General features: G+C 43.2%; 2 protein-coding genes across 3 annotated transcripts; one reads left to right on the top strand and one right to left on the bottom strand.

Moving 5' to 3' along the window:
• The first annotated feature begins 453 nt into the window (after positions 1–453).
• LOC130283495 (myosin-2 heavy chain, non muscle-like) lies at positions 454–25223 on the top strand. 2 transcript variants are annotated; one of them, XM_056533098.1, is made up of 11 exons: positions 454–591; positions 1169–1202; positions 2606–2763; positions 5027–5108; positions 5320–5515; positions 5985–6052; positions 6132–6208; positions 6292–6392; positions 6601–6683; positions 24752–24895; positions 25049–25223. In XM_056533098.1, the coding sequence occupies exons 1-11, from the start codon at positions 526–528 to the stop codon at positions 25168–25170; spliced, it is 1131 nt and encodes a 376-aa protein (XP_056389073.1). In that variant the 5' UTR covers positions 454–525; the 3' UTR covers positions 25171–25223. The 2 variants fall into 2 exon arrangements, with proteins under 2 accessions (XP_056389073.1, XP_056389074.1); XM_056533099.1 differs by lacking the exon at positions 1169–1202 and having other exon boundaries at positions 500–591.
• A 5088-nt stretch (positions 25224–30311) lies between these two features.
• PRDX1 (peroxiredoxin 1) lies at positions 30312–45442 on the bottom strand. Its single transcript, XM_056533097.1, has 6 exons — positions 45325–45442; positions 36991–37110; positions 35078–35231; positions 34205–34327; positions 33859–33989; positions 30312–30613 (listed from the first exon to the last, which is right to left on the bottom strand). Exons 2-6 carry the CDS (start codon positions 37094–37096, stop codon positions 30528–30530), a joined length of 600 nt encoding a protein of 199 aa, XP_056389072.1. The 5' UTR covers positions 37097–37110; positions 45325–45442; the 3' UTR covers positions 30312–30527.
• Positions 45443–61055: the final 15613 nt, after the last annotated feature.

Here is a 61055-nt window from a genome sequence, read left to right as displayed (position 1 = left end):
AGTGCGGGTATTAGTTTGTGTTACAATGTATCAGTGCAGGTATTAGTCTGTGTGTTACAATGTATCAGTGCATGTATTAGTTTGTTACAATGTATCAGTGCGGGTATTAGTCTGTGTTACAATGTATCAGTGCTGGTATTAGTTTGTTACAATGTATCAGTGCATGTAGTAGTCTGTGTGTTACAATGTATCAGTGCGGGTATTAGTTTGTTACACTGTATCAGTGCGGGTATTAGTTTGTTACAATGTATCAGTGCTGGTATTAGTTTGTTACAATGTATCAGTGTGGGTATTAGTTTGTTACAATGTATCAGTGCAGGTATTAGTTTGTTACAATGTATCAGTTTGCCAACCTTGTAGTTTTCCAACAGCTTTAGTGCAACAGGTCAGAGACCACGGCCATAGATTATTGTATAGACAAGATACATTGTAACAAACCCTCAGCTGTGATGTTCGTCTTTAGTCATATATTTAAAAAAATTCAGACTTTTTTATTTTTAGGGATTTCCAGGATCTGACGCCTCCATGAACTGGGACTCCAAGCTGGACGCCCTCCTGACCGCCGCAGACGACAGCATGGCAAAGGTCAAGGTGAGAGGCTGCGACTGCGCTATTGTACATAGGAGCCGCCATTGACTACTAATGAGCCCTCCCACCCGCTCCTCGCTGTAATCGCGCTGCGCTCCTTAAAGGGCCGACGTCAGGTCTGCTGATAATAAACCCAAATCTATAGATCGGGATAAGAAGTTCTGCCGCTTTCTAATAGACTTTGTACATCAATGTAAATAAACGCTTCTCACAGCAGAGGGTTCGTAACAGTTGTATCCAGTCTGCACAATCCTTGGGCTGATTCATGTGACCTGCACTGATACATTGTAACAAACAGACGTGTGCTGGTGTATGTCTTTAGCTCGCAGAGAATTGTCTGTCCTGATGCATTGTAACAAACCCTCAGCTGTGAAAAGATACCGGTCAGGATGAGTCTTCTCTGCTCCCATTCACTTAGAGCAAGCGGAGATCTTGAAAATTTGGCAGAATTGAGACAAAGAGTCTATTAGAATCTCCAAACTTTTTTTATTACGATTATTTACGATAATTTCTCCGGTGAGGTTTTGTTACATTGTGTTGTTTTTGCTCAGATCTGACATTCGCTCTGTTTCCTGCACAGGAGCGGCTGTACACCCGAGGAGACGTCACCAAAGGTAAATCCCCACCCCAAAACCAGTGGACGCCCCTCGGTCTGTGTCTAAGGGCCCATTAGGTGTCATACTCTGGGGAGTTAGATACATGGTCTCGGAGTGTATCCCACTGTTTTCTTACAGTGTCACCTATTAGTCCGTAATCTAGGATAAGGACCGGGGACTTTGTAATGTACTTAGTGTCTGGTGTCTTCACTGGTTCCAGGATCTCTGCTTGCTGTCAGTAAATGGAAACATTCTTAGATTTTACCCAGAGACTAAAGAAACCCTCCGATCCTCTCCAGCTGATGCTTTTTGTTACAGTGTATCAGTGTAGTCAATTCTCTCTGACAGTCGCCTCCAAACTGCGAACCACAAGATGCTGCAAAACTACAACTCCCAGCATGCCCGGACAGCCGTTGGCTGTCCGGGCATGCTGAGAGTTGTAGTTTTGCTGCTGGAGGTGCAGAGTTTGGAGGCTACTGTATACACTGACAAGACTTAAAGGGGCACTCTGGTGCTAAATCCTTTATCCCCTATCAAAAGTACAGGGGATAAGATGTCATCGCGGGGGTCCTGCTGCTGGGGACCCCCGCAATCTCTCCTGCAGCACCCGCTTTTTTCAGCTGCACAGAGCGAGGATCAGGGGGCGAAGTATCAGGAGGTCACGGCTCCGCCTCCTCGTGCTGCCATGCCCCGCCCCGTCAATGCAAGTCTATGGGAGGGGGCGTGATGTCCGTCACGCCCCCTCCCATAGACTTGCATTGAGGGGGTGGGGTGTGAAGTCACAAGGGGCGGAGCCATGACGTCACTAAACTCCGGCCCTGTAGTCGTGACCCTTCGGACACGGAGCGAACATCACACTGTGCAGCTGCATGAGAGATTGTGGGGGACCCCCGCGATGACATCTTATCATCTATCCTTTTGATGGGAGAAAAGATGTCTTAGGGCCGGAGTACCCCTTTAAAGGGGTGCTCTGGTGGAAAAAAAATGTTTTTCCCAAATCAATTGGTTCCAGAAAGTTCTACAGATTTGTAAATTACTTCTATATAAAAATCTTAATCCTTCCAGATATTAAAGGGCCAGAGCAGGAGAGGTTTGCTATGGGGATTTGCTCCTGCTCCGGACAGTTCCTCACTTGGTCAGAGGTGTCAGCAGAGAGCACTGTGGTCAGACTGGAAAGAACCACACAACTTCCTGTGGAGCATACAGCAGCTGATAAGTACTGGAAGGATTGAGATTTTTATATAGAAGTAATTTACAAATCTGTAGAACTTTCTAGAGCCAGTTGATTGGAAAATTGTTATCCACCGGAGTACCCCTTTAATTGTAATATTGGACGCTGGCCCTTTAATATCTGATAGAACAGAATATTCTGGAGATTTCTTAATATTATGATTACATTTATTTTGTGTGTTTTTTTGCAGATTCTCTCTATGATTCTCCGACTGTCAGAAGAGGAGCCGCGTACGGTGACTTGTCGACCATTAAACCCGCGTCCCTGTACACGCCGGCAGCTTGCGCCGCGCAGGTCTCCTCTGAGGACATGGTGAATCTGAGCAGCCAACTGCTGGCACAGGCCAAGGTACGAGCTGCACCCGTATTTACCGCGGCCTCCTCGCCATCCCGGGGGGTCGGACCCACACAAATCCAGCATTGATGGGATGTTCTTAACCTGTGGCAGTACTACAACTCCCAGCATGCCCGGATAGCCCTGGCTGTCTTGGCATGCTGAGTTGTAGTTCTACAACATCTGGAGGTTCACAGTTTGGAAACCACTGATCTACATAGTAAAAAAAATAAATAAATAAAGAAAATTAGAAGAAACTTGAGCAAAAATTCTTAAATAGGTTTAACGTAAAAATGTGATTTAACCCTTTGAGGGTTCGGATTATACATTTACCACCTGAACCCAAAATTTGACGTGGCGCTCGCTTCAAAGCCAGTAAGTAATGGCTGCTATAAGCAGCTGGGACTCGCCGCTGATGCTGGACATCGGCGATCTTGCCATTGGTCTGGCATTAACCCTTTGTATTCTGCGATCAAAGTCGATTGTGGGATCTAGAATGGCTAAAATCATGTTGTGGGGGCAGATCTAGACCTCCGCCATAAAATTGAGGGGTCCGGATCAGTTAAGACAACAGCTGGGAGGATCCCTACCTGTACCATCGGATCAGCGCTCTGAATATACAGGCAGGCTGTACTTGCAGAGCGCTGATAACACTGAATAATGCTGTTTTATGGCAGGCTGTATAAGCATAGTGCCCAAACACTGATTAAAGGGGTACTCCGGTGGAAAACTTATTATTTTTATTTTATTTTTATCAACTGGTGCCAGAAAGTTAAACAGATTTGTAAGGTACTTATATAAAAAAAATCTTAATCCTTCCAGTACTTATTAGCTGCTGAATACTACAGAGGAAATTCTTTTCTTTTTGGAACACAGAGCTCTCTACTGACATCATGACCACAGTGCTCTCTGCTGACATCTCTGTCCATTTTAAGAACTGTCCAGAGTAGGAGAAAATCCCCATAGAAAACATATGCTGCTCTGGACAGTTCCTAAAATGGACAGATATGTCAGCAGAGAGCACTGTGGTCATGATGTCAGCAGAGAGCTCTGTGCTTGTGATGTCAGCAGAGAGCTCTGTGCTTGTGATGTCAGCAGATAGCCTGAATTGCACATTTTTGGCCACTTCCTATACCAGAATAAATAAGTAAAAAGGGATCAAAAAGTCCAATAAAATAAAAATAAATACAAAAAATTGGTCGTGATAAAAACTACAGATCACGGCGCAAAAAAATGACCGTCGCACATCCCTGTATACCGAGAAATTAAAAGTTTATGGGGTCAGAAGGGGAGGATTTCAAGCAGATATATTTTATTAATAAAAATTATAATTTTATAAAAGTTGTAAAATGAAAAAAACCTATATGAATGGGGTATCTTAGTAATCGTATGGACCTACAGAATAAAGAAATAAAACCCCTAAAAGTTGCACAATTGTGTTTTGTTGTTTTAAAATTTTGCCCTAGATCTTGTGGTAAAAATAAGTCATTACAAAGTGCAATTAATTCGGCATAAAAGAACAAGAAGCCTCATGTGGGTCTGTAGTGGGAAATTAAAGCGTTATGGTTATTAGAAGGCGAGAAGGAAAAAACGAAAGTGTAAAAATAAGTCCCTGTGTCTTTAAGGCAGTGTGTCCCAGCCAGGGTGCCTCCAGCTGTTGCAAAACTACAACTCTCATGCCCAGACAGCCGAAGGCTGTCCGGGCATGATGAGAGTTGTAGTTTTGCAACAGCTGGAGGCGCCCTGGTTGGGAAACGCTATAAGTAGGATATGACAATGAGTTTTCTAAACTGCCTGCATAAAGACGTCGTCTATATATCTATGCTGGGAGTTGTAGTTTTGCAACAGCTGAAGGCGCCCTGGTTGGGAAACACTATATACAGGCAGTTTACAAAACTCATTGTCTTATCCTACTATATTGTTTCCCAACCAGGGCGCCTCCAGCTGTGGCAAAACTATAACTCCCAGCATAGATACATAGACGACGTCTATATGCAGGCAGTTTACAAAACTCATTGTCATATCCTACTAAAGACGTCGTCTATATATCTATGCTGGGAGTTGTAGTTTTGCAACAGCTGGAGGCACCCTGGTTGGAAAACACTATAGTAGGATACGACAATGAGTTTTGTAAACTGCCTGTATAAAGACGTCGTCTATATATCTATGCTGGGAGTTGTAGTGAGGCAACCTGGTTGGGAAACACTGCCTTAAGGGGTTAAACAATAGATAATTTTTCCTATAATTCCTGCAGATGATTTTTCCCTTGTCTCCGCAGATGATCACTTCCTTACATCAGGCTATCGGACGTCTGGAGCGAGACCGTGACCTTCATATCCAGCGCATACAGAGCCTGGAAGGTAGGAGGCGAAGGGTTACAGATGTAATCAGATTATAATGTCCGCCGGATTCACCATAATAAGTGACATTCCGATTGGATTAGGTTGTTTAAACTAATCATGTGACGCGTCTGTAATAAATCCTGGATGTCTCGCTGTAGTATTACCAGATTCCGGGGGCTGTCATGTGACCCATGCTGGGTATCTGTAATGTTTCCCCCCAATTGTACAGATGAGGTGCGGCGACATGGAGCCTCGCGGGGGCCGGATACATCGGAGTCATTGCTGGAGAGGAAGATGGAAGGACTGAGGCAAGAGCTGTCCAGCGAACTGCGCCACCTGGAGGACAGAGTGAGGGATTCCACCACCCGTGTGTCCAGCCCCTCACTGCGCTCCGCCGCCAGCGTCTTACAGGAAGTGAACGAAACGTAAGTATGATCATAGAGATGAGTGCAGGGAGGGGATAGAGAGGACTGTGCAGCTGATATTACCATAGAGATGAGTGCAGGGAGGGGACAGAGAGGACTGTGCAGATGATATTACCATAGAGATGAGTGCAGGGAGGGGACAGAGAGGACTGTGCAGATGATATTACCATAGAGATGAGTGCAGGGAGGGGACAGAGAGGACTGTGCAGATGATATTACCATAGAGATGAGTGCAGGGAGGGGATAGAGAAGACTGTGCAGCTGTAACTGTATGACCACACAGTTCGCTCTATGATCATAGAGATGAGTTCAGGAAAAGGATAGAGAGGACTGTACAGCTGATATTACCATAGAGATGAGTGCAGGGAGGGGATAGAGAGGACTGTGCCGCTGATATTACCATAGAGATGAGTGCAGGGAGGGGATAGAGAGGACTGTGTCGATGTGATATAATATTTGTCACTTTCAGTAAGAAGCTGATTTGGAAGGAGTATGAAAGCCTCCGGAGGGACACAGACTACATGCACCAGAGGTTACGTGAGTGTCTCCTGCGGGGGAGGGGCGCTGTTATATTTACTATAAGATCCTGGAGACTTTTCATGTTATTTCTCTGTAGGACGACAAGAAGACGACGTAATGCGCCAAATCTCTGACGGGCAGGAGCTGAGGCGGGCACAGGAGAAGAACGCTGCGGTATGTGTGGGGGGGGGGGGTTATATGGTGAACGGTGCTGATCGCTGCGGTCACACGTGTAATACGTCTCTGCTCTCCCGCAGGCGCTGGAGAGAATACTGAGCGGCCATCAGACGCAGACACAGGAGCTGGAACGGGCGCGGGCCGACACCCAGGGGGTGCAGAGGGATCTACTGCTGATCAGGTACCATGTGGGGACACAAAATTACATTCAACAGTCGTCTTCTCTGGGGGCGGAGAGAGGTGGGGGGGCAGGTAATCTTCTTCTCGTGGGGGTGGGGGGGGGGGGGGAGAGAATCGTCTCTGGAGGGGGCGGTCTGTTCAAAGAAAATGGCCACTATAAATAATCTCTGGTGAACTAAAAATAAAAATCTTCTATTTATCATCCACAGATCATCAATACGAGACCTGATGGAAAATGTGAGAATTCTGGAGGGGAAAGTGCATACCAATAGAGCGCCGAGCAACCGGCCGGGTCAGTGCAATCACTATATATAATGTGATGTAACCTTTTGAGGGTGCAGGGTGTACATTTACCACCTGAGCCCATAATGGGACGTTGTGCTCGATTATTATATATATAATTAATTATTTTTATTATATATATATATATATATTTATTGTACAAAAAAAAAGTTGCAACAGCACTCTTGGTCAAAAAATGGAGGCTCTTAGCGCACTTTTTGATCAAAATGTGTCCCCCCCCCCCCCCCCCATCCACCACACGGAGGTGGCCTCATATCGGATGGGACCCTAACATGATAACTCACCTCTGCTGTGCATATAGCCTCTAACTGTGTGACATGTTGGATCAGCCATTGACTAAACCACCTCCATTCTGAGAGGGGTGGGGTGCACGGCTAAAGAGGGTGCCACACCCCCACAACTTACAAAGTAAAAACAAAAGGAAAAATAGCCAGCACAACAACCTAATATATTGTACATTTTGTATTTGCCACAGCAGCGGGCACCTGTGTATTAGGTTGTTGTGCTGGCTATTTTTCCTTTTGTTTTTACTTTGTAAGTTGTGGGGGTGTGGCATATATATATGGCATATATATATATATATATATATATATATATATATATATATATATATATATATATATATATATATAGTTCCTTACCTGAAATTTCCTTTTCCTGGAGTCAATAGGCGGCACACCATGGGTTAACTCTCCTTCTAACTCCAGAACAGAAGAGTTAGTAAGCAGTATGCTAATACAGAAACAAGGTAATTAGGCATAATTAGTCATTTAGACAACTCCTAGCTAGGGTACAAAAGACCCCACAAAACAGGGAACACTCGTATAGTTTGCAGCAATAAAGAAATTTATTTAGGGAGGGATAAAGTTGTGCCGCCTATGGACTCCAGGAAAAGGAAATTTCAGGTAAGGGCACAAATTTCCTACTTCCTGATCGTCCTACGGCGGCACAACATGGGACTTGTAAAGCAGTCCAGGTAACAAAAGATAACAGGGGGGAACTAAATACTACCAGCTCCTTGAATCACACTTGCACCAAAAACTGACCCCTCAGAGGCAGAGATGTCCAGCCGATAGTGCTTCATGAAGGTCGTCAGTGACGCCCAGGTTGCCGCCCGGCAAATTTGGTCTAAGGGAACGTGGAACTTCTCCGCCCAGGAGGTTGCCGTTGAGCGCGTTGAGTGACAAAGAGATGATGTTGACCCTTTAAACTCGTAGCAACACCGAATAGTGTCTCTGACCCATCTGGCCAAGGAGGCTTTGCTAGCTTTCCTTCCTTTCTTCTCACCTTGATATAGGACGAAGGCGGCTTCGGATGATCTAAATGACGAGGTCCTTTCTAGGTACATCAGAACCGCTCTTCTCACATCTAGGAGGTGTAGATCTTCACCATCCTTCTCCAACAATGCTGGTAGGACCAACTCCTGGTTCAGGTTTTGGACTGATGGAACTTTGGGAAGAACCCTGGCATTGTTCTGAGGATTACCGCATTGGGTAGGACTCTCAAGTATGGCTCTCTACATGATAAGGCTTGTAGTTCGCCAATCCGCCTGGCTGAGGTGATTGCAATCAAAAAAAGTGTTTTCAGGGAAAGCCATTTCAGGGATGTGGAACGTAGTGGTCCAAACGGATCTTTACACAGTCTTTTTAGGACCAACGGTAAATCCCAAGATGGTAATGGGTGACAATACGGTGGTCGTAATTTCCTCAGATCCCTGAAGAATCTGGAGACGATGCTGGAGCTTGAGAAAAGACCATTCAGATGCGCATTGATCGCTGTAACCTGCACCTTTAGGGTGTTGGGCTTCAGGCCTTTTTCAAATCCTTCCTGAAGGAAGAGTAAAAGAGTGGTTGTTTCGGAAGGATTCAGCTGTTTCCTAGAACACCAACCTGAATAGAGGTGCCATATTCTTGCATAGATTTTAACCGTAGACTGTTTTTCTGGAAGCCATCAATGTATCGATCACACGAGGCAAAGCCTTGTTCTTCTAACCCAATCTGTTCAAATTCCATGCCGTCAGGTCTAGGCTGTCTGGGTGAAGGAGGCCTCCTTGTAGGAGGAGATCTTCTATTGGAGGGAGCTTGAGGAAGTCTCCTTTCGATGTTTCCCAGGCGAGTTGAAACCATGCCCGTCGTGGCCAGAAGGGCATGATCACTATTGCATGGACTTGCTCGTCGAGGATTTTCCTGAGCACCCGAGGAATTAACGGAAGGGGGGGAAGGCATAGATGAACATCCCCCCTCCAAGTTACCGACAGGCCGTCTACTGCGAAGGGGTGACCCGCTGGAGAGAGAGAGAGAAGAACTGTGGCAGTTTCCTGTTCTCTTGAGAGGCGAAGACATCCATCGTCGGCGATCCCCATTTCTTCACCAGCATTCGGAAAACTTTCGGGTTGAGACCCCATTCTCCCGGCAAGATCTTCTTCCTGCTCAGCCAATCGGCCCTGGAGTTCTGTACACCTCTTATGTGGACCGCTGAGATGGAGAGCAGATTCTTCTCTGCCCAGCTCATCATTCGTGCACATAACTTCTGAAATTCTCTGCTCCTGGGGCCACCTTGCTTGTTTATATAGAAAACAGCTGGAAAATTGTCCGTCTGAACTTGCACATGGTGGTTCTTCAGGGTGTCTCTGGAGTGTTTCAGTGCCAGGAAGACTTCTTTCATCTCCTTGAAATTGGAGGATTTCGCTGCTTCTTCCCTTCTCCAGACTTTTTGCACCCACAGGCTTCTGACATGGGCACCCCAACCGTAGGCGGAGGCATCCGTAGTGAGGACAATCGGTTGGGGACATATCAGACTCCTGCCCTGGAGGAAACGCAGAGGATTCAGCCACCACAGAAGATCTTTCTCGAGTCTCCTCGGAAGATGAATAGTAGAATCCAGGGACGATGGAGACTTGTCCCACCTGGACAGGATGATGTGTGACTGGAGACTCCTGATGTGACTTCGCCCACAAGACAGCCTCTATTGATGATGTTAAGAGTCCCAGTATCTTCATGGCATGACGAATTGTGCATGTCTGGAGACTTAACAGAGCTTGGAGATTCTGGAAGATGTTGGTCGACCTCTCTTCCAATAAAAACAACCTCATCCGGCTGGAGTCCACTATAAATCCCAGAAAGGTAATTCTCTGAGTGGATATTAAGTGTGACTTGTTGTAGTTTATGAGAAACCCATGGTTGTTCAGGACTTCTATCACTACTTGGAGATGGCTGATGAGGAGTTGTTTCGACCGGGCTTTGATAAGCCAGTCATCCAGGTACGGTGTCACATGAATGCCCAATAGCCTTAGATGGGCTACCAGGACCACGACAACTTTCGTGAAGACTCGTGGGTGCTGACGTTATCCCGAAGTGAATACAGGTAAATTGAAGGTGCCTGATGTGACCTTGACTCTTCACTGCTATGCGAAGAAACCTGCGGTGAGATGGTCGGACTGGAATATGCAGGTATGCATCCTGGAGGTCCAGTGATGCCATATAGTCCCCTTTCTGGATGTCTAGGACCGCCGACTTTATCGATTCCATTTTGAACCGCTTCTTCACAAAGAATTTGTTGAGATCTGACAAATCTATGACTAATCTCCAGTCGCCGCTGGACTTGGGTACCGCAAAGATGGGGGAGTAGAACCCCCGTTCCTCGCTCTCCTACTGGAACTTCTTCTAATGCTCTTTTGAGAAGAAATTGCTGGATTAAATCCGAGACTATTGGAGAAGCTCGATTCACCATAAACTTGTCTGGAGGGATTGACCGAAGTTCTAGGGTTTATCCGTTTTCCACTGTATCTGACACCCAGGCATCTGAGGAGGTTTGGGACCAGATATTCACAAAGGCTTGAAGTCTGCCTCCCACTGGGTGCAATTGTATCCTGGCGTCATTGGTCCTTGTCTTTATGCAGAAATGGCTTCTTCTTTGAAGCTGCGGACTCCTGCTTCTTGGGGTACTGACGTCTTGCACCAGTCTGACGAAAATTCCCCCTTTTTCTGAATGGACTCGAGTACCGACTCCTTCTACCTGGAAAAGGGAGCTTCACAAAGCTGTTTTTGGAAGATATATCTCCCCCCCCCCCCAGTTCTTGATCCACAGGGCTCTTCTTGTCGCGTTGGACAATGCTAAGGTCCTAGAAGAGAACTTCATGACGTCCAGCGGGGCGTCACATAGAAACTCCGTCGCAGACTTAATCAGTGGGAAGCTTTTCAGGAGGTCTTTTCGGGACACCCCATCCTTAATATCCCGGGCCAGATCTGACACCCAGATTCGTAGGGCTCTAGCGACTGGTAGTGACGACGCTGCTACGGCTGCTGATCCATATGACTTCTTGCATAGGAGGTCTGCCTTCCTCTCCATTGGATCCGGCAGTAAGGTCGATTCCTCGGATGGAAAGATGGCTTTCTTTGTCAAGTTGGCTGCTGCTAGGTCCACTTTGTGTGGATTTTCCCACTCTTCATAAGCCGCTGGAGAGAGTGTATAGGTGGTGCGTAGTCTTGAACCAGGATCAGTATATTTTTCTGGTTTTGACCAGTCTTTAATAATGGGGTGTGATGGTAACAACCTATCATTAGACGGAGGAAAAAAAATATAGCTGGTCTCTCTGTAATTTTTGAGAGACATCCTCACTGCTCTCAAGGACCTCTTTGGTCGCCGCTATCAGTGTGTGCACCTTATCCTTGTCCAACAGGTAAAGGTCTTCTGGAATCTCAACCTCCTTGACTTCTATCGGCTCCGAGCTGCTTGAATCATTGGAGTCAGATGATGATGATGAGGAGGGAGACGGCTCCTTATGAGATGCTTTGTGCTTTTTTACACCCATAGACGCCTTAACTTCCGAAAAGGTGGAGAGCAACTCCGTTCTAAACCATCTCAGAAAGGCTTTAGGATCCACTGGGGCTGAGGTGTGCGGGGGTGCAGCGTATAATGAACAGATGTCATCCTGCCGCTCATCAGGTAAGGGCTGCTTGCACTTAGTACATTCTCTATGGCGGGATTTGATTTTCTGGACCTTTTCCTCCTCGATTGGGACATCTAAGGGAGGAAATACTTTTATTAGACTTAAGAACACTGTATGGGGCACTCGGAGCTTTTGGGGAAAGCTTTGGATTCTCCTTACCTCTGCCAACTGAGAAGTCTCCTTACTTCTGCCAACTGAGAAGTCTCTTTACCTCTGCCAACTGAGAAGTCTCCTTACCTCTGCCAACTGAGAAGTCTCTTTACCTCTGCCAACTGAGAAGTCTCCTTACCTCTGCCAACTGAGAAGTCTCCTTACCTCTGCCAACTGAGAAGTCTCCTTACCTCTGCCAACTGAGAAGTCTCTTTACCTCTGCCAACTGAGAAGTCTCCTTACCTCTGCCAACTGAGAAGTCTCCTTACCTCTGCCAACTGAGAAGTCTCTTTACCTCTGCCAACTGAGAAGTCTCCTTACCTCTGCCAACTGAGAAGTCTCCTTACCTCTGCCAACTGAGAAGTCTCCTTACCTCTGCCAACTGAGAAGTCTCCTTACCTCTGCCAACTGAGAAGTCTCCTTACCTCTGCCAACTGAGAAGTCTCCTTACCTCTGCCAACTGAGAAGTCTCCTTACCTCTGCCAACTGAGAAGTCTCCTTACCTCTGCCAACTGAGAAGTCTCCTTACCTCTGCCAACTGAGAAGTCTCTTTACCTCTGCCAACTGAGAAGTCTCCTTACCTCTGCCAACTGAGAAGTCTCCTTACCTCTGCCAACTGAGAAGTCTCCTTACCTCTGCCAACTGAGAAGTCTCCTTACCTCTGCCAACTGAGAAGTCTCCTTACCTCTGCCAACTGAGAAGTCTCCTTACCTCTGCCAACTGAGAAGTCTCTTTACCTCTGCCAACTGAGAAGTCTCCTTACCTCTTCCAACTGAGAAGTCTGCTGCTTAGGTTAAGCGCAGCTTCTCAGTGTCAGGGTTGCTCTTTTATGCGCTGTAGAGACCGCACATGCGCAGTGCGCACCGCCGCCGTGAGCTGCGCACTGACAGCATCTCGGCAACTGCAGCCGGAAGTTCCCCCTGCGCGCGCACGTCCCACTTAGAAAACTAGCAGGGAAGACACGTGGGACGCGCTGCGCGATGCCGGCATGAATCTTTCAGCAGATGAGAATGGCGGCACTTACTTGTGAATCACCGGGTGACCGGAGACCACAGACTCACCCCCCCACCGGCGGGCAACGGTCCTGGAACGTCTAGCGCTGGCCCGATTCGTCACCATCAAGGAGGCAGGTACCGGAGGAGGGGGGAGGTAGTCGGAGAACTAGGGGAGCCCCCAGTACACGACCTTAATTCACCCCAGGGACCCCAGAAGCCTGAGGGTTTGGGGCCTTGCTTCTGTAGGCTCTTCTGTCTTCTTTCAGAAGAAAATTAAGTACGTGTTCCGTTTTGTGGGGTCTTTTGTACCCTAGCTAGGAGTTGTCTAATTACTAAATTATGCCTAATTACCTTGTTTCTGTATTAGCATACTGCTTACTAACTCTTCTGTTCTGGGGTTAGAAGGAGAGTTAACCCATGGTGTGCCGCCGTAGGACGATCAGGAAATATATATCTATCTATCTCTGGAGAGCAGTGATGTCACCTCCTGTATAATATATATATGTGATATCTGGAGAGCAGTGATGTCACCTCCTGTATAATATATATATGTGATATCTGGAGAGCAGTGATGTCACCTCCTGTATAATATATATATATATGATATCTGGAGAGCAGTGATGTCACCTCCTGTATAATATATATATATATATATATATATGTGATATCTGGAGAGCAGTGATGTCACCTCCTGTATAATATATATATGATATCTGGAGAGCAGTGATGTCACCTCCTGTATAATATATATATATGATATCTGGAGAGCAGTGATGTCACCTCCTGTATAATATATATATATATATGTGATATCTGGAGAGCAGTGATGTCACCTCCTGTATAATATATATATATATGATATCTGGAGAGCAGTGATGTCACCTCCTGTATAATATATATATGTGATATCTGGAGAGCAGTGATGTCACCTCCTGTATAATATATATATGATATCTGGAGAGCAGTGATGTTACCTCCTGTATAATATATATATGTGATATCTGGAGAGCAGTGATGTCACCTCCTGTATAATATATATATGTGATATCTGGAGAGCAGTGATGTCACCTCCTGTATAATATATATATGATATCTGGGGAGCAGTGATGTCACCTCCTGTATAATATATATATATATATATGATATCTGGAGAGCAGTGATGTCACCTCCTGTATAATATATATATATATATATATATATATATATATATATGATATCTGGAGAGCAGTGATGTCACCTCCTGTATAATATATATATGATATCTGGAGAGCAGTGATGTCACCTCCTGTATAATATATATATAATATCTGGAGAGCAGTGATGTCACCTCCTGTATAATATATATATATGATATCTGGAGAGCAGTGATGTCACCTCCTGTATAATATATATATATATATATATATATATATGATCTCTGGAGAGCAGTGATGTCACCTCCTGTATAATATATATATGATCTCTGGAGAGCAGTGATGTCACCTCCTGTATAATATATATATGATCTCTGGAGAGCAGTGATGTCACCTCCTGTATAATATATATATAATATCTGGAGAGCAGTGATGTCTCCTCCTGTATAATATATATATGATATCTGGAGAGCAGTGATGTCACCTCCTGTATAATATATATATATATGATATCTGGAGAGCAGTGATGTCACCTCCTGTATAATATATATATGATATCTGGAGAGCAGTGATGTCACCTCCTGTATAATATATATATATGATATCTGGAGAGCAGTGATGTCACCTCCTGTATAATATATATATGTGATATCTGGGGAGCAGTGATGTCACCCCCTGTATAATATATATATATGATATCTGGAGAGCAGTGATGTCACCTCCTGTATAATATATATATAATATCTGGGGAGCAGTGATGTCACCTCCTGTATAATATATATATGATATCTGGAGAGCAGTGATGTCACCTCCTGTATAATATATATATATATGATATCTGGAGAGCAGTGATGTCACCTCCTGTATAATATATATATATATATGATATCTGGAGAGCAGGGATGTCACCTCCTGTATAATATATATATATATATATATATAATATCTGGGGAGCAGTGATGTCACCTCCTGTATAATATATATATATAATATCTGGAGAGCAGTGATGTCACCTCCTGTATAATATATATATGATATCTGGAGAGCAGTGATGTCACCTCCTGTATAATATATATATATATGATATCTGGGGAGCAGTGATGTCACCTCCTGTATAATATATATATGATATCTGGGGAGCAGTGATGTCACCTCCTGTATAATATATATATATATATATATGATATCTGGAGAGCAGTGATGTCACCTCCTGTATAATATATATATATATATATATATATATATATATATATATATATATATGATATCTGGAGAGCAGTGATGTCACCTCCTGTATAATATATATATATGATATCTGGAGAGCAGTGATGTCACCTCCTGTATAATATATATATAATATCTGGAGAGCAGTGATGTCACCTCCTGTATAATATATATATATGATATCTGGAGAGCAGTGATGTCACCTCCTGTATAATATATATATAATATCTGGGGAGCAGTGATGTCACCTCCTGTATAATATATATATGATATCTGGGGAGCAGTGATGTCACCTCCTGTATAATATATATATGATATCTGGGGAGCAGTGATGTCACCTCCTGTATAATATATATATATATGATATCTGGAGAGCAGTGATGTCACCTCCTGTATAATATATATATATATGATATCTGGAGAGCAGTGATGTCACCTCCTGTATAATATATATATGATATCTGGAGAGCAGTGATGTCACCTCCTGTATAATATATATATATATGATATCTGGAGAGCAGTGATGTCACCTCCTGTATAATATATATATATATGATATCTGGAGAGCAGTGATGTCACCTCCTGTATAATATATATATGATATCTGGAGAGCAGTGATGTCACCTCCTGTATATTATATATATATGATATCTGGAGAGCAGTGATGTCACCTCCTGTATAATATATATATATGTGATATCTGGGGAGCAGTGATGTCTCCTCCTGTATAATATATATATATGATATCTGGAGAGCAGTGATGTCACCCCCTGTATAATATATATATATGATATCTGGAGAGCAGTGATGTCTCCTCCTGTATAATATATATATGATATCTGGAGAGCAGTGATGTCACCTCCTGTATAATATATATATAATATCTGGGGAGCAGTGATGTCACCTCCTGTATAATATATATATGATATCTGGAGAGCAGTGATGTCACCTCCTGTATAATATATATATATATGATATCTGGAGAGCAGTGATGTCACCTCCTGTATAATATATATATATATGATATCTGGAGAGCAGGGATGTCACCTCCTGTATAATATATATATATATATATATATATATATATATATATAATATCTGGGGAGCAGTGATGTCACCTCCTGTATAATATATATATATAATATCTGGAGAGCAGTGATGTCACCTCCTGTATAATATATATATGATATCTGGAGAGCAGTGATGTCACCTCCTGTATAATATATATATATATGATATCTGGGGAGCAGTGATGTCACCTCCTGTATAATATATATATGATATCTGGGGAGCAGTGATGTCACCTCCTGTATAATATATATATGATATCTGGGGAGCAGTGATGTCACCTCCTGTATAATATATATATATATATATATATATATATAATATCTGGGGAGCAGTGATGTCACCTCCTGTATAATATATATATATGATATCTGGAGAGCAGTGATGTCACCTCCTGTATAATATATATATATATATATATATATATATGATCTCTGGAGAGCAGTGATGTCACCTCCTGTATAATATATATATGATCTCTGGAGAGCAGTGATGTCACCTCCTGTATAATATATATATAATATCTGGAGAGCAGTGATGTCTCCTCCTGTATAATATATATATGATATCTGGAGAGCAGTGATGTCACCTCCTGTATAATATATATATATATGATATCTGGAGAGCAGTGATGTCACCTCCTGTATAATATATATATATGATATCTGGAGAGCAGTGATGTCACCTCCTGTATAATATATATATATGATATCTGGAGAGCAGTGATGTCACCTCCTGTATAATATATATATAATATCTGGGGAGCAGTGATGTCACCTCCTGTATAATATATATATATAATATCTGGGGAGCAGTGATGTCACCTCCTGTATAATATATATATGATATCTGGGGAGCAGTGATGTCACCTCCTGTATATTATATATATATGATATCTGGAGAGCAGTGATGTCACCTCCTGTATAATATATATATATGATATCTGGAGAGCAGTGATGTCACCTCCTGTATAATATATATATAATATCTGGGGAGCAGTGATGTCACCTCCTGTATAATATATATATAATATCTGGGGAGCAGTGATGTCACCTCCTGTATAATATATATATATATATGATATCTGGGGAGCAGTGATGTCACCTCCTGTATAATATATATATATATATATATATGATATCTGGAGAGCAGTGATGTCACCTCCTGTATAATATATATATAATATCTGGGGAGCAGTGATGTCACCTCCTGTATAATATATATATATATATATGATATCTGGAGAGCAGTGATGTCACCTCCTGTATAATATATATATATATATATATATATATATATGATATCTGGAGAGCAGTGATGTCACCTCCTGTATAATATATATATATATATGATATCTGGGGAGCAGTGATGTCACCTCCTGTATAATATATATATGATATCTGGGGAGCAGTGATGTCACCTCCTGTATAATATATATATATATAATATCTGGGGAGCAGTGATGTCACCTCCTGTATAATATATATATATATAATATCTGGGGAGCAGTGATGTCACCTCCTGTATAATATATATATATGATATCTGGAGAGCAGTGATGTCACCTCCTGTATAATATATATATATAATATCTGGGGAGCAGTGATGTCACCTCCTGTATAATATATATATAATATCTGGAGAGCAGTGATGTCACCTCCTGTATAATATATATATATAATATCTGGGGAGCAGTGATGTCACCTCCTGTATAATATATATATAATATCTGGGGAGCAGTGATGTCACCTCCTGTATAATATATATATATGATATCTGGAGAGCAGTGATGTCACCTCCTGTATAATATATATATGTGATATCTGGAGAGCAGTGATGTCACCTCCTGTATAATATATATATGATATCTGGAGAGCAGTGATGTTACCTCCTGTATAATATATATATGTGATATCTGGAGAGCAGTGATGTCACCTCCTGTATAATATATATATATGATATCTGGAGAGCAGTGATGTCACCTCCTGTATAATATATATATATGATATCTGGAGAGCAGTGATGTCACCTCCTGTATAATATATATATATATATGATATCTGGAGAGCAGTGATGTCACCTCCTGTATAATATATATATATATATGATATCTGGGGAGCAGTGATGTCACCTCCTGTATAATATATATATAATATCTGGGGAGCAGTGATGTCACCTCCTGTATAATATATATATGATATCTGGAGAGCAGTGATGTCACCTCCTGTATAATATATATATATAATATCTGGGGAGCAGTGATGTCACCTCCTGTATAATATATATATATATGATATCTGGAGAGCAGTGATGTCACCTCCTGTATAATATATATATGTGATATCTGGAGAGCAGTGATGTCACCTCCTGTATAATATATATATATATATGATATCTGGAGAGCAGTGATGTCACCTCCTGTATAATATATATATGATATCTGGAGAGCAGTGATGTCACCTCCTGTATAATATATATATATGATATCTGGAGAGCAGTGATGTCACCTCCTGTATAATATATATATATATATGTGATATCTGGAGAGCAGTGATGTCACCCCCTGTATAATATATATATATATATGATATCTGGAGAGCAGTGATGTCACCTCCTGTATAATATATATATGATATCTGGAGAGCAGTGATGTCACCTCCTGTATAATATATATATATATATATATATATATATATATATATATATATATATATATATATATATATATATATATATATATATATATATATATATATATATATATATGATATCTGGAGAGCAGTGATGTCACCTCCTGTATAATATATATATGATATCTGGAGAGCAGTGATGTCACCTCCTGTATAATATATATATGATATCTGGAGAGCAGTGATGTCACCTCCTGTATAATATATATATAATATCTGGGGAGCAGTGATGTCACCTCCTGTATAATATATATATATGATATCTGGAGAGCAGTGATGTCACCTCCTGTATAATATATATATAATATCTGGGGAGCAGTGATGTCACCTCCTGTATAATATATATATATATGATATCTGGAGAGCAGTGATGTCACCTCCTGTATAATATATATATATATATAATATCTGGGGAGCAGTGATGTCACCTCCTGTATAATATATATATATATGATATCTGGAGAGCAGTGATGTCACCTCCTGTATAATATATATATATGATATCTGGAGAGCAGTGATGTCACCTCCTGTATAATATATATATATATATATGATATCTGGAGAGCAGTGATGTCACCTCCTGTATAATATATATATGATATCTGGAGAGCAGTGATGTCACCTCCTGTATAATATATATATATAATATCTGGGGAGCAGTGATGTCACCTCCTGTATAATATATATATATGATATCTGGAGAGCAGTGATGTCACCTCCTGTATAATATATATATAATATCTGGGGAGGGAGCAGTGATGTCACCTCCTGTATAATATATATATATATGATATCTGGAGAGCAGTGATGTCACCTCCTGTATAATATATATATATATATATATATATATATATATAATATCTGGGGAGCAGTGATGTCACCTCCTGTATAATATATATATATATGATATCTGGAGAGCAGTGATGTCACCCCCTGTATAATATATATATATGATATCTGGAGAGCAGTGATGTCACCTCCTGTATAATATATATATATATATATGATATCTGGAGAGCAGTGATGTCACCTCCTGTATAATATATATATGATATCTGGAGAGCAGTGATGTCACCTCCTGTATAATATATATATATAATATCTGGGGAGCAGTGATGTCACCTCCTGTATAATATATATATATAATATCTGGGGAGCAGTGATGTCACCTCCTGTATAATATATATATATATATATATATATATAATATCTGGGGAGCAGTGATGTCACCTCCTGTATAATATATATATATGATATCTGGAGAGCAGTGATGTCACCTCCTGTATAATATATATATATGATATCTGGAGAGCAGTGATGTCACCTCCTGTATAATATATATATATGATATCTGGAGAGCAGTGATGTCACCTCCTGTATAATATATATATATATAATATCTGGGGAGCAGTGATGTCACCTCCTGTATAATATATATATATATAATATCTGGGGAGCAGTGATGTCACCTCCTGTATAATATATATATATATCTGGGGAGCAGTGATGTCACCTCCTGTATAATATATATATAATATCTGGGGAGCAGTGATGTCACCTCCTGTATAATATATATATAATATCTGGAGAGCAGTGATGTCACCTCCTGTATAATATATATATAATATCTGGGGAGCAGTGATGTCACCTCCTGTATAATATATATATAATATCTGGGGAGCAGTGATGTCACCTCCTGTATAATATATATATGTGATATCTGGAGAGCAGTGATGTCACCTCCTGTATAATATATATATATATGATATCTGGAGAGCAGTGATGTCACCTCCTGTATAATATATATATGATATCTGGAGAGCAGTGATGTCTCCTCCTGTATAATATATATATATGATATCTGGGGAGCAGTGATGTCACCTCCTGTATAATATATATATGTGATATCTGGGGAGCAGTGATGTCACCTCCTGTATAATATATATATGTGATATCTGGAGAGCAGTGATGTCACCTCCTGTATAATATATATATATATGATATCTGGAGAGCAGTGATGTCACCTCCTGTATAATATATATATATAATATCTGGAGAGCAGTGATGTCACCTCCTGTATAATATATATATGTGATATCTGGGGAGCAGTGATGTCACCTCCTGTATAATATATATATATGATATCTGGAGAGCAGTGATGTCACCTCCTGTATAATATATATATATATGATATCTGGAGAGCAGTGATGTCACCTCCTGTATAATATATATATGATATCTGGAGATCAGTGATGTCACCTCCTGTATAATATATATATATATGATATCTGGAGAGCAGTGATGTCACCTCCTGTATAATATATATATATATATATGATATCTGGAGAGCAGTGATGTCACCTCCTGTATAATATATATATGTGATATCTGGAGAGCAGTGATGTCACCTCCTGTATAATATATATATATGATATCTGGAGAGCAGTGATGTCACCTCCTGTATAATATATATATATGATATCTGGGGAGCAGTGATGTCACCTCCTGTATAATATATATATGATATCTGGAGAGCAGTGATGTCACCTCCTGTATAATATATATATGTGATATCTGGAGAGCAGTGATGTCACCTCCTGTATAATATATATATATATGATATCTGGGGAGCAGTGATGTCACCTCCTGTATAATATATATATATATATGATATCTGGAGAGCAGTGATGTCACCTCCTGTATAATATATATATATATATGATATCTGGAGAGCAGTGATGTCACCTCCTGTATAATATATATATGATATCTGGAGAGCAGTGATGTCACCTCCTGTATAATATATATATATATGATATCTGGAGAGCAGTGATGTCACCTCCTGTATAATATATATATATATATATGATATCTGGAGAGCAGTGATGTCACCTCCTGTATAATATATATATATATGATATCTGGAGAGCAGGGATGTCACCTCCTGTATAATATATATATATATATGATATCTGGAGAGCAGTGATGTCACCTCCTGTATAATATATATATAATATCTGGGGAGCAGTGATGTCACCTCCTGTATAATATATATATATATGATATCTGGAGAGCAGTGATGTCACCTCCTGTATAATATATATATGATATCTGGAGAGCAGTGATGTCACCTCCTGTATAATATATATATAATATCTGGGGAGCAGTGATGTCACCTCCTGTATAATATATATATATATGATATCTGGAGAGCAGTGATGTCACCTCCTGTATAATATATATGTGATATCTGGAGAGCAGTGATGTCACCTCCTGTATAATATATATATATGATATCTGGAGAGCAGTGATGTCACCTCCTGTATAATATATATATATGATATCTGGAGAGCAGTGATGTCACCTCCTGTATAATATATATATATATGATATCTGGGGAGCAGTGATGTCACCTCCTGTATAATATATATATATATGATATCTGGGGAGCAGTGATGTCACCTCCTGTATAATATATATATGTGATATCTGGGGAGCAGTGATGTCACCTCCTGTATAATATATATATGTGATATCTGGAGAGCAGTGATGTCACCTCCTGTATAATATATATATGTGATATCTGGGGAGCAGTGATGTCACCTCCTGTATAATATATATATATGATATCTGGAGAGCAGTGATGTCACCTCCTGTATAATATATATATGTGATATCTGGAGAGCAGTGATGTCACCTCCTGTATAATATATATATGTGATATCTGGAGAGCAGTGATGTCACCTCCTGTATAATATATATATATGATATCTGGAGAGCAGTGATGTCACCTCCTGTATAATATATATATGTGATATCTGGAGAGCAGTGATGTCACCTCCTGTATAATATATATATGTGATATCTGGAGAGCAGTGATGTCACCTCCTGTATAATATATATATGTGATATCTGGAGAGCAGTGATGTCACCTCCTGTATAATATATATATGTGATATCTGGAGAGCAGTGATGTCACCTCCTGTATAATATATATATATATGATATCTGGAGAGCAGTGATGTCACCTCCTGTATAATATATATATATATGATATCTGGAGAGCAGTGATGTCACCTCCTGTATAATATATATATATGATATCTGGAGAGCAGTGATGTCACCTCCTGTATAATATATATATAATATCTGGGGAGCAGTGATGTCACCTCCTGTATAATATATATATATATGATATCTGGAGAGCAGTGATGTCACCTCCTGTATAATATATATATAATATCTGGGGAGCAGTGATGTCACCTCCTGTATAATATATATATATATGATATATGGGGAGCAGTGATGTCACCTCCTGTATAATATATATATATATGATATCTGGAGAGCAGTGATGTCACCTCCTGTATAATATATATATATGATATCTGGAGAGCAGTGATGTCACCTCCTGTATAATATATATATATGATATCTGGAGAGCAGTGATGTCACCTCCTGTATAATATATATATAATATCTGGAGAGCAGTGATGTCACCTCCTGTATAATATATATATATATGATATCTGGAGAGCAGTGATGTCACCTCCTGTATAATATATATATAATATCTGGGGAGCAGTGATGTCACCTCCTGTATAATATATATATATATGATATCTGGGGAGCAGTGATGTCACCTCCTGTATAATATATATATAATATCTGGGGAGCAGTGATGTCACCTCCTGTATAATATATATATATATGATATCTGGAGAGCAGTGATGTCACCTCCTGTATAATATATATATATGATATCTGGAGAGCAGTGATGTCACCTCCTGTATAATATATATATATGATATCTGGAGAGCAGTGATGTCACCTCCTGTATAATATATATATATATGATATCTGGGGAGCAGTGATGTCACCTCCTGTATAATATATATATAATATCTGGGGAGCAGTGATGTCACCTCCTGTATAATATATATATATATATGATATCTGGAGAGCAGTGATGTCACCTCCTGTATAATATATATATATGATATCTGGAGAGCAGTGATGTCACCTCCTGTATATTATATATATATGATATCTGGAGAGCAGTGATGTCACCTCCTGTATAATATATATATGATATCTGGAGAACAGTGATGTCACCTCCTGTATAATATATATATATGATATCTGGAGAGCAGTGATGTCACCTCCTGTATATTATATATATATGATATCTGGAGAGCAGTGATGTCACCTCCTGTATAATATATATATATGATATCTGGAGAGCAGTGATGTCACCTCCTGTATAATATATATATATGATATCTGGAGAGCAGTGATGTCACCTCCTGTATATTATATATATATGATATCTGGAGAGCAGTGATGTCACCTCCTGTATAATATATATATATGATATCTGGAGAACAGTGATGTCACCTCCTGTATAATATATATATATGATATCTGGAGAGCAGTGATGTCACCTCCTGTATATTATATATATATATGATATCTGGAGAGCAGTGATGTCACCTCCTGTATAATATATATATATCTGGGGAGCAGTGATGTCACCTCCTGTATAATATATATATATGATATCTGGAGAGCAGTGATGTCACCTCCTGTATAATATATATATATATATCTGGGGAGCAGTGATGTCACCTCCTGTATAATATATATATGATATCTGGAGAGCAGTGATGTCACCTCCTGTATAATATATATATATGATATCTGGAGAGCAGTGATGTCACCTCCTGTATAATATATATGTGATATCTGGAGAGCAGTGATGTCACCTCCTGTATAATATATATATAATATCTGGAGAGCAGTGATGTCACCTCTTGTATATTATTATGAACCTCTCTGATCCTTTATAGAGCGCCGGCGGTCTGGGCGGAGGCGGGAGCTCAGTCGGTCGGAGTCGTCATCTGAGGATGATTTGCGCTCGCGGATCAGTTTGGCGGACATCAGCTCGGAGGAGACGTCTTACAGCTTTAGCGCGGCGGCAGAGATCTCTCGAGGTATCCTGCTCCTTGTGGTCTGTACCTGTGGTGGAACTACAACCCCCAGCATATCCTGCCAGCCGCTCACTGCCCTAGGTCTATACTCGCCTCAGGCTGCACTGACACATTGTAACGCTGGTTCCTCACATCTTTCTTGTGTTGCTTTTATAGGGTCCAGAGAAAAATCCAGCACGAGCCGAGACGGGAAGAGCCGGAGCGACCGCGACCTGGACGATCAGGACCTGAGCGACCTCACAGACAGCGCCCCCGAGCTTAACTTTAGTGACCTCTGAACTGTGGGCGGAGTCGCATGATGATATATCCGGGGTGGGGGGGTGGGGGTGGGGTGGGTGAAGACTGTAACGTGCCGCACAATCCAGAATGACGGTTATAGGAACTTCTGCTGCCACCTGCTGGATGAAGGAGGGAACTGCAGCTCTGCGCAAATGTTCTAGACCCCACAGACATATACACAACCCCTAAGTAATGGAGGTGCTGCTATGTATTTTATATAGTTTGTCGTTTTTTACTATTTTTATTACTTAAAAACAAATTTATTGAACAAACAGGACATTATGTTTGACGTAATTTTAGGGGCCTCGCCCGGCCGTGAGACACACCCCTGTATTGATACTAGACAGTAATTCGCTGAGGAACGTCTTTTCGGTTCCAGACACTTTTTTCTTTTATAGAAATACAGGAGGAATTTATCAATCCTCGACCCCAAAAAACTGCAAAAAATATATTGCAGATATTGGTGCAAAAATATAGAAAACATTTAAGCAAAATTCTTATGGTATAAAGCTTTAATAAATTCTTTCTATAGTTTATTTCTACATAAAGAAAAAGTGTTTCCCCAATCCGGTGTGCCTCCAGCTGTTGTAAAACTACAACTCCCAGCATACCCAGACAGCCGTTGGCCAGTGTTTACCAACCAGGGTGCCTCCAGCTATTGCAAAACTACAACTCCCAGCATGCCCGGACAGCCATTGGCTGTCCGGGCATGTTGGGAATTGTAGTTTTGCAACAACTGGAAGCACAAACTGTTTCTATTTTCAAACATTTACAGATCTAGCCTGCAGTGTAAAGTAGGGGGGGGGGGGGTTCTTATTCAGGTAACTATAAAATAGGATAAACAGCAGCAGACAGAGGAGTCAGCACTGTGGTCAGACAGAAAGGAAATTCAAAAAGAAAAGAACTTCCTCTGTAGTCAACAGCAGCTAATAAGTAATGGAAGGATTAAGATTTTTTTTTTTTATGGAAGTAATTTTCAAATCTGTTGAACTTTCTGGCACCAGTTGATTTAAAAGAACATGTTTTCCAGCAGAGTACCCCTTTAAAGGGGTACTCCAGTGGAAAACTTAAAAAAAAAAAAAAAAATCAACTGGTGCCAGAAAGAAACAGATTTGTAAATTACTTCTATTAAAAAATCTTAATCCTTCCAGTACTTATTCGCAGCTGAATGCTACAGAGGAAATGCTTTTCTTTGTGTTGACCACAGTGCTCTCTGCTGACACCTGATGCCCTTATCTGGAACTGTCCAGAGAAGGAGAAAAATCCCCATAGGAAACCTATGCTGCTCTGGACAGTTCCTGACATGGACAGAGGTGTCAGCAGAGAGCACTGTCAGGCAGAAAAGAAATTCAAAAAGAAAATAACTTCCTCTGTAGCATACAGCTGCTAATAAGTACTGGAAGGATTAAGATTTTTTTTTTAATAGAAGTAATTTACAAATCTGTTTTAACTTTCTGGCACCAGTTGATTTAAAAAAAAAAAAGTTTTCCAGCGGAGTTCCCCTGTGAGGTCCGCAGCAGATGTATCCAATACGCTTTTCTGTTGCGGAGAAACCTAGTACAATCGCCTCCTATCAGATGCTTTAACAATTTCGATACCCTGAAAACTGGTAACATCCCCCGAATGGACATCTTGAAAATGTCTCACGGCACCTGACATGGTAATTAGAGATGAGCGAATTTACAGTAAATTCGATTCGTCACAAACTTCTCAGCTCGGCAGTTGATGACTTATCCTGCATAAATAAGTTCAGCCTTCAGGTGCTCCGGTGGCTGGAAAAGGTGGATACATTCCTACGAAAGAGTCTCCAGCTACGGGAGCACCCGAAAGCTGAACTAATTTATGCAGGATATGTCATCAACTGCCGAGCCGAGAAGTTTGTGACGAATCAAATTTACTGTAAGTTCGCTCCTCTCTAATGGTAATGTGCGATGGTTCATGGGCTCCTCTGAGGTGTTCCGGAAATTTTTTTTTTTTTTCAGGGGTCTGATCGCACTTCCAATATATGACATCATTCATATACCACAAAAGTGGACTGGCAATTAAACTGCTTAAGGACCGGGGGGGGGGGGTTTTTTTTTCTGTTTTTGCACTTTCATTTTTTTCCTCTTTACCTTTAAAAAATCATAACTCTTTAAATTTTGCACCTAAGAATCCATATGATGCTTATTTTTTGCGCCACCAATTCTACTTTGCAGTGACATCAGTCATTTTACACAAACATCTAGGGCGAAACGAGGAAAAAAAAATTGTGCGTCAAAATTGAAGAAAAAACACTTTTGTAACTTTTGGGGGCTTCCGTTTCTACGTCGTAAATTTTTTGGTTAAAAATGACACCTTATTATTCTGTAGGTCCATACGATTAAAATGATCCCCAACTTATAGGTGATTTTGTCGCACTTCTGGAAAAAATCATAACTACATGCAGGAAAATGTATACGTTTAAAATTGTCGTCTTCTGACCCCTCATTTTTTGCGCCATGATGTGAAGTTTTTAGCGGTACCATTTTTTTTTATTGATTGGACTTTTTGATCGCTTTTTATTCTTTTAATGAAATAAAAATTGACCAAAAATTCACTTTTTTGGACTTTGGAATTTTTTTGCACGTACGCCATTGACCGTGCAGTTTAATAATATTTATATAATTTGGATATTTCAGCACGCAGCGATACCACATGTTTATTTTTATTTACACTGTTTTTTAAATGGGAAAAGGTGATTCAAACTTTTATTAGTGGAGGTGTTAACACTGCACACACTGATCATTGTTATCCCATAGGGACCTATAACACTGCACACACTGATCATTGTTATCCCATAGGGACCTATAACACTGCGCACACTGATCTTTTACATTGATCACTGGTTTCCTATGAGAAACCATTGATCAATGATTCTGCCGCTTGACTGCTCATGTCTGGATCTCAGGCCCTGAGCAGTCATTGGGCGATCGGACAGTGAGGAGGTAGGTAGGGACCCTCCTGCTGTGTCTCAGCTGTTCGGGATTCCGCGATATCACTGCTGCCATCCCGAACAGCCCCCTGAGCTAACCGGCATTGTTTTACTTTCACTTTAGATGCAGCATTCAACTTTGAACGCCGTGTCTAAATGGTTAATAGTGCGCGGAACCGCGATCAATGCCGCGCGCTATTAGCTACGGGTCCTGGCCCGACCCGCTATGACATGGGGCCACACCGTGGCCTCGCGTTATGGAAAGGACTCAGGACGTACCGGTACATCCTTGGTCCTTAAGGAGTTAATGGTGCGTTCACACGTGCGCAGATTAGATGCGCAGGATTTTCGGCTGCAGATTTCAATGTAAACTGAATGATCACAGCGTGAAATCCTGCGCAGAATACTGTACGTGTGAATAGACACTCGGGCGCCCTTCACAGATTTGATGCGCAGGATTTTCAATGTAAACTGACTGAGCGCAGCTTCTAATCTGCAGTTACAAATCCTCCGCATCAAATCTGCGCAGGATCCTGTACGTCTGAAGGTTCCTGAATAGTAAACGATTTGTTTTCAACCCGTCCCACCAGTGGATGTAACCGCAGGCTTCCATGTGACACCGCGAGAGAGGCAGCATTTAAAGAACCCTTTCCTAGAAAAGCAGGTGAGATCACATGACCCCCGGGGGGAGGGGGGGATCACATGACCCCTGGGGGGGGAGGGGGGGACTGGGAGACAAATCGGCTAAATCCGGAGCCGACGAGTGGAAAAGTTGTTTCCTGCTTGTAAATGTTTCCTGGGACGGATCGTGTAAAACGAAGGGATTTGGTAAAGATTTTCTTTGACTTGTTACATTTAGTGCGGAATAAAGAAACTTTAGAAAGGGAAAAGTGAGGAGACGCTCTGGAGTCTTATTTATCTTTTGAGGGGGGGGGGGGGGGAGGGAGATGGAGAATCTGGATCACGGCCGCTCAGATACTTCTAGAACTAGATGTTATACTGAAGTATCGAGCAGTGGATCCGGCGTGACACGGTACAACATGGAGGAAAGTCAAATCTGAGATTGTTAATTATTTGCTACATTAGAGACGGTCACATTATATCCACTACAACTCCCAGCAGACCCCTATAGGATTTGACAGTCAAGACTTCCTGGACATTGTAGTTTTGCAGCTGCTGTGGACTTTCGGCTTGTGGGGGTGGGGTAGAGGGTGGATGTTTTGTGCTAATTCAGTGTTTCCTAACCAGGAGGCCTACAGCTGTTGCAAAACTACAACTCCCAGCATGCCCGGACAGCCAACGGCTGTCCGGGCATGCTGGGAGTTGTAGTTTTTCAACAGCTGGAGGGTCCTTTGAGTTGTAGTTTCCCAACCAGTGTGTCTTCAGCTGTTGCAAAACTACAACTCCCAGCATGCCTGGATATTCTTCAGCCAGTGTTTTGCAACAGCTGGAGGCACACTGGCAGAAGAATATCCAGGCATGCTGGAATTTGTAGTTTTGCAACAGCTGGAGGCCCCCCTGTTGGTAAACAACTGGCCGAAGAATGTCTGAGCATGCTGGGAGTTGTCGTTTTGCAACAGCTGGAGGCCCACTGGTTGGGAAACTACAACTCTCAGCATGCCTGGATATTCTTCGGCCAGTGTGCCTCCAGCTGTTGCAAAACTACACACTGGTTAGGAAACCCTTCTCTAGTCACCTCCAGAGCTGTTGTGGGAGTTTGGCTGCACTGTGCTGGTCGACATCCGCACAAGGAAACGCAGATTTGTGTGTGACTAGAGTAGAAGGCAAAACGACATCACATCTAATGACAGTCATTGCGGCTCCATGGAGACAGAGCGGCACAACAGTCGCCCGAAAGCCACGTCTGATGGAGATTCGGTCACATGACTGTCGCTATTCACCTCGATGCTGTTGTGTAAGAACTAAAAATCACAGAAACCACAAAAGCAACAACGGAGCCGCAAGTCAGATGTTTAATGTTACACAACATGTGTGGTCTGAGTTTAATGCAGTGTTTCCTAACCAGAGTGCCTCCAGCTGTTGCAAAACTCCCAGCATCAGCAGTCACCATAGTGGACTCGGCAGCACAAGATCGTACCAGTCTGGCAGGGTTTGGCTGTCGTGTGTTACAGGATTTTACATTAGAGGCCATAATGTGATAGAATGGCGCAGATCACATGACACCGGTTCAAGTGAGAAGTTTTTAATTTACTTTTTTCTTACAAAAACTTCCAGGAATGTTACAGCACAGACGCGCCGCCACCTGCAGGCCGGGGGATGTTCTGCGCCTCCAGGATGGGAATTACAAAAAACAGTCCTAAAATACATTAACGCTTTCTATACAGGGAGGAGACCCTGACTATGACGGGCAGCACCGACTATGACGGGCAGCACCGCCGGCCTTTACTTCTGTTTGGAGAAATACTCCTTGCTCCTCTGGACGTCGGGTTTGATGGTGTCACTTCCGGGCTTCCATCCGGCCGGGCAGACTGTAAGAGAGGAGGATAACAATGGCGTTATATAACAGAAGGGGGCGCCGTGACATCAATGATCAGAATTAGAGGGCAGAATTAAAGGGACAAGTTCTGAAACTTTCTAAATGACAGACTGCGAACAGCAAGCAGAGTTCTTGAAAATGGTGAATAAGTCTGAACAGGCTCCAAGGAGACACCTTGTAGATTGATGAGTTTATAGTCTAAACTGGATACAAGTGTAACAAACCTTCAGCTCTGAACAGCATTAGGTCAGTACAGACTCAAACATCCTGATATCTCCCATTATAAAGATCTCTGCTTGCTTTCTGTGAATAGGGAGGGATTTGGTCAATTAGAATGAGGCAGAACGTTCCTGTATATGATGAAGCATTATTTACATAGGACTGCCAGGCGGCTCCATGTCACATGCTTGAGGAGGATCCAATACAAATTAATCATGATCAGGCTGATTAGTCCTGTATTCCAGTCCTCAGGATTAACTCTGTATTGTACAGGACACTAGAGGACAGGAAGGAGGACGAGGATTTAGCTCATTGTTCTGCGTTCTGCCCGTCCCAGACGCTGCCGCGGTGGATCCCGTAATATCCACGGGTGATCCCGACAGTCTAATACCGGCCGCTCTATAGATGGGAACAAATATACCCGGTCTACACAATGCTCTGTGAGCTAAACAGCCCAGACTCCAGAATAAAGCAAACTCCATTGTAGCAAAGTGTCCAAAACAAATCAGCTGCACATATCTAGACTGGATACAATTGTATCAGCTGAGAGCAGGACGAGCTATATACAATGTATCAGTCTGGAGTCCAGGATGTTTAGCTCACAGAGCATTGTCTAGACTAGATACAATTGTATCAGCTGAGAGCAGGACTAGCTATATACAATGTATCAGTCTGGGGTCCAGGATGTTTAGCTCACAGAGCATTGTCTAGACTGGATACAATTGTATCAGCTGAGAGCAGGACTAGCTATGTACAATGTATCAGTCTGGAGTCCAGGAGGTTTAGCTCACAGAGAATTGTCTAGACTGGATACAATTGTATCACTTCTCAGCTGAGAGCAGGACTAGCTATGTACAATGTATCAGTCTGGAGTCCAGGATGTTTAGCTCACAGAGCATTGTCTAGACTGGATACAATTGTATCACTTCTCAGCTGAGAGCAGGACTAGCTATGTACAATGTATCAGTCTGGGGTCCAGGATGTTTAGCTCACAGAGCATTGTCTAGACTGGATACAATTGTAGGGCTAGTTTTGTACAGGTTTGCAGCCTCTTAAAGGGGTACCCCAGTAAAAATTATTATTATTATAATTTTTTTTTTATCAACTGGTGCCAGAAAGTTCAAACAGATTTAGAATTTACTTCTATTAAAATTTTTTTTATCTTTCCAGTACTTATTAGCTGCTGAATACTACAGAGGAATTTCTTTTTGGAACACAGAGCTCTCTACTGACATCATGACCACAGTGCTCTCTGCTGACATCTCTGTCCATTTTAAGAACAGTCCAGAGTAGGAGAAAATCCCCATAGCAAACATATGCTGTTCTGGACAGTTCCTAAAATGGACAGAGATGTCAGCAGAGAGCACTGTGGTCGTGATGTCAGCAGAGAGCTCTATGTTCCAAAAAGAAAAGAATTTCCTCTGTAGTATTTAGCAGCTAATAAGTACTGGAAGGATTAAGATTTTTTAATAGAAGTAATTTAAAAATCTGTTTAACTTTCTGGCACCAGTTGATTTAAAAAAATAAAAAATAAAAAAAAATTCCACCGGAGTGCCCCTTTAAGCTTTCTAATTCACAGTAACAAGCAGGGATGTTGAAAATTGTGATTAACTAAAAATCCTGAAGTTTATTCTACAGTTTTCTCTTTACTTTATAGATGACGAATTCCCTGAAGACCAGAACTGGTTGCGCAACATGTTTCCCGCCCAGTGTTTGCACGCGTCACCTTCTCTTCTCACGAAAGTCACTGGAAATACATCAGGACGCGCGTCTGTAACATTGGTCATAACCCGACCACAGTCCCTTTAGGTGAGCCGCAGCGGTGTGGCCGTCTCTGGCAGTGCCCATGTGTTTTTTGTAGGCAGAGCTCTCCCATATCCTATAAATCAGTATATATGGGGGGGGGGGGGGTTCTCTATTACCCAGAACAGAGGCACTACAACGCTCAGCTATGGCTGCAACCATCTACACCCCCCACCCCGAGGACTGAGACGGGCAGAGCGTGCGAGGGATCGGTCATTGCGGCTGTTACCACTTCAGGGTGTCTGTCCGCCGCACCACACGCGCCAGGATCTGGAAAATCAGAGAGAGATTCTGGCGAATCCAAGGTGCAGGTTACATCCTGAAGATCCGAGCTGCGCCCTGGAGTCACGCCCGCCACACCCGGAAATAGGCAAATCAGCTTAGAAAGGGGGATTTACCTACAGCCAGGCGCGAAATGTATCCTATAGACTTCTCCCCCACCGCAGACGTGCTGGAGACTGACGGATACGGAAGATGGGCGGCGGCATCAGTCAACTTTAAAGCAAAGGAGTGTCGGCTGCAGGCCGTAAACTGAAACTGAGTTTTTTTTTTTTACCATGTGCCTCCAGCTGTTGCAAAACTACAACTTCCAGCATGCCCGGACAGCCAACGGCTGTCCGGGCATGCTGGGAGTTGTAGTTTTGCAACAGCTGGAGGCACACATTATAGGAGTACTCCCGTGGAACACTTTTTTTTTTAAATCAACTGGTGCCAGAAAGTTGAACAGATTTGTAAATCGCTTCTATTAAAAAAATCTTAATCCTTCCAGTACTTTTTAGGCGCTGTATACTAAAGAGAAATCCAAAAAAGAAATGCATTTCCTCTGATGTCATGACCACAGTGCTCTCTGCTGTCCAATTCATGAACTGTCTAGAGCAGGAAAAGACTGTTCCTAAAATGGACAGCAGAGGTCAGCAGAGAGCACTGTGGTCATGACATCAGAGGAAATGCATTTCTTTTTTGAATTTCTCTTTAGTATACAGCCCCTAAAAAGTACTGGAAGGATTAAGATTTTTTTTTAATAGAAGCGATTTACAAATCTGTTCAACTTTCTGGCACCAGTTGATTTAAAAAAAAAAAAAATAAGTATAAAAATATGTTTTCCACGGGAGTACCCCTTTAAAAACCCATTGCTCTATTGGCTTCACATTGATGAGATCCATGAGGTAGACAAAGCCTCGCTTCAGCGGGGACTGAGATTGAGCGAGCACTCACCTTCACCGTACTTGTCTGTGTGCTGGAAGGCCTGGACCAGCCGCAGGGTCTCATCCACGGAGCGGCCCACCGGGAGGTCATTGATTGTGATCTGGCGCAGGATCCCTTTATCGTCCACAATGAAGAGACCCCTGAATCCAAAAGACGACAGGGAGGAGAGGTCAGGAGGCGGCCGCACAGCAGGGGGTATTTTTGTCGTGGTGACCCCTTAAATTAACCCTTCAACACCATTATACATATATAGGTTTTAACCTTGCTGGAAAGACAATATGGGTGTACACAGACCAACCGCAGCGACGACAGTCACAGCTGCTGCAGAACATCCATTACCTGACGTCCTCCTCACCTGTAGGAGATTCCCTCATCCTCCTTGAGGACGCCGTAGTCCTGAGAGATTGTGCGCAAAGTGTCGGCCACTAGAGGGATCTTCATGGGGCCCAAACCGCCTTCCTTACGGGACAGGTTTGTCCTGAGGAGCAGAGATACAAAAGGGTTAAACTATTTTTTTAAATTATATTAATCTTCTATTATAATATAAAAATATTTATAAATGATAGAATAGTTTTTTTTATTAATCTTTTATAAATCTAAAAGTTTATAATTAAAAAATGATAAACAGTTATATAGATTAAAATTACATAAATTATATAATATATTATGTAATAAAATCAAAATAGAATAATAAATCTTTTATTTTATATGATGACCGGAAACAGAGTGAAGGAAAACATGCGCCAAAATGTGCAAGACGGGAACGATACAGCGAGATCACAGCGCAGCAGAACATACCACTGCTTGCTGTCAGCTGTGTGAGGAGGAAAAGATCATCCAAGAAACAGTATCTTCACACAGCTGAGGATTTGTTACAGTGTGTCCATTTGGAATACTGCAGCACAAGGCTCTACTGTCCCAGAATCCTGACTGACCGGGTCACAATCCCGCAGCCGTTTCAAATAAATGTTCACACGGGCGGATTTAGAAGATTTTCCTGCTGCGAGTTTTAGCCGTCACGAGTTTTCCCTGCAGCGGACCCCATTGAAGTCAATATAATCTGCTGCTGATTTTTTGCCACGGCTCAGACTTGCAGCAGGAAAATGCGCTTTGTGAAGATAGTAACTAATGGAAATTTATCCTTGGGCTATCAGCAAGCAGAGATCTTGAGACAATTCCATCAGTAAGTTTAAGAAACTTAATTACACTAAAGACGACCGGGACCTACCAGGCCAAGTGGCAGAAGTGCGAGTCCACGGACGCCCCGATGACCTCACAGTTCAGCTTCGTGAACTCTTCCACGCGGTCGCTGAATGCGATGATCTCCGTGGGGCAGACGAAGGTGAAGTCCAAGGGGTAGAAGAAGAAAACCACGTACTTTCCTGCAGGCGGAAAAACGACACAACAGTCAGCGACAGCTTCACCTGTACAACACCCGACCACCAGGGGGCGCCATCTGCAACATACGCTGCTCAGCACCGACTACACTAAAGTCAACACTGCGATAACACATCCTAGATCTGAATGAACTAATCGTATGAAATCCTTTCCTCTTTACATGGTTGAATTCGCTGACAACAAAATCACCAAAAATTATCAATGGAAATCATCAACCCCTGGAGGTCTGGATATGGAGTCACACTCAAAATCACAGTGGAAAAGCCCACTACAGGCCGATCCAACTTTATGTAATGTCCTTAATACAAGCCCCAATGAGGCTCAGTAGTGTGTGTGGCCTCCACGTGCCCATATGACCTCCCTACAACGCCTGGGCATGATCCTGATGAGGTGGAGGATGGTCTCCTGAGGGATGTCCTCCCAGACCTGGACTAAAGCATCCGCCAACTCCTGGACAGTCTGTGGTGGATGGAGCGAGACGTCCCAGATGTGCTCAATCGGATTCAGGGGAACGGGCGGCCAGTCCATAGCATCAATGCCTTCCTCTTGTAGGAACTGCTGACACTCCAGCCACATGAGGTCTAGCATTGTCTTGTATTAGGAGGAACCCAACCGCACCAGCATATGGTCTCACAAGGGGTCTGAGGATCTCATCTCGGTACCTAATGGCAGTCAGGCTACCTCTGGCAAGCACATGGAGGGCTGTGCGGCCCCCAAAGAAATGCCACCCCACACCATTACTGACCCACCGCCAAACCGGTCATGCTGGAGGATGTTGCAGGCAGCAGAACGTTCTCCACGGCATCTCCAGACTGTCACGTCTGTCACATGTGCTCAGTGTGAACCTGCTTTCATCTGTGAAGAGCACAGGGCGCCAGTGCCGAATTTGCCAATCTTGGTGTTATCTGGCAAATGCCAAAGTCCTGCACGGTGTTGGGCTGTAAGCACAACCCCCACCTGTGGACGTCGGGCCCTCATAGAGTCTGACCGTTTGAGTGGACACATGCACATTTGTAGCCTGCTGGAGGTCATTTTGCAGGGCTCTGGCAGTGCTCCTCCTTGCACAAAGGCAGAGGTAGTGGTCCTGCTGCAGGGTTGTTGTCCTCCTACGGCCTCCTCCACGTCTCCGGATGTACTGACCTGTCTCCTGGTAGCGCCTCCATGCTCTGGACACTACGCTGACAGACACAGCAAACCTTCTTGCCCCAGCTCGCATTGATGTGCCATCCTGGATGAGCTGCACTACCTGAGCCTCTTGTGTGGGTTGTAGACTCCGTCTCATGCTACCACTAGAGTGAAGGCACCGCCAGCATTCAAAAGTGACCAACACATCAGCCAGGAAGCATAGGAACTGACAAGTGGTCTGTGGTCACCACCTGCAGAACAACTCCTTTATTGGGGGTGTCTTGCTAATTGTCAGTGTTCTTCCTGAGTGGACAGTGGGATCTCACAGAAGTGTCAGGGACTTGGAGTTACATTGTGTTGTTTGTGTTCCCTTTATGTTTTTGAGCAGTGTAATTGTTTTCTAACCTGTAGCAAAACACTACAACTCCCAGCATGCCGGTAGTTTAACAGCTGCAGAGCCAGAGGTTAGCCACATTACTTTAGTGTAGATCCAGAGTTATTCCAGAAGCTTCCATAAACCAGTGATCAGATGTGACTATCCTCACAGGTGGAGTCACCGGTCACTGACTAATCTACACCTGCACAAGTCTCCGCTGATCATTGCTGAACTCCGCTCACCTCTATAGTCCGACAGCTTCAGGTCTTTGAAGTCTCCGCCGGGCATTACGGCCTTAGCGGTGAAGTCAGGAGCCAGTTTACCGATCTTGGCGTTTCCGGCAGACATGGCGACGATTTAGGCTACAAAAGAGAAAGAAATCCGTAAATAAATAAAATAAAAAGATTCCATTAATAATTATTTCCCACAATCACAGGATTCATCTTCATTAACTAAAACCACAAAACAGCGACTTCACTAGAGATCATGTGACCCGCGGCCAAAGGCAGCGAAGACGATGAACTGGAATGTCTACGATACAAGGCTTAAAGGGGCGCTCCACCCGGGTCATTCACAGCGATACATTGTGTCCATGAAGGGAGCAGCCACAAAGTATCACTGGTATCTAAGCAAGCACGTAAGGCAGCGTTCCCAGTGTGCCTCCAGCTGTTGCTAAACTACAACTTCCAGCATGTCTGAACAGCCTTCAGCTCTCCGGGCATGCTGGGAGTTGTAGTTTTGCAACAGTTGGAGGCACACTGGTTGGGGGGCTGCCTTACACGCTTGCTTAGATACCAGTGATACTTTGTGGCTGCTCCCTTAATGGATACAATGTATTACTGGTATCTAAGCTAGGGCATAAGGCAGCATTTTCCAACCTGGGAGCCTCCAGCTGTTGCAAAACTACAACTCCCAGGTTGGAAAACTCTGGCCAAAGGATGTCCGGGCATGCTGGGAGTTGTAGTTTTGCAACACTTTGAGGCACTCTGGTTGGGGAATGCTGCCTTAAGCGCTCTCTTAGATACCAGTGATACATTGTATCCATGAAGGGAGCAGCCACAAAGTATCACTGGTATCTAAGCTAGGGCATAAGGCAGCATTTTCCAACCTGGGTGCCTCCAGCTGTTGCAAAACTACAACTCGCAGAATGCCCGGACAGCCTCCGGCTGTCCGGGCATTCTGGGAGTTGTAGTTTTGCAACAGCTGGAGGCACCCAGGTTGGAAAACTCTGGCCAGAGGCTGTCCGGGCATTCTGGGAGTTGTAGTTTTGCAACAGCTGGAGGCACCCAGGTCAGAAAACACTACCCAGAGGATATCCGGGCATGCTGGGAGTTGTAGTTTTGCACTGGACATAACCAAGGATTGAATCATACACCTGATACAATGTAACAAACCAGGACACCTCGCACCGTATGATTTCCGGAACCGCAGCCTTCAGAAATAATAAAACTGGAGGAACGAGGGCGAATATTACATCCGAGCATCAGATAAGCAGAAGGCGGCGGATTACGCAGAATTCTCCGGCGCGGTCTGGAATGTGCGGATAATTTCCTGGACTTTAGGCTTTACATTCTGCTGGGTGGGGGAAGGGGGGTGATTTATAGTTTAAGTATATAGGAGACCCCTGTATATATACACATCCACACAGACCCCGCGCCATAAAGTCAGCTGACGAGAAGGAATCACCACTATGGAATAATATATATTAGTGACCCCTTCACGGACGTATTCGCACATTTTCCGACACGACTGCATTTTTTTAAATTTAGTTTCTAATTATTAATATTTTTTTTAACACGACGCAGTAAAAAGCCGCAACATAACTTACAGCCCCCAAAAAATAAATAAAAAATAATCCGCCACATTAGAGGTAACACGCGCCAAAGCGCACACACTATAAATTGCACTGATGCTGCGTCCTCGCTGCCCCTATGTTGCAGTATTTTTGCAGAGTTCTCATCCCGGGGGCCACAGGGGCCAAGGTCAGTCCGGACCCTTGCGGAGTCAGCGCTCTGGGTTTTGCCGCACCTGAAGTCATTTATTAACAAGATCTTATGGTCAAGGTTCACGTCTTCCACCTCTATACGTCCAATCATCAATAACCGTTTACGGCGTTCCAAAGGGCGAGCGGCGTCAATCCCTGACCCTGACGGGGCGTATCAGTCACCAACCCAGCGACCCGCACTGAATGAAACACCTCAAAATGGAGGATTCGGCTGGAAATTAAGTTTTAATGCATTGTTTTCCCAACCGGGGTGTCTCCAGCTGTTGCAAGACTAGTTTTTTTAACAGCTGGAGGCACCCTGGTTGGGAAAACACTAGCCAAAGGCTGTCCGGGCATGCTGGGAGTTGTAGTTTTGAAATATCAGAGGAGCCGCCACCACAAAGGACGAGAAAACCTTGAGAATGTCTCAGGAAGTGAAGTCTGGTGCCGCCATAATTCTCCGAAACCGCCAAAGTGCAACGCCAGATAATCCGAAACATTGTATCACATGACTGCGAGCGACTGGCACACGATCCTATAACCCGATACACTGTAACGCTGGGCTGTGTAGTCTGTATACGATCCTATAACCCGATACACTGTAACGCTGGGCTGTGTAGTCTGTATACGATCCTATAACCCGATACACTGTAACACTGGGCTGTGTAGTGTCTGTACTCGATCCTATAACCCGATACACTGTAACACTGGGCTGTGTAGTCTGTATACGATCCTATAACCAGATACACTGTAACACTGGGCTGTGTAGTGTCTGTACTCGATCCTATAACCCGATACACTGTAACACTGGGCTGTGTAGTGTCTGTACTCGATCCTATAACCAGATACACTGTAACACTGGGCTGTGTAGTGTCTGTACTCGATCCTATAACCCGATACACTAACGCTGGGCTGTGTAGTCTGTATACGATCCTATAACCCGATACACTGTAACACTGGGCTGTGTAGTCTGTATACGATCCTATAACCCGATACACTGTAACGCTGGGCTGTGTAGTCTGTATACGATCCTATAACCAGATACACTGTAACACTGGGCTGTGTAGTGTCTGTACTCGATCCTATAACCCGATACACTGTAACACTGGGCTGTGTAGTCTGTATACGATCCTATAACCCGATACACTGTAACGCTGGGCTGTGTAGTCTGTATACGATCCTATAACCAGATACACTGTAACGCTGGGCTGTGTAGTGTCTGTACAATCCTATAACCCGATACACTAACGCTGGGCTGTGTAGTCTATACGATCCTATAACCCGATACACTGTAACACTGGGCTGTGTAGTGTCTGTACTCGATCCTATAACCCGATACACTGTAACGCTGGGCTGTGTAGTCTGTACACGATCCTATAACCCGATACACTGTAACGCTGGGCTGTGTAGTCTGTACACGATCCTATAACCCGATACACTGTAACACTGGGCTGTGTAGTCTGTACTCGATCCTATAACCCGATACACTAACGCTGGGCTGTGTAGCCTGTACAATCCTATAACCCGATACACTGTAACGCTGGGCTGTGTAGCCTGTACAATCCTATAACCCGATACACTGTAACACTGGGCTGTGTAGCCTGTACAATCCTATAACCCGATACACTGTAACGCTGGGCTGTGTAGCCTGTACAATCCTATAACCCGATACACTGTAACGCTGGGCTGTGTAGTCTGTACTCGATCCTATAACCCGATACACTGTAACACTGGGCTGTGTAGCCTGTACAATCCTATAACCCGATACACTGTAACACTGGGCTGTGTAGTGTCTGTACTCGATCCTATAACCCGATACACTGTAACGCTGGGCTGTGTAGTGTCTGTATACGATCCTATAACCCGATACACTGTAACACTGGGCTGTGTAGTGTCTGTACTCGATCCTATAACCCGATACACTGTAACACTGGGCTGTGTAGTCTGTACTCGATCCTATAACCCGATACACTGTAACGCTGGGCTGTGTAGTCTGTACACGATCCTATAACCCGATACACTGTAACGCTGGGCTGTGTAGTCTGTACTCGATCCTATAACCCGATACACTGTAACGCTGGGCTGTGTAGCCTGTACAATCCTATAACCCGATACACTAACGCTGGGCTGTGTAGTCTGTACTCGATCCTATAACCCGATACACTGTAACGCTGGGCTGTGTAGCCTGTACAATCCTATAACCCGATACACTAACGCTGGGCTGTGTAGTCTGTACAATCCTATAACCCGATACACTAACGCTGGGCTGTGTAGTGTCTGTACTCGATCCTATAACCCGATACACTGTAACACTGGGCTGTGTAGTGTCTGCACATGATCCTATAACCCGATACACTGTAACGCTGGGCTGTGTAGCCTGTATACGATCCTATAACCCGATACACTGTAACGCTGGGCTGTGTAGTGTCTGTACTCGATCCTATAATACGATACACTGTAACGCTGGGCTGTGTAGTGTCTGTACTCGATCCTATAATACGATACACTGTAACGCTGGGCTGTGTAGTGTCTGTACAATCCTATAATACGATACACTGTAACGCTGGGCTGTGTAGTGTCTGTACGATCCTATAACCCGATACACTAACGCTCAAGATTCATGGACCGTACGATCCTTCTGCCAAGTCCGGGGTCATCAGCCTCAGTATCCAGAGCCAAACCTGATCCGGCAGAGTAATGGCCGGGGGCCCGACCTACACCACCACACGGGGGCCCGACCTACACCACCACACGGGGGCCCGACCTACACCACCACACGGGGGCCCGACCTACACCACACAGCCCCCCCCCAACATAAACTACACAGGGGCCGGGGCCCAGTCACAGCAGGTTGTGGCCCCTCACACAGGCAGATGATCTGCAGCCATCGCTGGGCCCCACAATCCGGTCTAGAAGTCTCCGTGTTCCCCGACCTGTACATCCAGCTGTCACCTTTGGCTGCCCCCGGGCCACGCTGGGAGTTGTAGTGCTGCCCCCGGGCCACGCTGGGAGTTGTAGTGCTGCCCCCGGGCCACGCTGGGAGTTGTAGTGCTGCCCCCGGGCCACGCTGGGAGTTGTAGTGCTGCCCCCGGGCCACGCTGGGAGTTGTAGTGCTGCCCCCGGGCCACGCTGGGAGTTGTAGTGCTGCCCCCGGGCCACGCTGGGAGTTGTAGTGCTGCCCGGTAACAGCTGGAGGCACCCTGGTGTTTTATTCTAGAAGTTTCTCTCCCTGCAGGTTGTGATGTTTATAAGAAATATCCGGCTGCGAATTGTTCCTGTTATTACCGAGTCCAAGACACAAACCCCCAGTATGAACAGGACGCCGCGACCCCCCCCCCCCAGTATGAACAGGACGCCGCGACCCCCCCCCCAGTATGAACGGGACGCCGCGACCCCCCCCCCCCAGTATGAACAGGACGCCGCGACCCCCCCCCCCCAGTATGAACAGGACGCCGCGACCCCCCCCCCAGTATGAACGGGACGCCGCGACCCCCCCCCCCCAGTATGAACAGGACGCCGCGACCCCCCCCCCAGTATGAACGGGACGCCGCGACCCCCCCCCCCCAGTATGAACAGGACGCCGCGACCCCCCCCCCAGTATGAACAGGACGCCGCGACCCCCCCCCAGTATGAACAGGACGCCGCGACCCCCCCCCCCAGTATGAACAGGACGCCGCGACCCCCCCCCGCCCCCCCCCCGTATGAACAGGACGCCGCGACCCCCCCGCCCCCCCCCCCCGTATGAACAGGACGCCGCGACCCCCCCCCGCCCCCCCAGTATGAACAGGACGCCGCGACCCCCCCAGTATGAACAGGACGCCGCGACCCCCCCCCCCCAGTATGAACAGGACGCCGCGACCCCCCCCCCCCAGTATGAACAGGACGCCGCGACCCCCCCCCCCCAGTATGAACAGGACGCCGCGACCCCCCCCCGCCCCCCCCCCCCCGTATGAACAGGACGCCGCGACCCCCCCCCGCATGAACAGGACGCCGCGACCCCCCCCAGTATGAACAGGACGCCGCGACCCCCCCCAGTATGAACAGGACGCCGCGACCCCCCCCCCCCCAGTATGAACGGGACGCCGCGACCCCCCCCCCCCCCAGTATGAACGGGACGCCGCGACCCCCCCCCCCCCCAGTATGAACGGGACGCCGCGACCCCCCCCCCCCCAGTATGAACGGGACGCCGCGACCCCCCCCCCCCAGTATGAACGGGACGCCGCGACCCCCCCCCCCAGTATGAACGGGACGCCGCGACCCCCCCCCCCAGTATGAACGGGACGCCGCGACCCCCCCCCCCCCAGTATGAACGGGACGCCGCGACCCCCCCCCCCCAGTATGAACGGGACGCCGCGACCCCCCCCCCCCCAGTATGAACGGGACGCCGCGACCCCCCCCCCCCAGTATGAACGGGACGCCGCGACCCCCCCCCCCCCAGTATGAACGGGACGCCGCGACCCCCCCCCCCCAGTATGAACAGGACGCCGCGACCCCCCCCCCCCCCCAGTATGAACAGGACGCCGCGACACCCCCCCCCCCCAGTATGAACAGGACGCCGCGACCCCCCCCCCCAGTATGAACAGGACGCCGCGCCCCCCCAGTATGAACAGGACGCCGCGACCCCCCCGCGCCCCCCCAGTATGAACAGGACGCCGCGACCCCCCCGCCCCCCCAGTATGAACAGGACGCCGCGACCCCCCCCCGCCCCCCCAGTATGAACAGGACGCCGCGACCCCCCCCCGCCCCCCCAGTATGAACAGGACGCCGCGACCCCCCCGCCCCCCCAGTATGAACAGGACGCCGCGACCCCCCCCCCCCAGTATGAACAGGACGCCGCGACCCCCCCCTCTCACACACTGTATACAGGATGCCGCGACCCCCCCCCCCCCCCACACACTGTATATAGGACCCCCCCACACACACTGTATATAGGACCCCCCCACACACACTGTATATAGGACCCCCCCACACACACTGTATATAGGACCCCCCCACACACACTGTATATAGGACCCCCCCCTCCTCATACACACTGTATATAGGACCCCCCCCTCATACACACTGTATATAGGACCCCCCCCTCATACACACTGTATATAGGACCCCCCCCTCATACACACTGTATATAGGACCCCCCCCCCTCATACACACTGTATACAGGACCCCCCCCCTCATACACACTGTATACAGGACCCCCCCCCTCATACACACTGTATACAGGACCCCCCCCCCTCATACACACTGTATACAGGACCCCCCCTCATACACACTGTATACAGGACCCCCCCCCCTCATACACACTGTATACAGGACCCCCCCCCCTCATACACACTGTATACAGGACCCCCCCCCCTCATACACACTGTATACAGGACCCCCCCCCCTCATACACACTGTATACAGGACCCCCCCCCTCATACACACTGTATACAGGACCCCCCCCCTCATACACACTGTATACAGGACCCCCCCCCTCATACACACTGTATACAGGACCCCCCCCCTCATACACACTGTATACAGGACCCCCCCCCCTCATACACACTGTATACAGGACCCCCCCCCTCATACACACTGTATACAGGACCCCCCCCCTCATACACACTGTATACAGGACCCCCCCCTCATACACACTGTATACAGGACCCCCCCCTCATACACACTGTATACAGGACCCCCCCCTCATACACACTGTATACAGGACCCCCCCCTCATACACACTGTATACAGGACCCCCCCCCTCATACACACTGTATACAGGACCCCCCCCTCTCATACACACTGTATACAGGACCCCCCCCTCTCATACACACTGTATACAGGACCCCCCCCCTCTCATACACACTGTATACAGGACCCCCCCCCCTCTCATACATTGTATACAGGACCCCCCTCATACACACTGTATACAGGACCCCCCTCATACACACTGTATACAGGACCCCCCCCTCTCATACACACTGTATACAGGACCCCCCCCTCTCATACACACTGTATACAGGACCCCCCCCCTCTCATACACACTGTATACAGGACCCCCCCCCTCTCATACACACTGTATACAGGACCCCCCTCTCATACACACTGTATACAGGACCCCCCCCTCTCATACACACTGTATACAGGACCCCCCCCTCTCATACACACTGTATACAGGACCCCCCCCCCTCATACACACTGTATACAGGACCCCCCCCCTCATACACACTGTATACAGGACCCCCCCCCTCTCATACACACTGTATACAGGACCCCCCCCCTCTCATACATTGTATACAGAACCCCCCCTCTCATACACACTGTATACAGGACCCCCCTCATACACACTGTATACAAGACCTCCTCCTCCTCGGTCAGTGTCAAGTTCAAGGACATGATGCCCCCGGTGCGATGTGTGGTGGTCCCCGGTGTGTGGTGAGGGTGGTCCCCGGTGTGTGGTGAGGGTGGTCCCCGGTGTGTGGTGAGGGTGGTCCCCGGTGTGTGGTGAGGGTGGTCCCCGGTGTGTGGTGAGGGTGGTCCCCGGTGTGTGGTGAGGGTGGTCCCCGGTGTGTGGTGAGGGTGGTCCCCGGTGTGCTCGTCCCCGGTCTCTCACCTTGTGTTCCGGGCGCTCGGGAGATGCAGAGGGCGGGAGGAGAAGCCGCGGGATCTCCTTATATCCTCCTGATGGCCCCGCCCCCTGCAGAGCATCACTTCCTCCTCACCCTGCAGAGTATTCACTGAATGACAACTCATCCGCTGCCCGACCGCAGAGCATCTCACCTCCTCTACCTACTGCAGAGCATCTCACCTCATCTACAGAGCATCTCACCTCCTCTACCTACTGCAGAGCATCTCACCTCATCTACAGAGCATCTCACCTCATCTACAGAGCATCTCACCTCATCTACAGAGCATCTCACCTCCTATACAGAGCATCTCACCTCATCTACAGAGCATCTCACCTCCTCTACCTACTACAGAGCATCTCACCTCATCTACAGAGCATCTCACCTCATCTACAGAGCATCTCACCTCATCTACCTACTGCAGAGAATCTCACCTCATCTACAGAGCATCTCACCTCCTCTACATACTGCAGAGCATCTCACCTCCTCTACAGAGCATCTCACCTCCTATACAGAGCATCTCACCTCATCTACAGAGCATCTCACCTCCTCTACAGAGCATCTCACCTCCTCTACCTACTACAGAGCATCTCACCTCATCTACAGAGCATCTCACCTCATCTACAGAGCATCTCACCTCCTCTACAGAGCATCTCACCTCATCTACAGAGCATCTCACCTCCTCTACAGAGCATCTCACCTCATCTACCTACTACAGAGCATCTCACCTCATCTACAGAGCATCTCACCTCATCTACAGAGCATCTCACCTCATCTACAGAGCATCTCACCTCCTCTACCTACTACAGAGCATCTCACCTCATCTACAGAGCATCTCACCTCATCTACAGAGCATCTCACCTCATCTACCTACTGCAGAGCATCTCACATCATCTACAGAGCATCTCACCTCCTCTACATACTGCAGAGCATCTCACCTCATCTACAGAGCATCTCACCTCCTATACAGAGCATCTCACCTCATCTACAGAGCATCTCACCTCCTCTACATACTGCAGAGCATCTCACCTCATCTACAGAGCATCTCACCTCCTCTACCTACTGCAGAGCATCTCACCTCATCTACAGAGCATATCACCTCCTCTACAGAGCATCTCACCTCCTCTACAGAGCATCTCACCTCATCTACCTACTGCAGAGCATCTCACCTCATCTACAAAGCATCTCACCTCATCTACAGAGCATATCACCTCCTCTACAGAGCATCTCACCTCCTCTACATACTGCAGAGCATCTCACCTCATCTACAGAGCATCTCACCTCCTCTACCTACTGCAGAGCATCTCACCTCATCTACAGAGCATATCACCTCATCTACAGAGCATCTCACCTCCTCTACCTACTGCAGAGCATCTCACCTCATCTACAGAGCATATCACCTCCTCTACAGAGCATCTCACCTCCTCTACAGAGCATCTCACCTCATCTACCTACTGCAGAGCATCTCACCTCTTCTACAGAGCATCTCACCTCCTCTACAGAGCATCTCGCCTCATCTACCTACTGCAGAGCATCTCACCTCATCTACAAAGCATCTCACCTCCTCTACAGAGCATTTCACCTCATCTACCTACTGCAGAGCATCTCACCTCTTCTACAGAGCATCTCACCTCCTCTACAGAGCATCTCGCCTCATCTACCTACTGCAGAGCATCTCACCTCATCTACAAAGCATCTCACCTCCTCTACAGAGCATCTCACCTCATCTACCTACTACAGAGCATCTCACCACCTCTACAGAGCATCTCACCTAATCTACAGAGCATCTCACCTCATCTACAGAACATCTCACCTCATCTACCTACTACAGAGCATCTCACCTAATCTACAGAGCATCTCACCTAATCTACAGAGCATCTCACCTCATCTACAGAGCATCTCACCTCATCTACCTACTCGGGAGCATCTCACCTCCTCTACAGAGCATCTCACCTCATCTACCTACTGCAGAGCATCTCACCTCCTCTACAGAGCATCTCACCTCATCTACAGAGCATCTCACCTCCTCTACAGAGCATCTCACCTCATCTACCTACTGCAGAGCATCTCACCTCCTCTACAGAGCATCTCACCTCATCTACAGAGCATCTCACCTCATCTACAGAGCATCTCACCTCCTCTACAGAGCATCTCACCTTTTCTACAGAGCATCTCACCTCCTCTACAGAGCATCTCACCTCATCTACAGAGCATCTCACCTCCTCTACAGAGCATCTCTCCTCCTCTACAGAGCATCTCACCTCATCTACCTACTGCAGAGCATCTCACCTAATCTACCTACTGGAGAGCATCTCAGCTCCTCTACAGAGCATCTCACCTCATCTACCTACTGCAGAGCATCTCACCTCATCTACAGAGCATCTCACCTCCTCTACAGAGCATCTCACCTCATCTACAGAGCATCTCACCTCCTCTATAGAGCATCTCACCTCCTCTACCTATTGCAGAGCATCTCACCTAATGTACCTACTGCAGAGCTTCTCAGCTCCTCTACAGAGCATCTCACCTCATCTACCTACTGCAGAGCATCTCACCTCATCTACAGAGCATCTCACCTCCTCTACAGAGCATCTCACCTCCTCTACAGAGCATCTCACCTCCTCTACAGAGGATCTCACCTCCTCTACAGAGCATCTCACCTCAGCTACAGAGCATCTCACCTCAGCTACAGAGCATCTCACCTCATCTACAGAGCATCTCACCTCTACCTACTGCAGAGCATCTCACCTCATCTACAGAGCATCTCACCTCCTCTACAGAGCATCTCACCTCATCTACCTACTGCAGAGCATCTCACCTCTTCTACAGAGCATCTCACCTCCTCTACAGAGCATCTCACCTCATCTACCTACTGCAGAGCATCTCACCTCATCTACAGAGCCTCTCACCTCCTCTACAGAGCATCTCTCCTCATCTACCTACTGCAGAGCATCTCACCTCCTCTACAGAGCATCTCACCTCATCTACAGAGCATCTCACCTCCTCTACAGAGCATCTCACCTTTTCTACAGAGCATCTCACCTCCTCTACAGAGCATCTCACCTCATCTACAGAGCATCTCACCTCCTCTACAGAGCATCTCTCCTCCTCTACAAAGCATCTCACCTCATCTACCTACTGCAGAGCATCTCACCTAATCTACCTACTTCAGAGCATCTCAGCTCCTCTACAGAGCATCTCACCTCATCTACCTACTGCAGAGCATCTCACCTCATCTACAGAGCATCTCACCTCATCTACAGAGCATCTCACCTCCTCTACAGAGCATCTCACCTCATCTACAGAGCATCTCACCTCCTCTACCTACTGCAGAGCATCTCACCTAATGTACCTACTGCAGAGCTTCTCAGCTCCTCTAGAGAGCATCTCACCTAATCTACCTACTGCAGAGCATCTCACCTCATCTACAGAGCATCTCACCTACTATACAGAGCATCTCACCTCATCTACCTACTGCAGAGCATCACACCTCCTCTACAGAGCATCTCACCTAATCTACAGAGCATCTCACTCATCTACAGAGCATCTCACCTCCTAAACAGAGCATCTCACCTCATCTACAGAGCATCTCACCTCCTCTACAGAGCATCTCACCTCATCTACAGAGCATCTCACCTCATCTACCTACTGCAGATCATCTCACCTCATCTACAGAGCATCTCACCTCATCTACAGAGCATCTCACCTCATCTACGTACTGCAGAGCATCTCACCTAATCTACCTACTGCAGAGCATCTCAGCTCCTCTACAGAGCATCTCACCTCATTTACCTAGTGCAGAGCATCTGACCTCATCTACAGAGCATCTCACCTCCTCTACAGAGCATCTCACCTCATCTACCTACTGAAGAGCATCTCGCCTCATCTACAGAGCATCTCACCTTCTCTACAGAGCATCTCACCTCATCTACAGAGCATCTCACCTCCTCTACAGAGCATCTCACCTCATCTACAGAGCATCTCACCTCCTCTACAGAGTATCTCACCTCATCTACAGAGCATCTCACCTCCTCTACCTACTGCAGAGCATCTCACCTCATCTACAGAGCATCTCACCTCCTCTACAGAGCATCTCACCTCATCTACCTACTGCAGAGCATCTCACCTCTTCTACAGAGCATCTCACCTCATCTACAGAGCATCTCACCTCCTCTACAGAGCATCTCACCTCATCTACCTACTGCAGAGCATCACACCTCATCTACAGAGCATCTCACCTCCTCTACAGAGCATCTCACCTCATCTACCTACTGCAGAGCATCTCACCTCCTCTACAGAGCATCTCACCTAATCTACAGAGCATCTCACCTCATCTACAGAGCATCTCACCTCATCTACAGAGCATCTCACCTCCTCTACAGAGCATCTCACCTCATCTACCTACTGCAGAGCATCTCACCTCATCTACAGAGCATCTCACCTCATCTACAGAGCATCTCACCTCCTCTACAGAGCATATCACCTCATCTACCTACTGCAGAGCATCTCACCTCCTCTACAGAGCATCTCACCTCCTCTACAGAGCGGATGCCCTGACAGATACAGATATATATATATTTACAGATTACTGCTAATTTGTATCACACGACACAATATTTTATTCTCACACTTGTTATTTCTATACTTTATACTTTATACATTATACATTATACTTTATACTTTATACATTATACATTATACTTTATACTTTATACTTTATACATTATACATTATACTTTATATACTTTATACTTTATACATTATACATTATACATTATACATTATACTTTATACATTATACATTATACATTATACATTATACATTATACATTATACTTTATACATTATATATTATACTTTATACTTTATACATTATACATTATACTTTATACATTATACTTTATACATTATACTTTATACATTATATATTATACTTTATACTTTATACATTATACATTATACTTTATACATTATACTTTATACTTTATACATTATACATTATACATTATACTTTATACATTATATATTATACTTTATACTTTATACATTATACTTTATACTTTATACTTTATACATTATACTTTATACATTATACATTATACATTATACATTATACTTTATACTTTATACTTTATACATTATACTTTATACTTTATACATTATACTTTATACTTTATACTTTATACTTTATACATTATACTTTATACTTTATACATTATACATTATACATTATACTTTATACATTATACATTATACATTATACATTATACTTTATACATTATACTTTATACATTATACATTATACTTTATACATTATACATTATACATTATACTTTATACATTATACTTTATACTTTATACATTATACTTTATACATTATACTTTATACATTATACATTATACTTTATACTTTATACATTATACATTATACTTTATACTTTATACATTATACTTTATACATTATACATTATACATTATACATTATACTTTATACATTATACTTTATACATTATACATTATACATTATACTTTATACTTTATACATTATACTTTATACATTATACATTATACTTTATACTTTATACATTATACTTTATACATTATACATTATACATTATACTTTATACATTATACATTATACTTTATACATTATACTTTATACATTATACTTTATACTTTATACTTTATACATTATACTTTATACATTATACATTATACTTTATACATTATACTTTATACTTTATACTTTATACATTATACTTTATACTTTATACATTATACATTATACTTTATACATTATACTTTATACTTTATACATTATACTTTATACTTTATACATTATACATTATACTTTATACATTATACATTATACATTATACTTTATACATTATACTTTATACATTATACATTATACATTATACATTATACTTTATACATTATACTTTATACTTTATACATTATACATTATACTTTATACATTATACATTATACTTTATACTTTATACATTATACATTATACTTTATACATTATACTTTATACATTATACATTATACTTTATACATTATACATTATACTTTATACATTATACTTTATACATTATACATTATACATTATACTTTATACATTATACATTATACTTTATACATTATACTTTATACATTATACTTTATACTTTATACTTTATACATTATACATTATACTTTATACTTTATACATTATACATTATACTTTATACATTATACATTATACTTTATACTTTATACATTATACATTATACTTTATACATTGTACTTTATACATTATACATTATACTTTATACTTTATACTTTATACATTATACATTATACTTTACACTTTAAACATTATACTTTATACATTATACATTATACTTTATACATTATACTTTATACTTTATACATTATACTTTATACATTATACTTTATACATTATACATTATACTTTATACATTATACTTTATACATTATACATTATACTTTATACATTATACTTTATACATTATACATTATACTTTATACTTTATACATTATACTTTATACATTATACATTATACTGTATACATTATACATTATACTTTATACATTATACATTATACTTTATACATTATACTTTATACATTAAACATTATACTTTATACATTATACTTTATACATTATACTTTATACATTATACATTACACTTTATACATTATACATTATACTGTATACATTATACTTTACACTTTATACATTATACTTTATACATTATACTTTATACATTATACTTTATACATTATACTTTACACTTTATACATTATACTTTATACATTATACATTATACTGTATACATTATACTTTACACTTTATACATTATACTTTATACATTATACTTTATACATTATACTTTATACATTATACTTTACACTTTATACATTATACTTTATACATTATACTTTATACATTATACATTATACTGTATACATTATACATTATACTTTATACTTTATACTTTATACATTATACTTTATACATTATACATTATACTGTATACATTATACTTTACACTTTATACATTATACTTTATACATTATACTTTATACATTATACTTTATACATTATACTTTACACTTTATACATTATACTTTATACATTATACTTTATACATTATACTTTATACTTTATACATTATACTGTATACATTATACTTTACACTTTATACTTTATACTTTATACATTATACTTTATACTTTATACATTATACTTTATACATTATACTTTATACATTATACTTTTATACATTATACTTTATACATTATACTTTATACTTTATACTTTATACATTATACTTTATACTTTATACTTTATACATTATACTTTATACATTATACATTATACATTATACATTATACTTTATACATTATACATTATACTTTATACTTTATACATTATACTTTATACATTATACTTTATACATTATACATTATACTTTATACTTTATACATTATACATTATACTTTATACTTTATACTTTATACATTATACTTTATACATTATACTTTATACATTATACTTTATACATTATACTTTATACTTTATACATTATACATTATACTTTATACATTATACTTTATACATTATACATTATACTTTATACATTATACATTATACTTTATACATTATACTTTATACTTTATACATTATACATTATACTTTATACATTATACATTATACATTATACATTATACTTTATACATTATACTTTATACTTTATACATTATACATTATAGATTATACTTTATACATTATACTTTATACTTTATACATTATACATTATACTTTATACATTATACTTTATACATTATACTTTATACTTTATACATTATACATTATACTTTATACATTATACATTATACTTTATACTTTATACATTATACTTTATACATTATACTTTATACATTATACTTTACACTTTATACATTATACTTTATACATTATACCTTATACATTATACATTATACATTATACATTATACATTATACATTATACATTATACTTTATACATTATACTTTATACATTATACTTTATACTTTATACATTATACATTATACATTATACATTATACTTTATACATTATACTTTATACTTTATACATTATACATTATACTTTATACTTTATACATTATACTTTATACATTATACTTTACACTTTATACATTATACTTTATACATTATACTTTATACTTTATACATTATACTTTATACTTTATACATTATACTTTATACTTTACACTTTATACATTATACTTTATACATTATACCTTATACATTATACATTATACTTTATACATTATACATTATACTTTATACTTTATACATTATACTTTATACATTATACATTATACTTTATACTTTATACATTATACATTATACTTTATACTTTATACATTATACTTTATACATTATACTTTATACATTATACTTTACACTTTATACATTATACTTTATACATTATACTTTATACATTATACATTATACTTTATACTTTATACATTATACATTATACTTTATACTTTATACATTATACTTTATACATTATACTTTACACTTTATACATTATACTTTATACATTATACTTTATACATTATACATTATACTTTATACATTATACTTTATACATTATACATTATACTTTATACTTTATACATTATACATTATACTTTATACTTTATACATTATACTTTATACATTATACTTTACACTTTATACATTATACTTTATACATTATACTTTATACATTATACATTATACTTTATACATTATACTTTATACATTATACATTATACTTTATACTTTATACATTATACTTTATACATTATACTTTATACATTATACATTATACATTATACTTTATACATTATACTTTATACTTTATACATTATACATTATACTTTATACTTTATACATTATACATTATACTTTATACATTATACTTTATACTTTATACATTATACATTATACTTTATACATTATACTTTATACATTATACTTTACACTTTATACATTATACTTTATACATTATGCTTTATACATTATACATTATACATTATACTTTATACATTATACATTATACATTATACTTTATACTTTATACATTATACTTTATACATTATACATTATACTTTATACATTATACTTTACACTTTATACATTATACTTTATACATTATACTTTATACATTATACTTTATACTTTATACATTATTATTATCATTATCATGTAAAGCATTTTCTTTCTTGTTTGAAAACCCAATAAAAATGTCTGAAAGCAGATAACACCATACAGTGCCCAGATAACACCATACAGTGCCCAGATGTCACCATACAGTGCCCAGATAACACCATAGTGCCCAGATGTCACCATACAGATCCCAGATATCACCATACAGTGCCCAGATAACACCATACAGATCCCAGATATCACCATACAGTGCCCAGATAACACCATACAGTGTCCAGATATCACCATACAGTGCCCAGATAACACCATACAGTGCCCAGATGTCACCATACAGTGCCCAGATATCACCATACAGTGCCCAGATAACACCATACAGTGCCCAGATAACACCATACAGTGCCCAGATAACACCATACAGTGCCCAGATATCACCATACAGATCCCAGATATCACCATACAGTGCCCAGATATCACCCTACAGATCCCAGATATCACCATACAGTGCCCAGATATCACCATACAGTGCCCAGATATCACCATGCAGAGCCCAGATATCACCATACAGTGCCCAGATATCACCATACAGTGTCCAGATATCACCATACAGATCCCAGATATCACCATACAGTGTCCAGATATCACCATACAGATCCCAGATATCACCATACAGTGCCCAGATATCACCATACAGATCCCAGATATCAACATACAGTGCCCATATAACACCATAAAGTGCCCAGATATCACCATACAGTGCCCAGATATCACCATACAGTGCCCAGATATCACCATACAGTACCCAGATATCACCATACAGATCCCAGATATCAACATACAGTGCCCAGATAACACCATAAAGTGCCCAGATATCACCATACAGTGCCCAGATAACACCGTACAGTGCCCAGATATCACCATACAGTGCCCAGATATCACCATACAGATCCCAGATATCACCATACAGTGCCCAGATAATACCATACAGATCCCAGATATCACCATACAGAGCCCAGACAACACCATACAGATCCCAGATATCACCATACAGAGACGGGATAACACCATACAGTGCCCAGATATCACCATACAGATCCCAGATAACACCATACAGATACCTGATATCACCATACAGTGCCCAGATATCACCATACAGTGCCCAGATATCACCATACAGTGCCCAGATAACACCATACAGTGCCCAGATAACACCATACAGTGCCCAGATATCACCATACAGAGCCCAGATAACACCATACAGAGCCCAGATATCACCATACAGTGCCCAGATATCACCATACAGTGCCCAGATATCACCATACAGTGCCCAGATAACACCATACAGTGTCCAGATAACACCATACAGTGCCCAGATATCACCATACAGAGCCCAGATAACACCATACAGAGCCCAGATATCACCATACAGTGCCCAGATATTACCATAGTGCCCAGATAACACCATACAGTGCCCAGATATCACCATACAGAGCCCAGATATCACCATACAGATCGCAGATAGCACCATACAGTGCCCAGATATCACCATACAGAGCCCAGATATCACCATACAGATCCCAGATAACACCATACAGAGCCCAGATAACACCATACAGATCCCAGATATCACCATAAAGAGCCCAGATAACACCATACAGATCCCAGATATCACCATAAAGTGCCCAGATATCACCATACAGATCCCAGATATCACCATACAGAGCCCAGATAACACCATACAGTGCCCAGATAACACCATAGAGTGCCCAGATAACACCATAGAGTGCCCAGATAACACCATACAGTGTCCAGATATCACCATACAGTGCCCAGATAACCCAATACAGTGTCCAGATATCACCATACAGTGCCCAGATAACACCATACAGTGCCCAGATAACACCATACAGTGTCCAGATAACACCATACAGTGCCCAGATAACACCATACAGTGTCCAGATAACACCATACAGTGCCCAGATAACACCATACAGTGCCCAGATATCACAATACAGATCCCAGATGACACCATACAGTGCCCAGATAACACCATACAGAGCCCAGATATCACCATACAGATCCCAGATGACACCCTACAGTGTCCAGATATCCCCATACAGTGCCCAGATATCACCATACAGTGCCCAGGTAAGACCATGCAGTGCCCAGATAAAGGAGACATTTAAAGGTTTATTGCCCGTTAAATAAACTTGATGAGTCAGGATTCTTAGTCATTTACTTTCTTCACATCCTCCTCAGAGATTCCATAACTCATTCTGATCAGAGAAGGTGGGTGAAGGGCAAAGGAGGAAGAGCGCAGTGATGGAGTGTCAGCTCTTGTGGTGCGGTGTATAGTGATGGAGTGTCAGCTCTTGTGGTGCGGTGTATAGTGATGGAGTGTCAGCTCTTGTGGTGCAGTGTATAGTGATGGAGTGTCAGCTCTTGTGGTGCAGTGTATAGTGATGGAGTGTCAGCTCTTGTGGTGCGGTGTATAGTGATGGAGTGTCAGCTCTTGTGGTGCAGTGTATAGTGATGGAGTGTCAGCTCTTGTGGTGCAGTGTATAGTGATGGAGTGTCAGCTCTTGTGGTGCGGTGTATAGTGATGGAGTGTCAGCTCTTGTGGTGCGGTGTATAGTGATGGAGTGTCAGCTCTTGTGTCAGGTGTATAGTGATGGAGTGTCAGCTCTTGTGGTGCGGTGTATAGTGATGGAGTGTCAGCTCTTGTGGTGCAGTGTATAGTGATGGAGTGTCAGCTCTTGTGGTGCGGTGTATAGTGATGGAGTGTCAGCTCTTGTGTCAGGTGTATAGTGATGGAGTGTCAGCTCTTGTGGTGCGGTGTATAGTGATGGAGTGTCAGCTCTTGTGTCAGGTGTATAGTGATGGAGTGTCAGCTCTTGTGGTGCGGTGTATAGTGATGGAGTGTCAGCTCTTGTGGTGCAGTGTATAGTGATGGAGTGTCAGCTCTTGTGGTGCGGTGTATAGTGATGGAGTGTCAGCTCTTGTGTCAGGTGTATAGTGATGGAGTGTCAGCTCTTGTGTCAGGTGTATAGTGATGGAGTGTCAGCTCTTGTGTCAGGTGTATAGTGATGGAGTGTCAGCTCTTGTGTCAGGTGTATAGTGATGGAGTGTCAGCTCTTGTGTCAGGTGTATAGTGATGGAGTGTCAGCTCTTGTGGTGCGGTGTATAGTGATGGAGTGTCAGCTCTTGTGTCAGGTGTATAGTGATGGAGTGTCAGCTCTTGTGGTTCGGTGTATAGTGATGGAGTGTCAGCTCTTGTGTCAGGTGTATAGTGATGGAGTGTCAGTTCTTGTGGTGCGGTGTATAGTGATGGAGTGTCAGCTCTTGTGTCAGGTGTATAGTGATGGAGTGTCAGCTCTTGTGGTGCGGTGTATAGTGATGGAGTGTCAGCTCTTGTGGTGAGGTGTATAGTGATGGAGTGTCAGCTCTTGTGGCGCGGTGTATAGTGATGGAGTGTCAGCTCTTGTGGTGCGGTGTATAGTGATGGAGTGTCAGCTCTTGTGGTGCAGTGTATAGTGATGGAGTGTCAGCTCTTGTGGTGCAGTGTATAGTGATGGAGTGTCAGCTCTTGTGGTGCGGTGTATAGTGATGGAGTGTCAGCTCTTGTGGTGCGGTGTATAGTGATGGAGTGTCAGCTCTTGTGGTGCAGTGTATAGTGATGGAGTGTCAGCTCTTGTGGTGCGGTGTATAGTGATGGAGTGTCAGCTCTTGTGTCAGGTGTATAGTGATGGAGTGTCAGCTCTTGTGGTTCGGTGTATAGTGATGGAGTGTCAGCTCTTGTGTCAGGTGTATAGTGATGGAGTGTCAGCTCTTGTGTCAGGTGTATAGTGATGGAGTGTCAGCTCTTGTGGCGCGGTGTATAGTGATGGAGTGTCAGCTCTTGTGGTGCAGTGTATAGTGATGGAGTGTCAGCTCTTGTGTCAGGTGTATAGTGATGGAGTGTCAGCTCTTGTGTCAGGTGTATAGTGATGGAGTGTCAGCTCTTGTGGCGCGGTGTATAGTGATGGAGTGTCAGCTCTTGTGGTGCAGTGTATAGTGATGGAGTGTCAGCTCTTGTGGTGAGGTGTATAGTGATGGAGTGTCAGCTCTTGTGGTGCAGTGTATAGTGATGGAGTGTCAGCTCTTGTGGTGCAGTGTATAGTGATGGAGTGTCAGCTCTTGTGGTGCGGTGTATAGTGATGGAGTGTCAGCTCTTGTGGTGCGGTGTATAGTGATGGAGTGTCAGCTCTTGTGGTGCAGTGTATAGTGATGGAGTGTCAGCTCTTGTGGTGCGGTGTATAGTGATGGAGTGTCAGCTCTTGTGGTGCAGTGTATAGTGATGGAGTGTCAGCTCTTGTGGTGCGGTGTATAGTGATGGAGTGTCAGCTCTTGTGGTGCGGTGTATAGTGATGGAGTGTCAGCTCTTGTGGTGCGGTGTATAGTGATGGAGTGTCAGCTCTTGTGGTGCAGTGTATAGTGATGGAGTGTCAGCTCTTGTGTCAGGTGTATAGTGATGGAGTGTCAGCTCTTGTGGTGCGGTGTATAGTGATGGAGTGTCAGCTCTTGTGGTGCGGTGTATAGTGATGGAGTGTCAGCTCTTGTGTCAGGTGTATAGTGATGGAGTGTCAGCTCTTGTGGTGAGGTGTATAGTGATGGAGTGTCAGCTCTTGTGGTGCGGTGTATAGTGATGGAGTGTCAGCTCTTGTGTCAGGTGTATAGTGATGGAGTGTCAGCTCTTGTGGTGCAGTGTATAGTGATGGAGTGTCAGCTCTTGTGGCGCGATGTATAGTGATGGAGTGTCAGCTCTTGTGGTGCGGTGTATAGTGATGGAGTGTCAGCTCTTGTGGTGCGATGTATAGTGATGGAGTGTCAGCTCTTGTGGTGCGGTGTATAGTGATGGAGTGTCAGCTCTTGTGGTGCGGTGTATAGTGATGGAGTGTCAGCTCTTGTGGTGCGGTGTATAGTGATGGAGTGTCAGCTCTTGTGGTGAGGTGTATAGTGATGGAGTGTCAGCTCTTGTGGTGCAGTGTATAGTGATGGAGTGTCAGCTCTTGTGGTGCGGTGTATAGTGATGGAGTGTCAGCTCTTGTGGTGCGGTGTATAGTGATGGAGTGTCAGCTCTTGTGGTGCGGTGTATAGTGATGGAGTGTCAGCTCTTGTGGTGCAGTGTATAGTGATGGAGTGTCAGCTCTTGTGGTGCGGTGTATAGTGATGGAGTGTCAGCTCTTGTGGTGCGGTGTATAGTGATGGAGTGTCAGCTCTTGTGTCAGGTGTATAGTGATGGAGTGTCAGCTCTTGTGGTGCGGTGTATAGTGATGGAGTGTCAGCTCTTGTGTCAGGTGTATAGTGATGGAGTGTCAGCTCTTGTGTCAGGTGTATAGTGATGGAGTGTCAGCTCTTGTGTCAGGTGTATAGTGATGGAGTGTCAGCTCTTGTGTCAGGTGTATAGTGATGGAGTGTCAGCTCTTGTGGTGCGGTGTATAGTGATGGAGTGTCAGCTCTTGTGGTGCGGTGTATAGTGATGGAGTGTCAGCTCTTGTGTCAGGTGTATAGTGATGGAGTGTCAGCTCTTGTGGTGCAGTGTATAGTGATGGAGTGTCAGCTCTTGTGGTGCAGTGTATAGTGATGGAGTGTCAGCTCTTGTGGCGCGGTGTATAGTGATGGAGTGTCAGCTCTTGTGGTGCAGTGTATAGTGATGGAGTGTCAGCTCTTGTGGTGCGGTGTATAGTGATGGAGTGTCAGCTCTTGTGTCAGGTGTATAGTGATGGAGTGTCAGCTCTTGTGGTGCGGTGTATAGTGATGGAGTGTCAGCTCTTGTGTCAGGTGTATAGTGATGGAGTGTCAGCTCTTGTGTCAGGTGTATAGTGATGGAGTGTCAGCTCTTGTGTCAGGTGTATAGTGATGGAGTGTCAGCTCTTGTGGTGCAGTGTATAGTGATGGAGTGTCAGCTCTTGTGTCAGGTGTATAGTGATGGAGTGTCAGCTCTTGTGTCAGGTGTATAGTGATGGAGTGTCAGCTCTTGTGGTGCGGTGTATAGTGATGGAGTGTCAGCTCTTGTGATACAGTGTATAGTGATGGAGTGTCAGCTCTTGTGGTGCAGTGTATAGTGATGGAGTGTCAGCTCTTTTGGTGCGGTGTATAGTGATGGAGTGTCAGCTCTTGTGGTTCGGTGTATAGTGATGGAGTGTCAGCTCTTGTGGTGAGGTGTATAGTGATGGAGTGTCAGCTCTTGTGTCAGGTGTATAGTGATGGAGTGTCAGCTCTTGTGTCAGGTGTATAGTGATGGAGTGTCAGCTCTTGTGGTGCAGTGTATAGTGATGGAGTGTCAGCTCTTGTGGTGCAGTGTATAGTGATGGAGTGTCAGCTCTTGTGGTTCGGTGTATAGTGATGGAGTGTCAGCTCTTGTGTCAGGTGTATAGTGATGGAGTGTCAGCTCTTGTGGTGAGGTGTATAGTGATGGAGTGTCAGCTCTTGTGGTGCAGTGTATAG

Source organism: Hyla sarda, chromosome 7 (genome assembly GCF_029499605.1).
Source record: "Hyla sarda isolate aHylSar1 chromosome 7, aHylSar1.hap1, whole genome shotgun sequence".
NCBI classification, from domain to species: domain Eukaryota; kingdom Metazoa; phylum Chordata; class Amphibia; order Anura; family Hylidae; genus Hyla; species Hyla sarda.
This window is presented reverse-complemented; position numbering and strand designations above follow the sequence as displayed.

What these genes read in the sequence shown, in the direction of transcription:
- LOC130283495 (XM_056533098.1), top strand. Translation starts at nt 526, where the DNA reads ATGAACTGGGACTCCAAGCTGGACGCCCTCCTGACCGCCGCAGACGAC. An exon ending in ACAGCATGGCAAAGGTCAAG is followed by an intron (nt 592 to 1,168) that starts GTGAGAGGCTGC and finishes TTTCCTGCACAG; the next exon opens with GAGCGGCTGTACACCCGAGG. An exon ending in CACAGGAGAAGAACGCTGCG is followed by an intron (nt 6,209 to 6,291) that starts GTATGTGTGGGG and finishes GCTCTCCCGCAG; the next exon opens with GCGCTGGAGAGAATACTGAG.
- PRDX1 (XM_056533097.1), bottom strand. Translation starts at nt 37,096, where the DNA reads ATGTCTGCCGGAAACGCCAAGATCGGTAAACTGGCTCCTGACTTCACC. An exon ending in GAAGCTGTCGGACTATAGAG is followed by an intron (nt 35,232 to 36,990) that starts GTGAGCGGAGTT and finishes TTCCGCCTGCAG; the next exon opens with GAAAGTACGTGGTTTTCTTC. An exon ending in GATGAGGGAATCTCCTACAG is followed by an intron (nt 33,990 to 34,204) that starts GTGAGGAGGACG and finishes TTTTGGATTCAG; the next exon opens with GGGTCTCTTCATTGTGGACG.